The sequence below is a fragment of the Xenia sp. Carnegie-2017 genome, unplaced genomic scaffold (assembly GCF_021976095.1).
Source record: "Xenia sp. Carnegie-2017 unplaced genomic scaffold, XeniaSp_v1 HiC_scaffold_23, whole genome shotgun sequence".
Classification (NCBI taxonomy): domain Eukaryota; kingdom Metazoa; phylum Cnidaria; class Anthozoa; order Malacalcyonacea; family Xeniidae; genus Xenia; species Xenia sp. Carnegie-2017.
Window position 1 is genome coordinate 2,720,362 of NW_025813486.1, and position 72,089 is coordinate 2,792,450.

The 72,089-nt window shown below is 34.1% G+C and overlaps 3 protein-coding genes, 5 long non-coding RNA genes and 1 pseudogene across 10 annotated transcripts; 7 read left to right on the plus strand and 2 right to left on the minus strand.

Annotated features, from left to right (window-relative positions):
- Window positions 1–7,911: 7,911 nt before the first annotated feature.
- On the plus strand, window positions 7,912–14,345 carry LOC124449792. The gene is made up of 9 exons (XM_047000695.1): window positions 7,912–8,179; window positions 8,699–8,829; window positions 9,139–9,243; window positions 9,668–9,806; window positions 12,579–13,101; window positions 13,299–13,356; window positions 13,432–13,569; window positions 13,641–13,750; window positions 13,836–14,345. Exons 1-8 carry the CDS (start codon window positions 8,080–8,082, stop codon window positions 13,731–13,733), a joined length of 1,287 nt encoding a protein of 428 aa, XP_046856651.1. The 5' UTR covers window positions 7,912–8,079; the 3' UTR covers window positions 13,734–13,750; window positions 13,836–14,345.
- Window positions 14,346–15,708: 1,363 nt separating this feature from the next.
- On the plus strand, window positions 15,709–17,034 carry LOC124449797. Its single transcript, XR_006949604.1, has 2 exons — window positions 15,709–15,741; window positions 16,376–17,034. It is a non-coding gene; the product is annotated as an uncharacterized LOC124449797 (long non-coding RNA).
- LOC124449793 lies at window positions 15,930–16,921 on the minus strand. 2 transcript variants are annotated; one of them, XM_047000697.1, is made up of 4 exons: window positions 16,843–16,921; window positions 16,655–16,732; window positions 16,402–16,519; window positions 15,930–16,151 (listed from the first exon to the last, which is right to left on the minus strand). In XM_047000697.1, the coding sequence occupies exons 1-4, from the start codon at window positions 16,919–16,921 to the stop codon at window positions 15,968–15,970; spliced, it is 459 nt and encodes a 152-aa protein (XP_046856653.1). In that variant the 3' UTR covers window positions 15,930–15,967. The 2 variants fall into 2 exon arrangements, with proteins under 2 accessions (XP_046856653.1, XP_046856652.1); XM_047000696.1 differs by having other exon boundaries at window positions 16,402–16,522.
- Window positions 17,035–24,152: 7,118 nt separating the features above from the next.
- LOC124449796 lies at window positions 24,153–40,057 on the plus strand. Its single transcript, XR_006949603.1, has 3 exons — window positions 24,153–24,164; window positions 27,351–27,357; window positions 39,767–40,057. It is a non-coding gene; the product is annotated as an uncharacterized LOC124449796 (long non-coding RNA).
- On the plus strand, window positions 27,927–28,163 carry LOC124449799. Its single transcript, XR_006949605.1, has 2 exons — window positions 27,927–27,966; window positions 28,066–28,163. It is a non-coding gene; the product is annotated as an uncharacterized LOC124449799 (long non-coding RNA).
- Window positions 30,496–38,124, plus strand: LOC124449794. 2 transcript variants are annotated; one of them, XR_006949601.1, is made up of 5 exons: window positions 30,496–30,655; window positions 32,403–32,566; window positions 34,302–34,465; window positions 36,196–36,359; window positions 38,083–38,124. It is a non-coding gene; the product is annotated as an uncharacterized LOC124449794 (long non-coding RNA). The 2 variants fall into 2 exon arrangements; XR_006949600.1 differs by lacking the exon at window positions 38,083–38,124 and having other exon boundaries at window positions 36,196–37,901.
- Window positions 40,058–50,399: 10,342 nt separating the features above from the next.
- Window positions 50,400–52,070, minus strand: LOC124448032 (protein ADP-ribosylarginine hydrolase-like). The gene is made up of 3 exons (XM_046999044.1): window positions 51,409–52,070; window positions 50,582–50,792; window positions 50,400–50,517 (listed from the first exon to the last, which is right to left on the minus strand). The coding sequence occupies exons 1-3, from the start codon at window positions 51,932–51,934 to the stop codon at window positions 50,400–50,402; spliced, it is 855 nt and encodes a 284-aa protein (XP_046855000.1). The 5' UTR covers window positions 51,935–52,070.
- Window positions 52,071–53,122: 1,052 nt separating this feature from the next.
- Window positions 53,123–53,968, plus strand: LOC124449795. The gene is made up of 2 exons (XR_006949602.1): window positions 53,123–53,495; window positions 53,922–53,968. It is a non-coding gene; the product is annotated as an uncharacterized LOC124449795 (long non-coding RNA).
- A 13,682-nt stretch (window positions 53,969–67,650) lies between these two features.
- Window positions 67,651–72,089, plus strand: part of LOC124448034 — a 14,361-nt pseudogene continuing 9,922 nt past the window's right edge.

A 72,089-nucleotide genomic window follows, 5' to 3' on the forward strand; every position in this document is an offset into this window, starting at 1 on the left:
GGCTTGTTCTAAGTAATTAATTGAAGGATGAGTTGAAGATAACATCTAAGAAAGCAAAAGATTGAAAAAGCTTAAATTACTATAAAGGTTTGTCAAAATGAAAAGAAACGATAACAGGAAAATCCTTAGCGAATCTGTATACAAGCAATACTTCTCAATAGATACAGAACACTAGACATTAGTGACTGATAATTGAGACATGATCTGAAATCGTTGCTTTATTATGAAAGGTGAATACCTGTGGGGTGATTATGAGACATACTTCCACTTTCAACAGCAATTTTAATTAACATTTCAATTTGATCTTCACAAGGAAACATCAAAGCTTATACACCGTAGTTTTAAATGAATGCATAACATGGGCTTTTGAAACCCGGAAAAGACTCGTTTCTCTCAACTTAGTCAACTAATAAAACAAAGCCATTTCTTTGCTTATTGTCAATATTGTTTCAAACTATTTTGTTTAGACAGAGCGTTGGTAGACTGATTTGTTACCTGTAGTCCTTAATCTTTACCTGATTCCATGATCTTTCAATCCGATTAACAGTTTCTTACAAAAATTTAAAAGTTCCTTTTAATTTCTACCTAGGCAGCAATTTTAAAAAACACTTTATGTTCGACGAATTTTTGAGAGCAAACATGTTTCGAGAATTATCAGAATGCCAGGTTGTTTATTATTAATATACGATATCAGGTTGTTTAGCCGCCAATTAACGATACACAACAACTGACAATAAACGTTATTTCAAAACTACCTTACATGGTGATTAATTATTACACACACAACGCAAACTCACACAAATCATTAAACGCTTTAGCACTACATTGATGTTAAACTTATTTCAAATCTTTCAAAATAAAATCTTATTTCGTTTAAAGACCCACTTCCCGAACTTTCCAAATCTATGGTAGGTTTATCAATTTCTATGTGCGGGATGTAATTCCTGTTATATTGGTGAAACTTCTCACAATTATCTACCAGGATAAAGGAACATACTCACACAGACAAACCACTATCTACAAACATCTTCAAGCCTCTCCTTCATGTAAAACAAATTCTCACTCCTGTTTTAAAATCATCGATACACTGATCAATCCACTTTCTCACTACAAAATCAAAGAAGCTCTATACATTAATAAAACTAATCCTGATTTAAATATCCAAGTTCACTCACTACAATGGTATTTACTTTATAATAATATTTTTTGTTATTCTTAATACTTATTTTAGAACTTACGTTATAGTCATTAATACTTAATACTCATTGTATTAATTTACTCCATATCATATTATGTATCATATTACTTGATACTAATCATTCTGTAATCAGAAGATGGCATTCTGATAATGTCGAAACATGTTTGCTCTCAAAAATCGTCGTTTTCAAGTGCTTTTTAAAAAGTTCCTTCCTTAGATCATATATCATTCTAAACATGGATTTAAACTTGATTTGGACAATTTGATTGCCCATAAAAGAATTTGAGCAAACTTCACGAAATCACGCAGAGAGTAAATTACAAGAGAAAACATATATGTCGAAATAAAACTCACACTTTTTTCATCATTGGTTATGAAAAGAAAATGCGTACACGCGCGTAGCCTATCAAGCAAATAGGGCTAAATGAAGTTGGCAACAGCATAATTGAAACAAAAATGGAATATTTAATATCAATTACACCAAACTCGTTTAATATTTAAATGTTAATTCTTTGTTATATGACTAAGGCGTTTAACCATTTCTGCATTTCTTTTGAACGTTTTAGCCTGATTGCGCCTAAGCCTCAAATGATGTGCCTACAAGAATTGTACCAAAGAAGTAACGTCATTTAGATTTCTTTGCAAATTTTAAAGGTTTTTTCACTGAAACCATTTTCAGATCAGGTTTGAAAAACGTTTTCTGACGTCTTAAATGTCGTTCAGAGAACTTTTCACCACGCTCGCGGCGTTTAATGGAGGGGCGTGCTTAGCTCGGGGCGGTGCTTTGTTTAAACAAATACCGTAAACACGAATCGTGACAAAACTCCAAACGAGCATACGAGTACATACGAGTGACAACGACTGACATAATGAGTGACATACGACTATATACTGTCACAAAATGAGAAATAGCACAATTCTCTTCAAAATACATTGATATTTGGTTCTCACTACTTGGTTTGTCTGGACTCTGGGGCAACCATGCTGATAGATCAAATGCCAAAAAGTATTTTATTGCATATTCAATTGCTGTTTCAGTTAAACTTGGTGTCTGTTGTACGCGGTGTCTTGCGTTCTAGCTGCCATAAAGTGTAAACTCTGCAACATTGAGCAGTTATTCTGAGAACTATGAAGCATGTGTACAATCTTTGTAATCTTATATTAATATATTAATAAGTTAAAATCTTGGGAAAAATAACAATTAGATGTACTTGTTTTAGGAGGAAAAACTATAGTTTATCTAGGAAAACTAAAGTTTATCTGGGAAAACTATAGGTTTTACGTAGGAGTAAACTATAGTTTTATGAGAAACTGCAGCGTTTAGGAGACAACTACAGTTTATATAAGGAAAACTATTGTATGAAAAACTATAGTTTATCAAAAACTATATGCGTTTAGGAGTATGCTACTGTTTATATAAGGAACAACTATTGTACAAAAGAAAACTATAGTTAATTGGAAAACTTAGTAGCGTTTAGGAGACAACTACTGTTTATATAAGGAACAACTATTGTGTATTAGAAGAAACTAGAAGTTATTCGGAAACTATAGCGTTTAGTGAGACAACTACTGTTTATATAAGGAACAACTATTGTGTATAGAAGAAAACTATAGTTTATCTGGAAACTATAACGTTTAAGAGAGACAATTATAGTTTTATAACAACCATGGTGTTTAGAGAAAAACTATTGTTTATATGTGTATAGAGAAAGGATATAGTTCATCTGAAACAAACGGTGAAAAAACTTTAGTGTTTATATGAAAAACTATACTGTCGTGTTTAAATCTAAAACTCTAAGTTTCTTAAACAGTATTAACATAATGGAAACTACAGTACGAATGCTTTAAAATTTACAGTGGACATTTTGTGATTTGCAAGAAAGTTATAGTTATTGTGATAAAGCTTAATGTGTTTAGAAAAAGCGAGAGATTTTAACGATATTAATACAGTTTGTTTACAAAGATATCTTCGTGATGCCAAAAAGAGATTTTGTTCCGCTTCAAGATGATTTGATTGATTTCCATTAACAATGAATCGGTTGTATTCTGTACACAACTCGGTTGACCACTCCACCAGCAGCCACTGTCAATGGTACTTTCTTCAACGGTAACATTACGAATTTTGCTTTACACAACGCTGTAAGATTCTGCGACAGATCCACTGCTTTTTTTGTCAAAGACGTTTCATGTACCAGTTTTTCAAAAAGTTCAGAGACCAGTTCGTTTCCTTGCACACATTGTTTCATGAACAACGGTAACGTTTTCAAAACAGCGTACGTTTAGTAAACCTGACCTTAGAAACATACTGTGTTCCTTGGATCATATTCTTCAGAGTAGTATTGTTGTTCTCAAACAAAAATGTTGATACAGCCCATAGTGGTCCACACATCTCAGTACTCTTAGCCATGTGAGACAGTTGGTGAACATTAAATGTACAATGGGAAACACCATACAGCTGTTCCATCTTCACAATAAACAGATCAAGTGCAGCTTTAACTTTTGCCAAGTCATTTTGGAAATAGAAGTATCAAGCAGCTTAGGTGAAGACCCCACACGAACAGGAAAAATGGTTGAGGTACGGTGCTGAAAGAACTCCTAGTACATGTTTATAAGTGAGTAATACAAAAGAAACGTTTTGTATTCATTACCTTTCCAGTGTTCGCGTGTAGTTATAGATCTTGGAAGCTGTCGTGCTTCTTTTGGAATAACAACGATGTTCTTGATTAGACTGTCAAATTATTTGTTTGGAAGGCTGTCCAATGTACCATGGGCTTTCGGTTACTGCTGTCAAACCAAAGAGATAAGACGCCACCCGGTAGAGCACAAGTAAAAAGTCAGGAACAAAAACATTAACCATGTTAAAGTGACTAATCTTTGAATGCATACTTGGCCCTTCCACATCCATTATTGCAGTTTTTCCAAAGCTTCTAATGCCCACAATTCTTTACATGATGGTGCGTTGTTTTGAGCCTCGTCAAATGGATAAACACTCGCGTGCTCCTCTACCACGCACTACTTGTATTCCTAAACGCGAAACGTATCTATATATAATAGAATACAATGTATAGCATAATCCTGCTTGCAAGTTGTTTATTAAATTACGAAGTCACATGGCTTTAACTCTAGTTTTGAATCGACGACGACTGAAACGTCTGGAAATTTCACTTCATTTGAGCCTGTGCACATCGCACAATTTGATTCATTCTCGCAATGGCAAAACGAGTTGAAAAGGCAAGATTTGTCTGAAAGTTCTAAAGGAAACAAGCAATGTATCTGTATTTGGTAAATTTCATAGAATGAATGTTACTTAAATAATTTTTCTCGATAAATTTCTGTTGTCTCAAAACATAACATTTCTGGTCTGTACAAGAAAAGATTATGCGGGAAATGTCGTTAAGAGCAAACCTGCATTTTGGTAAGAATCAAATGTCGCAGTTTAAATCGCATATGATAAAAACAAAATACAGTATACCTGTATGGAGAGATTCAATGCACCTACAAACGCCATTAAACTGCTTCGTATTTTTCAGTTTCGGTCTTATGGGGCATCAGCAGAGCAAATAAGGCAAAACCCGTATACGATGGACAATGGAATAAGAATCCTAAGACAAATTGATACAGTCTTTTAGCATGGATTGAACTTATCAGAACCACGAAAGTAAATCTTTTTATTCATTTAATAAAGCAAGGAGTAACTTAAGTTTGGTAAAACAGCGCAACAAAAGTGAACCTGTATTAAACTTTCTGTAGACAAACTTTTTGTGTCTTAATTTCATCAAGTTAGCTAAAATATATAAATGTTAGAATGAACTTTACCTCAGGAAAAAGTAGTGGGGGAGGGGGAGGGAAGTGGTCAATCAAGCCTCTTGGCGCTGCTGGGCTTATTTGGTCTAACATATTGGTAAACTGCTCAAATATAATTGAAACTTGGTACATGCACATGATGTTGTTACCTTTAGCCAGCTTGTTCCTTTCCAAAAAAGGTTGCATCAGAAGATTTGTGTTTAATTTGCACTTTGAAAACCATAATGCTGGCATGACAATATGCTTTTTACGAAGATCTGTTGGCATTTCTAAAATGGTACACTGTATTGGCCATAGATCTTTATTAGATGACCCATAAAATAAGCAATAAAATTTTAAATAAAAATAGCAAATGCTCTATATAAGATAATAAAATAGTTTATTATACCTAGCACATTTTCAATAAAAAAGTTATTAGAAATTTCTCATCACAGACAATTTAAACATATCTGAAGGTAGCTAAGCAGATCAAGCACTTACTAATTAAATTTATTCATACACTATAAATGGTTTGTACATTTTACATAAATTGCAAATGTTCAAATCATTAGCTTCAAATATCACTACGTTATGAAGTTTGGATTATTCTTTTTACTTACACAATATGCATTATGTTAATCAAATGCAAAGCTTAGAGAACCATGCAATTAAACAAAGACAATTACCTACCAAAATACAGGAATACCAACATTCCACAGCAGAGAAATATCATTTGGTCCATAACCATGAACTTCCTTAAGTTTTTGTACACATGTCCATCCGTGCATCAGTTATAAAATCATTACTGATGCTTGGCAGGTTGGTTAAGTGACACCGGGCAGCAGTATTATCTTGCAGAATCAGTTCAAGTTCTGATTGTAACGACCAGTAAGAAAAATAAGATTTATTGTTCTTTGCACTTTTCACATCTCTTGGCACATAGCATGAGCACTTTTTATTCAATTCACACATGTCACTTGGGCCAAAGTAAAATGAGCACTCCTAACAAAAGTAATGGTGTACAAAACTTTGGTGATTGAATTTCTTGTAAAAGAGGTACTTTGTTTCAGGCACAACATTTGGTAAATGCAAGTTCATAATTTTCAGAAAGTTACTTAATGCTTCATCTGTCAGTTGGTGTTTCATGACAAATGACATCAAAAGAACAAAGGATTGTGGGTCAAAACTGCATCTTTGTATATAGGCTGGTTTCTGCCACTCACAAAACCATAATTTTGCTCTTCACCACACTTTGTACTACCAAGGGAATCATCCACGTCATCACTAAAATCATCTGCAAATTCAGTAGTTTCTTCAAAATGATCAGTAATTTCTTCCGAAACATCATCCGACATGTCAGTGTCAGAGGAATGCTCATTATTGAAAACATCAGCCAGGTAATTAGGTTCACAAGGGTCATCAAAACCATCCCACAATTCATTGTTAAGAAGTGATATTTTTAGGTGACGTAGTTTGCATGTAATGATCACACTATGAGAACGTGGGTTACAAAGGTCACATATCTATGTGAATAATGATTGGTTTGTCACTTGATACTGTTGCATGCTTTATATAATAGTTAGCGTCTTTACTGTTTAATTCCTATTCCTATACTTTTCTATTCTATTATGTTGCTGTTTGGATTGCACGTTTAATAAACTATATTACTGGATACTGTGTTTGTTTTATGACTGTACTTTCAATATTCATCACCAGATTCAGTGGTAGATTGCTCAGAGCCCCCTCTGTTTGATTGAATCAAATTGTCTGTAGATAATGTATTTTTAGTGTAAGGTTCTCTTTCTACTTCATTTTCATAAAACTGTTCACTTCTCCATAAGGTAGTTCTTGGAACTACAACTCTGTCATCCCACAAATATTCTTTATACTTTTTTCTTGGCATTTTTAGTCAATCAGCTACATATAAATAAACAGTGACAGAAGTAAGACTTGATGTCTGAGATTGTAAAAATTAAATGCAAAGAACTAGAAAATGGGCTAATCAGCAATTATATTATAAAGTCCGGCATGTCTTGATAAAGCAGAATGTTTCATATATAAACATTTTAAAAAAATGCAGTGTGTTCTTTTTCTACCTTGGTTTCCCAGTTTCTGATTTTTTAATGTCCTACTACAACATTTTCTGAACCTGACAAAAGTCGCATGTCCATGCTTTTAAAGTTAGTGACAAAAACTCGATCACATTCACATATTTGTTAGCTAATTATAAACAGCATAGTTGATATGTGGCTCAATATAACGGTATAATTGTATAACAGTACTTACAAGTTTAAACGCTTCGTTGCAACACAAAATAAACAACAATTGAACCCAATTTACGTATCTTTTTGAGATAAAGAGATTAGAGGAACGTATGTAGCCTGATGCAGCCCATCGAATGCAACGGTGTGTGTACAGTGTTGCTAGATGAAATTTTAAAATATTCATGCTCGCTTGCGTCAAAAGTTCACAAAAATGACAAAAAGTTCATATTACATCTAAGTTTTAAGATTGGAAGTTAACGGATTAATTCGGAAATTTTTGGAAAACTCTCGGAGGTATTCGGAAAACATCGGATTATCTTAAAATCGTCGTTGTTTTGAAAGAACTGTCGAGCTAGGAAGATTTTTTTTTCATTGAACTATGATTTATCTATACATTCTTTATGAAAATGATGAAAATACAAAAATACGTAATATTTAGACAAGTTCACAAAAAGTTCACAAAATTTTAATGTTCATGAAATGTTCATGAAGAGAGCAAAAAGTTCACAAATCTGTGAACTTAGTTCACGATCTGGCAACACATTGTGTGTAACTGTGTATACGAAATAGACCAGAGTTCAAAGTTCCAAACGAGTATCGCCAAATATAGTCGTATTCGTTTATCACGTGGTCGCTTTGTATTTATTGTTTAAAGGTGGTCATTTTTGAATGTCTCGTTTGTTGGATATAATTTAAGAGTTGACAAAGATTTTTCAGCGATAATATTCGAAAATATGGCGTTTGCATTGGTGAATTTTTACAACGAAATTACATGGGATATCATTCCATGTTCTAACATCATTTTTTAGGATGAAAATATGTTGAAAGACAAAGATGAACTTAAAGGATTCAAAACGTTACCATGTGGGAGATGGAAAAACAAAGGGAAACGGCAAGTCGAGGAAATTTCCTGCAGAGATAATAGAGGTTTCAGGTTAGTATTTTTAGTCTGTTGTAGAATTTTTTATAAAATTTCTAAAAGCTTGTATAATTCAGCTAAAAAGCTAATTGCTAGTGGATCGAGCTCTTTCTCTTTGTTATCATTTCTTTCATGAAACATCTTAGCTTTGCTATACATCTGTAAATTTCTGTGTGAAAATCTATTTGCTTATTTCTCTGTCTTGTTTGTAGAAATAGTCATAGTTGATATGAAGGTTGCTGTTATCAATTCAACTTAATGCTTTTTTAGGAGGGAAATACTTTCTGATAAAAAGCCTTTGCTCAAATGTTGTTCTTTCTTCTACATAGCAATAGTTCAGTTACAATACTGACAATAAGGATGTGTCTATTTCCCAGATTTTAACTTGTTTACTCTTAAATACATGTAGTAATACATTAAGCCAAACTTTGCATAAGGTTGTTTCCTTATAATTTCAGACATGCTACTGCTTCCAATTGAAAATTATTATTTTTAATAGTTGTTAAATAGTCATCCATTATTTTGTATAAACAGATAGTAAAGATTATTTACTCAAGACAATGAGAAAAGAAGAAACTTTCTCTATAAATACTGGCAAAGGGTGTCGCAAAAGAATTCACAAAGCAAAGTTTACAATTAAAAGTGTTAGTGAATCAGATGATGTGGTGAGTTTCCTGAAATATTACATTGACCACATTTTGTTTATATGGTGTTTACTGCATGTTTATCAATTATTGCTGCCGTCATCTATAGTTAGCACTCATGTCACTAATGTGATGATGCATTCATGGAAATTTGTTAAGTACTCCATATGGTATTCATGATTCAAATGTTATTAGCTACTAATTCTATGTTCGAAGGTCTGCATTGCTGAACAAGGCTATGAGCCTAAGAATTTAAATGAGAAGTAGTAGCTAATAACAAACTTTTCAAACAACATGTATAAAATTTTGTATTGTTGTTCTTGTTACCAGCAGGAGCACAGTATTCCTAAAAAGCTAAAGGCATCCAGGGCAAAGAAAACAGAGGCTTTCTGCTCAGCCAGTCTTGCTTCACTTATAAAAGAGCGATTAACCAAGGTATGTACTATACACAATGATAACACTAATTATTCTTATCTCTAAATTATGCAATTTTATTTTTAATGAGGAATGCTAGGGAATTAAAGTAATTTTTCAGAATATAATTTGGATGTTGTTTGGTTAAATGCTAAAAAAGTTAATACTGTATGATATGTTCCCATCAATCATAAATTGCTGTTAATTTGAAATTCATTTCTTGTTTCTAAGTGAAAAATCTTTTAAAAAGCAAACATTGTACAGTGTAAGGCTTGTATAGGGCAATCATTTAAAAGAATTTTCCATCAGCGGGGCTTATGAAATTGAAAAATTGATATTTATCGTTATAATATATTGTACTTGTTGTTAGTAAGGTACACCTTAATAGTTGGTACTAAAAGGAATATATTGTTAAATATTGCCTAAGTTCTTGTTGATTATATAGGAGAGTCAGTTAGATGAAGGTAGTGCACTTTGCAATGATAAATGCAAGTATAAAAAAGAAGCCTTGGAACTCAAAGAGAGGGTAAAAATGCTGGAAAATCAGATCAAAAGACTTAATGAGCAAATTGACAATGGCAATGGTAAGCTTGATGAAAATTTACTTCATTTGTATTTCAAATCAATGCTTTCTCTGCTTTTCACTTTTGTCTTCCAAAATGGAGAAATTTGTAAATTTCTTGTTCTATTCAGTATATTTTGGATTTGAAATTTAGTATTTGGGTGAAAAACAACAACTCAATATTACCTAGTGTCATCAACCTTTATAAGCTTATGATATACCGTTTTAAATTTATAGAATTAAGAACTGCATGTTTGTAAATGTAGATCGTACAGGTTGGTGTAGTCCTGAGAAGGACTGTTTTTGTTGTTGTTGACTGACGTTTCGACAACCTTAGCGGTAGTCATCTTCAGAGTCAAATGAGGAGTAAACGTTAGGTTAGCCGTATTTGTTATCTGGTTCTTACGTCATTGTATTGTGTGTACAGGAAATGTGTGCAGGAAATGTGAAATAGCGTGTCAAAGAGACTTGTCAGAAACAACCCAAGACGACATCAGAAGCAGGATAGCCTACATTTTACAATCGTCCTCTATACGCGACAACAACTCTAGAAAGAACGAACAACAAGCACTCAAACGACTAAAACACGACAACAACATCGTCATTTTACCAGCAGACAAAGGACGCGTGACTGTGGTCATGGACAGGAATGATTACTTCAACAAAATGGTCACCCTTGTTAACGACAGAGAAACGTACCAACAACTCAAACGAGACCCAACACCATCACTAGTACGCAAACTTAACAGCAAGATCTTCTCTGTGAGAAAATTTAACATTATATCTGAACGTATTTACTATCGACTTAGATGTTCAGTACCACACTCACCCAGACTATACGGACTACCAAAACTTCACAAACCACAAATACCCATGCGACCAATTGTATCATTCTGTGGTTCGCCTACTTACGAACTCTCAAAGTACTTGACTGACATACTGCAACCACTTACAAGCAAATCAAACACAAGCTGCAATCCACTGAAACTTTCATTAAAAAACTGAGCACTGTACAAATACCGGACAGTTATATACTAGTGTCTTTTGATGTGAAATCACTGTTCACCAGTATTCCACTTAATCTGGCACTTACTTGTACAAAAATCCTCATTACAAACACCACGGACGTACTGCCATTACCGACAGAAGACATTATGGAGCTATTGGAGCTCTGCCTCACCTCGACTTACATCCAGTATAAAGGTACACACTACAAACAATTACATGGAACAGCAATGGGCTCACCCGTTTCTGTTGTAGTTGCTGAAATTGTAATGCAATCTATAGAGGAACGGGCGCTCACGACTTACAAACATGCACTACCTTTTTGGTTTCGCTACGTAGATGACACAATCACAGCACTACATGCAGACTAGATTGATGACTTTCTCACACACATCAACAAACACAACAGCCACATACAATTTACCAAAGATGTCGAAGAAAACGGAACTCTTCCTTTTCTCGACTGTTTGGTAAAACATGACAATCAAAAACTACGAACAACAGTTTATCGCAAGCCAACACATACTGACCGACTACTAGACGAATCATCTTACAACCCTACATCACACAAAGCCACCACAATCAGAGCATTAACAAGACGTGCACAAATCATATGTGATTCACCGGACGCTCTACAAAACGAAAAAAACTATCTCAAACGTGTTTTTGACAAAAACAACTATAACTCTAACTTTATCAAACGCAGCATTTACAAACCCAACGAACCCAACGAAACGAACAATTCAGTGACATCAGCAACGATACCTTGCATCAAAGGTACGTCTGAGACTATCTCGCGTATCTTACGACCATACAACATACGTGTCGCACATAAACCAATCACAACGTTACGACAAGTACTAATGAACATAAAGGAGAAAGAACAACCCAACAAACGACAAGGTGCAGTTTACAAAATAACTGCTCCGACTGCCACGCCTCTTATATCGGGGAAACTGGCAGGAACTTAAACATAAGACTTACTGAACACAAACGAGCTACTAAGAAACAAGACAAAACCAATAACATTGCCGAACATCACCGAATCACAAAGCACAACATTGACTGGGACTCTGCAAAATGCATTACTTACAGTACTGACTATAGGCAACGGCTTACATTAGAAAGGTGGTATACCAACTTGGAACAAACCCCCTGAACAGATCACAGCAATTACCAGCACCTTACAAACGACTTATTCACAATACAAACAAACGATTAACTAAAAACATTACACTTCACACTAATTCACAAAGACATTACACATTTCCTGTACACACAATACGATGACCTAAGAACCAGATAACAAATACGGCTAACCTGACGTTTACTACTCATTTGACTCTGAAAATGACTACCGCTAAGGTTGTCGAAACGTCGTCAGTCAACAACAACAAAAACAGTCCTTCTCAGGACTATACCAATCTGGACGATCTACATTTACAAACATGTAACGATACTCCCGGAATTGTATCGTGGATTCATGTTTTATTGAATTCTGTATAAAATAATGTGTACTACTAGAACCTGTACAGGGAATTTGCTGAATTGTCTTTATGAAACCCTTAGTTAATGAACTACATTATAACATAGATTCATTGGAAAACTGTACTTCACAGAAAACTATAGTTTTGAAAACTGTAGTGTTTGGGAACAAAACTATCAATTGTAAAACTACAGTTCTCCCAAAACTTTCTATATCTGTTTATTCATACAACTATAGTTTTCGGAACTACAGTTTTTGTTCCAAAATACTGCAGTTTTCAAAACTATAGTTTATTTTTGTAAGGGTTGTACCAACTTTTTGCAAGTACCTTTAAAGCATATGTTGGCCATAGACAAAGAACTAATAATGTTGATAATGGTTGTGAAAATGGTGATGTTCCCGGCGATGGAGAAGATGTTGTAAATAATGATGTTGATGATGATGGTAATTCTGGGAATGTATTTTGTGGACGAGACGGAACAGTTAATGAAGGTGACGGACACCTTGTAACAGAAAACGCCGTGCCTAAGAAAGTTGATAAAGAACACAGGAAGGGAAGAAGTAACAACAAAAGAAAAAGAAAAGAGGCAAAGTCCAGTGACAGAAAAAGTGTGTCTTGTGCAAAGAAAAGAGCTAGTCATTTGACATCCTATGACAAATGTAAAGCCTTCCTTTGTCAAGAACCATCTTCCAAAGATAATGGAATGGTGGATTGGGTGTTGTGTGATGTTTGTCAACAATGGTACCATTGGGATTGCGTTGGCATTACGACGAAGCCGAAAGGAAAATTTGATTGCGGATGCAATGTATCTTACTTTACTCATGGGTAAATTATGCATCCACTTTTTCTAAATTACGAACTGTTAGTCTGTTCATTTTTGCGCATCACCGATTTATTTGCATACGTATTCATAATAGTTATTAATACTTCCTCGTGCTCTTAAATGTTTTATTTCTAAAATGCGAGTTTCTTGAACACACACAAATAAATATATTTCATTTCTTTTAATTTTACTTTGACAGATCTGCGAAAACATTTGACATAAATACAAAGGGAAATTGCTCATTCAGAGGATTAAAGGTTCTGCTAGAATTTAAATTATTTAATATCAGTTGCAGATAAACATACCTATAATATTTTAACATTGAATTTTAGACACATTTAACAAAAATCGTCAACGGTACCATACTCAGTAAACGCCACAGGTTATTTAAGCAAATGATCCGTGGGCAAAATCAAGCTCAGACTGAACTCACCGATCTCTACATGACGTGTCCTTTAACTCGAACTCAAGTATAAAAACATATTCTCTGTTAGAAATAGAGCCCCACCAGTGTCTTAACTCGTCATTTTTGTATATATAGGCAAAAGATCTGTTGAATGTAGTCAAAGAAATAGTCACAGATATTTTTCGATCCTTTGATGAAACAAATTCAATGAACATCAACTACATGTAGAACGTTTATTCCCTGAGGTTTGTTGTTCATCTAACGCCTAATTCCAAGACGTTTTTTTTTTGTGAAAGCTATGTGACAGTGAAACTATGATATTTCTTATAGGCCTGCATATATTGTATACGAAAAACTGAGCGTTGTCTCCGAAATAACGCTGAAAAAATTTATAATTGTCGAGTGGAGTTCAAGACGGTGCAGACTCTGAAAGTGACTAACCTTGTTGTCTACCGAAGCACCTGAAAGCTGTAGTGGATCTTGTAAAAATTTGAGGTGACTTGACAATGTATCATACTGATTTACTCTTATCATTCAATTTTGTCTAAACATACTATTGACGATTAACTAGCGCTGTTTTTAGTTTAGGTTAATGAGATTTTCTTTTTAGCTAAGTTCTACTACTTTATCAAAAATAATGAATTCTTGTACAGGAAACAATTATACTTCAATTTTGTCTACATTTAAAATAAAAGATGACTTTAATTACAACTACAAGACGTAGAAAAGAAATATGTCAAACAGAGTCAAGTTAACGATTAATTGAACTGGTGACTAAGTTGGGCCAATTTATAGATATATTTCATATCAAAGTTAGTTATAAATCAAAATAGTTACCTCCATGCAACGCTATAAACTACATTAGCTATTTAGCTAACATAACTGTTGTTACATATGTGTTTTGATGGACAAAAGTATTTATTCAAAAACCTCAACTTTTCAACAATTTTATTATCCAGCGTACGTACGTAATGATTTTCCATGTATATAAAACATCAATTTTCATCATATACTACATTGTATAACTACCAAAAAGTTACATATGACTGTTCAAAAAGTATTTGTTTAACAAAAAGCCTATTTAAACACCTTTATTATCCAGCGTACGTACGTTGGATGGCTATTACCCATGTATATAAAACATCAATTTTCATCATATACTACATTGTATAACTACCAAAAAGTTACATATGACTGTTCAAAAAGTATTTGTTTAACAAAAAGCCTATTTAAACACCTTTATTATCCAGCGCACGTACGTTGGGTGGCTATAACCCATGTATATAAAACATCAATTTTCATCATATACTACATTGTATAACTACCAAAAAGTTACATATGACTGTTCAAAAAGTATTTATTCAACAAAAAGCTTATTTAAACACCTTTATTATCCAGCGTACGTACGTTAGGTGGCTATTAGCCATCAATATTTGACTGATAAAAAAGTTTTCATACCACACACCAAAATTTCTTTACCACTATTAGCAATGTGCCCTCCCGTTTATCACCATAGAAGAGAGGTGACTCCTGCACTTGGGAACAGGATGTACGGTTACACATTATTGAAATTGTATTGTAGTCTCACCATGCTGTGTACCCAATCATCGAGAAGGAATAAGAAACCCTTTTTTTATCATGTATATTATGCCGCGTACGTACGTTGGCGATTATACATTTTTTATAATATTTTCTTTTTCTATAAAGCAAAATCTATGGATATTGTACATAAACGTACACTCTTTAGTTTAAAAACAGTACACAGAGACTTTGTCGTGGTGACAAACTTAAAGATGGATTTCAAAATAGCAAATACCATGGTGAATGGTGATAATACCAATGTAATAGTTCTTAAAATAACTGTTTTAATCCAGAACACTAACCTAACCAACGCTAACCCTGCTTTAGTTTCTTTTCTAACCAATCATCGCTAACAAAGTTTTCACAAATTGATTCATAGCCTGTTATTCATCGCTTATTTTCATAACGCGCCGTCATCACGTTATCTTTCAAAAGTCAGTAATCTTGCCGTGCTGCTGAAAGTAGTGACTCCACGTATTTTCCATTTCTGACTTCAACAGGATTTGCTCTTCCTTCGATCAGTCAAGCAAATGGCATAAATCTATAGCCTTCCGTTTAACAGTAAATGGAACTGAACAATCTTCATCAGTAGGTGCAGCTAGATATTCACACCAAAAATCATTCAGGATCTTTGACAGCATCAAATGTTAATGCGGTATGTGAATGATTAGAATGTGATTCAGCCTCGTTATAAGCTGCGATATCTTTATTGACATCCTTTGTTACTCGAGTAATTTGCTTCGAAAGTCTGGATGCCAACGCTTGACCATCTGAAAAACAGAACAAACATACAGAAGCATTACATAGAAGGCAACATGTAAAGTAATTTACAAACATTGCAAGTTGTATGGAACATTTATGAGATACGTATAGTTACCACATTATTTAGACTTAAGATTTAGGAGAAACCATCTTTCAGCAACATTTTTCCTCATTCGAGACAAAACACGTTTTTCTTTCCTAGACGCAACCTCGCGTTTTGCATTTTCGTACTCTGAGTCTGTATTTTGCCAGCTTGCAGAAATTGAGTTTTCCCTTTCCATGATCTTCAACTGCTCGTCAATTCTAAACAGTAAATACCAAATCATTACAAATATAAGGCACAGTCTGACAAGCACCTGCCAGTTGCATATACATCTCTACTTGTACGTACGTATAAAAACAAGAAATAATTTGTTATTCGATATTCCAACTTATTATTCACAATGTTGCGACGTACATTAATAGCTTCAAAATTTTCCCACTTTACTTTTCTAAATTCACACTGTTTAAGACTTTAATATCTCTAGAAAAAAGTTGAACTTTTCGAACATACTTTTTCATCTGATTAAATCGAAGAGTCAGTTCACTTGGATCAGTGCAACCATTCCATCGATGGTAAAGATCAGCGTACAAGACCAGGTATATAACGTACTTGCATTTCCAATCTTCTTCTTCTGTAAGTTGTTGAAGATTTACGTATATTTGTTAAAAAAGTTTTCTGTGGGTAAAACATTTCCACATAATGAGCAATAATTATGTGTCAAATCTGTTCCTTAGCTACAAGCCATTATTTCTCATTTACTAACCAGTCTCAATTTCACGACCAAAAAAAGTCGATTCGTCCTTCATCCACTCATGAATATCATCTATTGAAATCCTGTGAGCTTTAGATAATGAAAAAAAGAAAATCTACTGCTTTCATGTGAGTCGTAAATAGTTTATATCCAAAATCGGAGTCAAATATAATCAAAAGGAAATACAAACATATACTCACACGGAAAGCACCTGCATAACTTTTCAAAATCTAATTTTGCAGTTTCTTTCACGTCAACAGCTCGCTTCATCCTTGCCATCAGCAAATTGCCTCAAAAAACAAAATTTAATTCATACCTGCTATTACATAATATGATGACATGTTAGCTATGTATATGTTCAAACAAAGAAAGAAAAACTAGCTATACCTAAATTAATCTTCGTTTCTTTCCATAATGTAAAAGAGCATAACTGAGTACATCAACTCTGTGACTTGGACGCATTTCTTTAGTCATTCTGCTAAATTTGCGAATGTAAGCCAATCTCTCAACATCTCACCGTCAGTTAGGCCAAATCCTTCTTTACGACGGGACTAAATTTAACCTTTACAAGAAAGATTTAGTAAACAATTATTGAATTTTCATCATTTATCATCTACAATACCATTAGTTATGATAGCATAAAACCCAGGTATCAACATCTGTTTATACGTATGAAAAATAAAAATAACAACTAACTTGGCATCGTCCAACATGCCCATAGCAGTGAAAAATTGGAATTGAAAATTGTCAACAATCGAATAGTCCAAATTCTTTTTGTAAAAAACAAAATAAAGAAAAACATGTGAAAGACTACATTTTCAAAGAAAAAAAGTGTTGAGGGAAAGTTATTGACAAAGGAAACAGGTAACAAAGCAACTATTGTCAATTGAATATTACCTGTAAGTGTTTCACTAACATGCATGCAACATCATACAATATGTTTATTTTGAGTGAAGGATTATCAGCATTATCTTTCTCTAATTTTTGGAGAACATAAACTGCATAGCTCAATCTATAAAATATGTAGGATATTTTTTTAAATAATGCAACCACATGTATGCAAAAAGCTTCAGCACTTGCACAAAGCATTGAAAGTAGCAAACCAACTGAAAAAAATAAATTTATACCATCAAATGCATGCATCCTAACCACCTCTTTCAAACCAAGAACATTTAGGTAAAAATAGACAAAAATGTTTGTAACAGACCTATCTCCATGTTTCAAATTTAAGAATTTTTTAGGAAATTCATGTCAACAGCCTCGTCCAAAGATTGCTGTTTCATCAAGAGCTTTGTAGTGACTCATTGATCAAACAGCATTTCCAGCAAGAAAACCATGACATTCTTATAAATATCAATATGTAACAAACAAAAAAGTATACAAGAGTTTTATTTCCTAAAGCCCATGGCAAAAATGTATTGAAAATAAAAACTATGTGGTAGAAAATGAAAAAAAATCAAATATTCAATAAAATGATGAAGGATAAAATCATGCAATGTATTTGAGTTCAATGATGCAGTCAAAAAGGTGTTTGAGATAGCATTGCTAATGTTCTTTTTCCTAATTTTTCTTGTTAAACAAGTAATATGAATATACTCACTTTGGTACAAGCAGGACAGATATTTCCTTCATCAAGCTCAGGCATAACACAGCTCAACATGTTTAGTTTATGTCTGTAAATTCTGAAAAAAGCAATGACACAAAGAAAGCAGTATGCACTCTTAAACAAATGACATAAACAAAATACAGTGCAATATAATAATACTTGAGGAAAAATCCTTTCCCATCATAAACTTTAGCATTTTGATTTTCTCCAATTAAATACTTCTCTTAAGATGAGATTCTTAGGCTATAAAACTTTCTACTAGACTACTGCAACTCTTAGACTACTGCAACTTTCCCAGCAATTCATACCTAGTACAGCAGTGTAATAAATCAGTGAACTACATGCAGTTACCTATATTCTTCAAAAGCATCTATAATGACAGGATACCTTTTTGGTGTTGCATAAGAAGGGAATATGTTCTTGTTCCAATACCATGATATTTCAATGTCGATCAGAACATTAAAGCGAAGGCTTCAGTCATACGGCTTGCAAAAAGTGGACCAAGCTGTCTCAGAAGACACCGTTCGGCAAATCATTAAGAACGAAATTAAGGGACCATCATCGACTCTTGGTTACAGGGGTATGTGGAATAAGTTAAGAACAAGTTACAATATAACAGTTCCTCGAGACACAGTTATGAGAATCCTAAAAGACGTCGACCCAGAAGCATCGGCACTCCGTAAAGCTAGAAAGTTGCTTCCGCGAACTTACGTATCTGATGGACCAAATGCAACCTGGCATGTAGATGGATACGATAATCTGAAGCCCTACGGTTTACCAATTCACGGTTGTGTTGACGGGTTTTCTTGACGAATAATATGCCTAAAAGTTTGCAAAAGCAATAACAGTCCAGTTATCCCAGCTAATTTTTTTACGGTCAGTGGAGGAATTTAAGTTTTGCTCCATCCAATGAACTCCATACAATGAACTCCATAACAACTGGAAGGCTGACTTGGACGCCATCTTTGAAGCCTGCATGGGCGCCGCCATTGAAGGTACGAAGGCGAAATACATCACTTCGAAATTGCCGGATTTTTTGCAAAAAACAGTGGTCTTTAAGCCAGCTTAATGTCTAAAAACCTTAAACAGTGTTTGGACTTTAATATAAAACAAGTTTGGACGACATTTGTACATGTTTAAGCTTCTTTTTAGAAGGATGAAAAGCGAACTTTGTTTTGACACGTGAAAACATGTCTTATAACTTGAATACAAAACTGACACCCCTCGTTTTTTTTCATGAAAAGGATGTAAAACACACTTGTCTATCCTTAAAATATAGTTTGAATCTTTGAAAATGAAGCTGTCAGGGCAAAAAACGCTGTTTTTCGGTAATTTTCGTGTTTCCGAGCAAAATTAGCTCGCCCCAGTCCTTTTTGAAAGTTCAGAGCATAAACAAAAAGAAAAACACTTTGCAAAATATTTCAAAAAGTTAGCAAAAAAATATTTTGAGTTTAAAAAAAACTGTTATGCCATATTATTGTGTTATCATTAATTGCACCATTAAAGAGTCAAAAGGGTCAATACTCACTTAAAAAAAAAGACAAAAACACAATTGACACTCTATATTCATAACTTTTGAAACACTTAAGTAAAAATTGTACGGTAATACAAGTAAGAAAACGATTATTAGTCTAATATTATAGAATCATATATTTTCACAAATATGACCAAACATTTTAAATACACATCCTAAAATTTAATATATTACATATACATTTATCATCATCTGTATTACAAGAAAAAACTAATTTTACAATCAATATGATATACTATAAAATTTTGATACATGATATAGCTTTGCTTGCTTTATAATCATTTTAAAACCCTGTTTCAAGCCACTGAGGATGAGGGTTGCTTCTTGGCATTTATTTAGAGCAGGCTATATTAGCAATACTTCTCATAGTGTACACTTGGCTATTTATTTATAAGCATGAACTTGCTGATAAAATGCTCAATACACAAATATGAACGCATGTCAAATCTTCCACCAGTTCTTAAGAAGTGGGAGGAAGTAAATGACAAGATCCAACAATCACCCACAATTCAAAATTTCAAATCATCACTTTCACACATTGCAAAAAGAGCATGTGAAATTCTTAAAAGCAAGTCTAACTCTAAAAGCAATAAAATTGTTATGAACCATCTTATATTAAGTGGATTGTGTGTATTTTGCACAGCATTCAAAGATACAGACTACCTGTTATCAGTTTTATCTTAAATTTTTGGTCTTTCGGCGACAAATGAGAAATTCATATTTCGAAGCAAGTTCTCCCTTTTATGTTTTATATAATACAGCGTTACGTATACAAAACATGTCTTGGAACGTCCACAATGCATCTTAACACATTAATAACCAAATTTTGCTAACGGTTTTGAAAAAAATAAAGCATTTAGGCTAGCATTATATTTCCAAGTTAGCAGTTTTTGCAAAACAATCCGTCACGCAAATAAAACAGTCCACGCGAGATGCACGCGAAGCGGCAAATCAGCTTCTATGTGGCTTCAAAAAAGTCTAGGTTTGTTTACTCAAGAAAACTAACGCAACATCAACATATCCAAGATCGCAAACTTTTCCGTCTCACTTCCAAACATGACAACAACATCCCAATCGACCCTGATAAAGTGGTGTTCAACTTCTCAAACCGCCTCATTACTGACAGAGAGAAAGAAATCCTTTCAAAAGGCTTAAACTTTTCCATCCCACCTAAAAAGTTAAACATTTGCACCTTCTTAACACCCTTTGAAAAACTCTACAACCGTCTCAAACGAGAACCTGTTAATGAATCATTAGGATTTTTTCCAGACTCGATCAAATGCAAATTAAAAGACATTGCTCACTCAGGTTTCCGAAGTTACAGCCCACCACCTTTTCTATATTCACAAGAAGACTTGAACATTTTAAATAATTTAAAAAACGACAGAACTATCCTCATCACTAAACCTGACAAAGGAAATGGCATCGTTATACTTAACAAAGACGACTACACAAAGAAAATGGACACACTCTTATCTGACACTACAAAGTTTCAAGCTCTTAATGGAGATCCAGTCAAAGTCACTTTAAAACGAGAAAATCAAGTGAAATCTTTATTAAAAAAGTTGAAAGATGCCAAATCTATCGGCCAAGAAACGTACAAAGAACTTTACCCTACTGGTTCACGAATAGGTATATTATATGGCCTTCCTAAAATACATAAATGTAACATCCCTCTCAGACCCATTCTTTCCTCCATTAATCACTATTCGTATAATCTAGCAAAGTTTTTCATCCCACTCCTAAAACCCTTCATTATAAGCAACCTCATCATCAAAGACTCTTTCTCGTTTGTTGAAGAAATCCTAAACTGCGATATCAACTCCAGTAATGTTGTCCTTGCTAGTTTTGATGTCGTATCCCTATTTACTAACATACCTGTTGACGAAACCATCCACATAATATCCAAAAGCATTTTTAACAACCACCAGTACTTCAACGGACTCACTGCAACAGAATTTGAAAAACTACTCTCTCTAGCTGTTAAGAACTGTCACTTTATCTTTAACGGGAAAATGTATCAGCAAATTGATGGTGTGGCTATGGGCAGTCCATTGGGCCCTCTCTTTGCTGATATATTCATGTCCTTTCACGAAAAATCCTGGCTTAATAATTGTCCCTCTTCATTCAAACCACTACTTTACCGACGCTACGTTGACGACTGTTTTTTACTCTTTCATTCCCCCGATCACGTCCCTCTCTTTCTTGACTACCTGAACCGACAACATCCTAACATCACATTCACATCTGAAGTCGAACAAAACAGAAAGCTCTCATTTCTTGACATTGATATCTCTCGTACTAATGGAAAATTCACCACTTCCGTCTACCGCAAACCTACTTTCACTGGCCTCTTCACCAACTTCCACAGCTTCATCCCACTTACTTACAAACTTTCATTAGTCTCCTGCTTACTTCACCGCATCTTCAATCTTTGCTCTACTTACGAAAATTTTCATACACAACTCGAATTTACCAGAAAGTCACTCACCAAAAATGGTTTTCCTTCACGTATAATTGACCAAATCATACGTCGCTTCCTTAACAACACCTTTGCCCCTACACCACCTGTCTTGACTGCTCACAAAATGCCCATCTATTTCTGTCTTCCTTTCACCGGCATACACTCCCTTCAAATTCGCACACAAATCAATAACCTTTGTGCTGCAGCCTTCCCACATATATCCATTAAATTTGTTTTCCGCCCTTCTCAACGTATCTCTTCTTTCTTCCCCTTTAAGGACAAAATTCCCAAACCTCTGAGATCTGGTGTAGTCTATTTATTCAAGTGTCGAAGCTGCAACGCTTCGTATGTGGGTCAAACCATACGTCATCTACACACCAGATTTTCGAGCACTTGGAATATCCCCTTACAGGCAACCAAGTTTCCCACCCAGCATCATCAAGCATTCTTGCTCACATTAACGAAACTGGACACACCCCCAACTTAGACGACTTTAAAATAATTTCCTCTTCCAACGATACTTATGAACTCTCCATCCATGAAAGCCTTCTAATCAATAAACACAAGCCTTCACTTAATGTGCAAGGAAACTCCATTCCACTTAACCTCTTTTAATTTCTCTTCATTTCACTTCCAAACTTCCTTATCATGTATCCATTCGACACCGCTTCCTTTAGTAGTAATTTAACACCTTTTTGTAAATATAATATCTTGTCTTAACGTCCTATTTATTATTTTGTCTGAAGATGTCTTGAGTAAAGACGAAACGTCACAATAAATTTAAATTTTACAATTTGTTTTTTTTTTTTGGTCTATTTCTATGGCTCTAATCAGAACTTTATGTTGGGCATTAATTTTTATCACACGTATTCGATTTCCGCTCGGCAAGTCTCTCGCTACTGTTTATAATGAGTTAGCCTTCCAGTTGTTGTAGAGTTCACTGGCTCCATCCTAGTACAGACCATTGAGTTCTATAATAACTGGAGCGGCTATCTCAAGCGCGGCCTTAGATATCGGATGTTGTAAAAAAAATGGCGGATTTCGTCCGTTGCCGCTGAGATTTACCGAAATTGACCGCTTTTCCGAAAATTTCACAATTTCCCACTCCCTCCTGAGAAAAGAATGAGGAAAATGTATGTGTGTATTTGGGATTCGGCAAGCAATTTTTTGATGAAAATCAAGGTAAAAACCTTAAATTCATAACAGCGAGTCAACTGTGGTTGTCAGTTATCTGCTCCTACGAGGATGCATTTATAACTATCGACGAAAGACCTATATGTCGGCTACACATGTATGAATGCAGATGTGCGTCGTTTTCTTACCAGCGTCAAACTTGTTTGATCGATTAAACTCTTTAGTCTATACAAAAAAGTTTATCATTGTTCATCTCCACGGTTCACGAGAGAGAAGTTAGCTTATTTTTTATCATTGTTATTTTGCTTCTTTTCATGCAATGGGCAATGGCTTTTTTCGCCATAATTGTAGGATTTTTACTTGTTTCTTTAAAAAAGTACATATTAAATCTCTGGATATTTACGGATTTTCTGTAATTGAGTTTCATATGAAATTTCAAAAAGACTCAAGTCTGCATAGGTTTGGTAAATGAAAACAAACAATATTGTATTGAAATTACTTTAAGTAACCTTTTTGTGATGTTCTGAAGTGCAACTGCATCAAATACTTGTGAAGTTGTAGCACATTTTGATTTTGTTGTATTGATATATGAATTGGGCAAAATGCAAATAATCATCAAAACACTTATGCATCCAATGGTGTTTATAATACATTTGTAGTTTTAATACTTCTACCTTCCTTTTTCACTCTGTTTTGTTTTTCCTATATTTGCAATAAAGTGCACTATAATTTGAATGATTAACACAGTTTTCACCTCAATAATAAATTTCATAAGCAGTTGGTAGTGCATTTTATTCTCTGAGTATCCACATCTGGTGTTTTGTTCATACAAGAATGATGAAGTGCAAGTAGATATGTCCTAGCAAGGCAATAAAACCAAATGAATTACATACCTATAGTGTACTTTTATGCTAGAAGCTTAAAAGCTTTTTAGAAATTAGAAAGTTATTGGATTATATTACCTCTATATCATCAATCTCATGATAAGAAATAAGAAGCAAAAAAATTTGTAGAAAAGCTTTGAAAAGTGAAAAACTTTTCTTTAAAAAAAGCAGCAATAATGCATATAATAAATATCCATTCTGTACTCTAATAGGTAAATAAGCTCAAATTTTTCTTAAAGAAATATAAGAAATATATAAGAAATCTACAGTACAGTAACATTAAAGGTTTCATCACTGAATCTTTAATGCTTCAGTATAGTGCATTAGATATTAGTAACATTCAAACAACACTCAACTAAAATATTTTGATAAAGATATGACATGATTTAAACATTAAGTTACATAAAACCCAATGGCTTATACAGTTTGAAGTTTCACATTTGCATCGAGTCATCATCAATCTCAGTACAAATGTTTACATAGACACAAACTTTATGGCCTTCCATTTTACATGTTTGTGAATTGACATTTCATTAAGCATCAAAACACACACAACCTTCTTGCCATCTTTCTTTGGATCATGAACTTTAACTTCAAAGCATTCAAGGCATCCTTAGTGAATCCAGTGTCTCCATCCATAGAATTTGACCACAATCAAATTAAATAACTCTAGATAGGGCAGACAATAAATCAATTATCTTTACAGCATTATCATTTTTTAAGACTCTGCCTGGTCAATAACATCTTCCAGTCATCTTTACTCCTTGATCTTCCCTGCATGTTGTCAGCAAATAGAACATAACAAGCTCTGCTCCAAATCATGGGTACCGTTGGGGCTGATCATTTCTTTTTGATACCAGATCACATTTTTGATACAGAACAAAATGTGTGCAGTGTCTTTTTTTCTTTAGGGAAACTATTTTGCAAATAGATGGGAGAATTTACGATTTCATGCATTAACAAATGACAGAAAAGTATACAGAATTTTATAAGAATTTTACAAGTATACAGAGTTTTATAAACAGGAAAACATCAATATATTTGGCGTTCAAGTCAGTCTTAAAAAATACGATCTTTAATATGTATTTTATGGCTTTTCAAGTGCATGTATAATTGCTTTTCAATCGTTGACGGACTAAGAAAACAAACAACTACCTCACCTGTGAGAAGCGATATGTTCCTTTTTGTGGAAACTACGGCATCCAACAATTGAACGATTGAAGTGTTGGCATTATAAAAGAAATGCCAAAAAAGAATCGTCACAGATTATGGAACTAACGATATCCATATTCTGTGATATCGTGTTTGTTTTTGAAAAATTCTTTATAATTTACTATAGACACCAGGGGCAGGTCGAGAATATTATTTTTCTGCAAAGCGATCATTTCAGCGAAAATACGTCCATTGGCCGCCATTACTGGGGCGAATAATATGGCTAAAAGTTTGCAAAAGCAATAACAGTCCAGTTATTCCAGCTAATTTTTTTACGGTCAGTGGAGGAATTTAAGTTTCGCTCCATCCTAGTACAGACAGATTGTGGAACAGAGAATACTATTTTGGCAGCGATGTAATGTAGCCTTGTTGGTGGTGAGCAAGGGCATCGTTATTCATCATCTCATGCTAATCAATGGATTGAGAACTGGTGGTCTTACTATAGAAGAGGATTTTCTTGATGGGTTATCAATCATTTTAAACATCTTGTTCATGAAGGAAAGCTTGCATTGGGAAATCACTTGCAGATGAAATGTATTTGGTTTGTTTATTCAGAGTTTTTACAGTCAAAACTTAACAAGGTAAAGCAAGATTGGAACATACATTGCATACGGCATTTCAGAGACAACTCGATTTTGGGTGTACCTGATAAACTTTTTTTTCTTCCTGAAAGCACTGGACATAGCAATTGCACAATCACTTTTTCTGATAACAATGTTTGTGGTATATTGAAGCAGAGAGATGTATACACAGAATCAGAATTGGCAATGGATGAAAATGATATAGAATTGATGGATTACTTCAGGTATGTTGTCGGAGAAGAAAATTTAGAACATCCGCCCTGTGATTAAAATCATGACAAAAATATGTATTTAAGGATAATACAGGTAGCAAATGCCTGATTTGACATTGTGTGAAATCCAGTAATCTTTGCTTTGCTTTAATAAAACTTTATATGTAAATGTAGTCATCTCATCTTAACACAACTTCTCATTAGAAGTGGCTTTCTGGTGTTTTTTCCAAGAGGTTCTTTTGTATAAACTTAAAAATCAAATTTTATGTAATAAACTCTGCAAAACGAATTTATCTATTGTTGAGCTGCAATTTAATTTTATGAAAAACTTCTCAAAGCACACTTCAAGCACAACTTAACAAACATTGTTGGTTCTTCCAAATCAGTCAAATAACCAGACATTCTGTAATAAAGATATGTAAACATAGTAGTAGAAAAAACACCCAGTTAGCTACAATAAGTAACATAAAAAAACTATGATTAACTTATCTGTCTTGTTTCATTACAAAGTAGGATGTCTTTTTGTTTGACATAATGTCTGTTAACATCTAACAAATTCTATTGACGAGGGATAGTACAAGGACCAACAGAGAATGTGGTGGATTCTCCATGAGATTGTAGAAGGATTAGTTCACGTTAATTCACAGGTAGGGAAAAAATGTTAACAATTTTCGTTTAGCTCAATAGATATGTATAAAGACTTATTATTTGCTATTTTTATCAAATTTTACCAGTAGGGTATTATGATTGTTGTATAATTTAGGATATTTCATTTATATTTTTATTGCATGCCAGATTTTATAAGTTCCCATGCGGAGTTTTATGTGTGCCAAAATTATAATTAAATTAGGGTGTATATACTTAACACTTCCTAAGTATTTTCTCTCTTAATTAATTCATGTTTTAGTAGTGCACGTAAGTCACGAAATGTAAACATATAAATAGACTAAAATTTGTAATAGTCGGGGAGATTTTGTAGATTGTTCATTGCTAATAAACTCCATAAAACAAACCGAATCAGAGTGCAGATCAATTTTCTGGACGAACTCAGTGAATTCTGCGGCAATGATGCGTTTAGTAGTAAACGCGTTTGGACATTTTTGGGGGTTTTTTTTACATTTTTTAGGTGTTTTATTTAAAAAGTCAACTAATGTCGAGGAAAAGAGTTTGGTCTTTGGATACATTGAAAAGCTCGTTTTGGACATGCAAGTTCCTTTTCATTGAATAGCAGTGTCAAAAAGAAAGTTTTACCCTTCTCGAAATATGTATTTGTTAATATAATGATAGGCATGCTTGAAAACTGCCACTCAAGGCTTCCGCTTGAAATTATGAAGATCATTAAGAAAAACAAGCAGTAAAGTGACGAAGAATTTATAACTACTGTTTTTTAATGTCATATACTTTGTATAGATGTCTATATCCGGAGAGCCTTAACCAATGCTTAGCACAGCAGCTTCTTGGACATCGTTTTATCTCTCCAAATCCCATGTCATACTGTTTAGCAAATAACATCACTTCAGATAAGCTTGACGCTGAAAAAGATCAAGGGAGAAATCAAAATAGCTGTTATGATGGAGATGAGTATCCTTATTTGATGCCTATTCCTTTCGGCTACGCTTCGAGAAATTCAACAGTTCGAAATGAATTTGAGGTGTTGCAAATGCTTAAAAAAAGGAGGGTTTGCTTCAGCTGTCAAGGTAAATTTTTATTACATACAACATCGTTTAAATAGACGGTAATTTGGTCATGTGAAGGAAATTTTATACGTGATTTAGAAATGCTTTATATACGCTTAGGTATGTAATGAATTGGACGGCTGTCTCTATGAGATCAAAAGAATTCCTTTGAATCCGAAAAGTGTGCTGTTTAATCGCAAAATTACTCGAGGAGAGAAGTTATTTTCTAGATTGAATCATGAAAATATTGTAAGTTAAAAAAAAATTTACTATCCAAAAATGATTCGAAATTTTATATCATAATGGTTCAAAGCGAGGCTCAATTTAGACGATACAAATTGCTTGGCTTATTAAATGTTATCTTTGTAGAAACTATTATAACAAAGTAGATAATCCCCTTTTTCCATGAAGCCCATGGATGCTTTCGTTCATAATGAGAGAGTCATATTGTATAAGGAGCCTCTAGTTCATCACGAGAGAGTTATGAGAAAGTTACGTTGCAAAAGGTAATGAGTAAAAAACGTATAAACATGCTTAGAGTTGGCTTAAATTATAAGTGAAAAAGGCAGAAGTTGTTTGAACATTAGCAGTATCCTTGGATGTTCTAGTTGTTAACGAGTGATAACTTTCCCGCGTAAAGTTTACTAACAGGTCGTTGATTGGGTGATGATGTAATTTATTTATGTTAATTATTTTAGAGGTAATATAAGCACATTGGCATTGTTGATTTATAGATGTAGAAGCACATATATTTTACTTTTGTATTTTGCTCATTAAACGTTTCAACATATATCGCTTTCGTTTGCTCGTTGGGTGAATGTTAATACTAGTTTCGTTTATGAGAAGAGTTCTTGTAAAGAAAAAATGAAAAATTTTGGAAACAAAAAATCCCGTTTTCGGTCCATGTCTCCTGAGACCCCGAGATAGTTTAGCACTAGAACGTCTCATTTTAATTAAGGGAACCAGATAATTCTGTCTGCTACAAAGTCAATGGATTGTTTGCTTGTGATACTTAAGAAACAGTAAATGAGAGAGTTAAATCAGAAAAATATAAACCAATAAAAATTGTATGACACATGTTAAAGGTTGTCTTAAATCATAAGTGTCAGAAAAAGGCACAGTGTCAGAAGAAGCTAATTGAAACTTTGCTTGGTTTATTTTGTGAGAAGAACTCTTGTTAAAAGAAAAAAGCGATAAAATTCGAAAGCAAAAAAACCCGTTTTCGGTCCATGCTTCCCGATACCTTCTTAAGCGTATGCTACCATAACGCCGCATGTTAACGTTTCGGTAGGAGGTTTCGACGCCTCCACGCTATCCTACTTGGGAGATGCCAATAGCAACCTTCAGCCCATCAGACCCCGAGATTGTCTGCGAGATTGTCTAGGCTTTGCTCGGGGTACGCAAGGAGAGTGCGGTGGCGACCGAAGTCTGGGTCCCTAAGCCACTGCATACCTAATCGCACCCAGCTTCCACTGCTAGTTGACATCTACTAGTTGAAGTTTTAGCTTTATATATATATACAAAAATTCAAAGGCTTGCAAAAGTTGTGGTATCATTAACGTCATTACTGCGCAAGCCCAGATTATTTCTTTCATAATTTGCGACTAAGTTATCTAATTGCCGCAAATGTAGTGCAAGAACATATAGTTAGTCATTGCCATGGCTATGAACAATTAGTTGAATGAACTACGTATGCTGAAGCGCATGCCCAGATGATTTCCATATTAAATTGTTACTAAGCAGATGTTCAATTCAGAAATAAAAGATGTTTATTGTGGAAATATTAAAACTGAGGAGACCTTTGGGAGTACTCGAAAGCAGATCTGTATATTTCTTTTATAAAATAACAATAATGTAATAAAGATAAATTCAAAGCAAAGGTTTTAATATTTCTTCTAACATGTATTCATGATTGATTAGCTAATACTCTTTGATTGATTTAATTGATGAGGCTCAGCTATCAACCAATCAACGCAGGCGTTTTATTGCTTTTATTTTATATAATGGAAATTTGTCAGTTGTCATTCGGGGAAGAAAAGAATACGAACTTGATTTCTTTCACTATTATATTAAAGTGAAATGAATAAGATGTGTTTCGAGGAGAACACACTGAAAACTAAGATGGAAAACATTTTAACGTAATTTATTATAATAGAATATAAGATTGCTAGTTGAATTTTCAGGCTTGCATTAGCTAGTTCTTGTGGGAAAGACCGCATTTAGTGCTCCTATCGTTACGAATAATTTATGTGTGTAAAAGTTTTATCGTGACTTGGCATTCTTCACTTGCAGACTATTTAAGTTTTATAAGATATACTAATTCCATATGTCAAAGAAATGCTAAATACAAATGAGAGGACACAATTTCGGAGAGTTTAGATCAAATGGGTGAACTACAAATGTAAAAACAGCTGCCCATTTACTGAAATCCACTGTTTTTAATTAATTATTTTTCTTGCTTGGTAGCAACAAATGTTAGTACCATAACTAATTATTTGCCAACCAATAAGATTCGTTCAATTTCATCAACATTCCTTGTATCTTAGCAACCTGCATTGTTTGACTGCGACTCTACGCCTGCTATGATAACGAGCTTCACAAATTCTAAAAGCAATGGCATTGAAACAGATAGCATCATTTTTCTCCAGATTTTTTATGGTATTTTGACAAATTTCTGATTTAAACAAGCTCTTCACTCCTCTCGACACAGGTACGTCTGATTTACACAAATTTTGCCATATATAAGTAGAGACGTTTGTTCAAAGAACAATTTTTTTTAATTGTTTGGTTTCTGATGTCTGATAAATGACTAACAAAGCGTTCAAAAATATACTGGCGATATTGCCAAAGTGATTCTTGTTGCTCTTATAATAACTACTAAGTTCGTCTATTCTCACAGGATAAGATTCGTACCGTTATAAATGTCACTATTTTCAGACATGGGATTTCTAGAGAAAAACTGCTGTTATGTGAGTCATAACAGGTCCCTGTTAGTGTTATATATTTTCTATTAACCGAAACTTGTACTTAACGCTCTAAGTGCCATATGTTGTGAAATGCATCATAATATAACTACTCCATGCGTTCTGCGTTAAAGAAATCAAGATTGACAAACTTTTAGGCGGATACACATAATGTGTGTAGCATCGTGTTGTGACTCTCTTTGGGCCAGATGTTTTTGTCAATTAAGTTTCGTTTCGTGATTATTGCTCGCTCAAGCAAAGGCCGCTAAAGGCTTGAATTGTTCGACACGGCGGTTGCTACATGAAAAATGCAGACACACGAACTGATAGAGAAAAGGGAAGCTGTAAAGCAATACATTTGTTTTGATGTAAAGGAAGTTTCTTGTTTGGTTCATTTTTAACCTTTTACTTTGTTACCCATTCGCTGATAAATGTGCTTTAATTCCCCTAGTTATTACTGTATTTTAAGTCTACAATATTTAATCAATCTTAGCACAAATTTTCCAATGAAACACTTAAAGTTATTGTAACAAAAAACAATAAAAATGGCAGGCAGAGGTTTTAACTAAGTAGATGACCAATTAAATTAAGCAATTTTAGCCCGGGCTAAGTTTCAGCCAGTTCCAATTATAGTATCCTATCAAAAATAGCGTACGCGATTACATGAGAACAATTCTATGTAATGTGCCAGATGCATCGCTAGATCCGTTACTTGTATCCATCACGTTGTAGTTAGGAGGGATTATAGCAAGTTCTTCTTTTACGTCGATGACCCTTTTTTCTCTAGGTTTTTTCTGTGTCAATTTCTCGCAAAATTGACTGCACAACATGTTTAGGAACTTATATGGGTACACTTGTGTTTAACTGAAGTTTATGCCAAACGGAACAATATCCTTTTAATGAAACATGTGCGTCAACGAATTCTCTAATTAATCTCTCAAGGTCATCATAGTTGTAGTCAATATTTCGCGTTTTTTGCTTAAAACTGGCCATTACCCTTTTAATTATAGCAATGTTAAATGCTTAACATACTGTATGTGACGATGTTTTTTTGAAAACACACGAATTTCATCATACATTAATACTTTAGAGAAATTAAAGAAGATAAGTGTTTCAATGTAAAACTCTTCTCTTGCATTAGCTAGTTCTTGTGGGAACGACCGCATGTAGTGCTCCTGTCATTACGAATAATTTATGTGTGTAAAAGTTTTATCGTGACTTGGCATTCTTCACTTGCACACTATTTAAATTTTATAAGATATGCTATAATTCTATATGTCAAAGAAATGCTAAATACAAATGAGAGGACATAATTTCGGAGAGTTTAGATCAAATGGGTGAACTACAAATATAAAACAGCTGTCCATTTACTGAAATCCACTGTTTTTAATTAAATATTTTTCTTGCATGGTAGCAACAGTTGTTAGTAGCATAACTAATTATTTGCCAACCAATAAGATTCGTTCAATTTCATCAACATTCCTTGTATCTTAGCAACCTGCAGTGTTTGACTGCGACTCTACGTCTGCTATGATAACGAGCTTCACAAATTCTAAAAGGAATCACATTGAAACAGAAAGCATCATTTTCCTCAAGACGTTTTACGGTATATTGACAAATTTCTGATTTGAACAAGCTCTTCACTCCTCTCGACACAGGTACGTCTGATTTACACGAATTTTGCCATATATAAGTAGAGACGTTTGTTCAAAGAACAATTTTTTTTAATTGTTTGGTTTCTGATGTCTGATAAATGACTAACAAAGCGTTCAAAAATATACTGGCGATATTGCCAAAGTGATTCTTGTTGCTCTTATAATAACTACTAAGTTCGTCTATTCTCACAGGATAAGATTCGTACCGTTATAAATGTCACTATTTTCAGACATGGGATTTCTAAAGAAAAACTGTTGTGATGTGAGTCATAACAGATCCCTGTTAGTGTTAAATATTTTTTATTAACTGAAACTTATACTTAACGCTCTAAGCCATATGTAGTGAAATGCATCATAATATAACTACTCCATGCGGTCTGGGTTAAAGAACTCAAGATTGACAAACTTTTAGGCGGAGACACATAAGGAGTGTAGCATCGTGTTGTGACTCTCTTGGGGCCAGATGTTTTTGTCAATTAAGTTTCGTTTCGTGATTATTGCTCGCGCAAGGCCGCTAAAGGTTGAATTGTTCGACACGGCGGTTGCTAAATGAAAAATGCAGACACACGAACTGATAGAGAAAAGGAAGCTGTAAAGCAATACATTTGTTTTGATGTAAAGGAAGTTTCTTGTTTGGTTCATTTTAACCTTTTACTTTGTTACCCATTCGCTGATAAATGTGCTTTAATTCCCTAGTTATTACTGTATTTTAAGTCTACATTATTTAATCAATCTTAGCACAAATTTTCCAATAAACACTTCAAGTTATTGTAACAAAAAACAATAAAAATGGCCGGCAGAGGTTTTAGCTAAGTAGATGACCAATTACATTAAGCAATTTTAGCCCGGGCTAAGTTTCAGCCAGTTCCCGTTATAGTATCCTATCAAAATACTGTACGCGATTACATGAGAACAATTCTATGTAATGTGCCAGATGCATCGCTAGATCCGTTACTTGTATCCATCACGTTGTAGTTAGGAGGGATTATAGCAAGTTCTTCTTTTACGTCGATGACCCTTTTTTCTCTAGGTTTTTTCTGTGTCAATTTCTCGCAAAATTGACTGCACAACATGTTTAGGAACTTATATGGGTACACTTGTGTTTAACTGAAGTTTATGCCAAACGGAACAATATCCTTTTAATGAAACATGTGTGTCAAAGAATTCTCTAATTAATCTCTCAAGGTCATCATAGTTGTAGTCAATATTTCGCGTTTTTTGCTTAAAACTGGCCATTACCCTTTTAATTATAGCAATGTTAAATGCTTAACATACTGTAAGTCACGATGTTTTTTTGAAAACACACGAATTTCATCATACATTAATACTTTAGAGAAATTAAAGAAGATAAGTGTTTCAATGTAAAACTCTTCTCTTGCATTAGCTAGTTCTTGTGGGAACGACCGCATGTAGTGCTCCTGTCATTACGAATAATTTATGTGTGTAAAAGTTTTATCGTGACTTGGCATTCTTCACTTGCACACTATTTAAATTTTATAAGATATGCTATAATTCTATATGTCAAAGAAATGCTAAATACAAATGAGAGGACATAATTTCGGAGAGTTTAGATCAAATGGGTGAACTACAAATATAAAAACAGCTGTCCATTTACTGAAATCCACTGTTTTTAATTAAATATTTTTCTTGCATGGTAGCAACAGTTGTTAGTAGCATAACTAATTATTTGCCAACCAATAAGATTCGTTCAATTTCATCAACATTCCTTGTATCTTAGCAACCTGCAGTGTTTGACTGCCACTCTACGTCTGCTATGATAACGAGCTTCACAAATTCTAAAAGGAATCACATTGAAACAGAAAGCATCATTTTCCTCAAGACGTTTTACGGTATATTGACAAATTTCTGATTTGAACAAGCTCTTCACTCCTCTCGACACAGGTACGTCTGATTTACACGAATTTTGCCATATATAAGTAGAGACGTTTGTTCAAAGAACAATTTTTTTTAATTGTTTGGTTTCTGATGTCTGATAAATGACTAACAAAGCGTTCAAAAATACACTGGCGATATTGCCAAAGTGATTCTTGTTGCTCTTATAATAGCTACTAAGTTCGTCTATTCTCACAGGATAAGATTCGTACCGTTATAAATGTCACTATTTTCAGACATGGGATTTCTAAAGAAAAACTGTTGTGATGCGAGTCATAACAGATCCCTGTTAGTGTTAAATATTTTCTATTAACCGAAACTTGTACTTAACGCTCTAAGTGCCATATGTTGTGAAATGCATCATAATATAACTACTCCATGCGTTCTGCGTTAAAGAACTCAAGATTGACAAACTTTTAGGCGGATACACATAATGTGTGTATCGTGTTGTGACTCTCTTTGTGTTTTGTCAATTAAGTTTCGTTTCGTGATTATTGCTCGCTCAAGCAAAGGCCGCTAAAGGCTTGAATTGTTCGACACGGCGGTTGCTACATGAAAAATGCAGACACACGAACTGATAGAGAAAAGGGAAGCTGTAAAGCAATACATTTGTTTTGATGTAAAGGAAGTTTCTTGTTTGGTTCATTTTTAACCTTTTACTTTGTTACCCATTCGCTGATAAATGTGCTTTAATTCCCCTAGTTATTACTGTATTTTAAGTCTACAATATTTAATCAATCTTAGCACAAATTTTCCAATAAAACACTTCAAGTTATTGTAACAAAAAACAATAAAAATGGCCGGCAGAGGTTTTAGCTAAGTAGATGACCAATTACATTAAGCAATTTTAGCCCGGGCTAAGTTTCAGCCAGTTCCCGTTATAGTATCCTATCAAAATACTGTACGCGATTACATGAGAACAATTCTATGTAATGTGCCAGATGCATCGCTAGATCCGTTACTTGTATCCATCACGTTGTAGTTAGGAGGGATTATAGCAAGTTCTTCTTTTACGTCGATGACCCTTTTTTCTCTAGGTTTTTTCTGTGTCAATTTCTCGCAAAATTGACTGCACAACATGTTTAGGAACTTATATGGGTACACTTGTGTTTAACTGAAGTGCCAAACGGAACAATATCCTTTTAATGAAACATGTGCGTCAACGAATTCTCTAATTAATCTCTCAAGGTCATCATAGTTGTAGTCAATATTTCGCGTTTTTTGCTTAAAACTGGCCATTACCCTTTTAATTATAGCAATGTTAAATGCTTAACATACTGTAAGTCACGATGTTTTTTTGAAAACACACGAATTTCATCATACATTAATACTTTAGAGAAATTAAAGAAGATAAGTGTTTCAATGTAAAACTCTTCTCTTGCATTAGCTAGTTCTTGTGGGAACGACCGCATGTAGTGCTCCTGTCATTACGAATAATTTATGTGTGTAAAAGTTTTATCGTGACTTGGCATTCTTCACTTGCACACTATTTAAATTTTATAAGATATGCTATAATTCAATATGTCAAAGAAATGCTAAATACAAATGAGAGGACATAATTTCGGAAAGTTTAGATCAAATGGGTGAACTACAAATGAAAAAACAGCTGTCCATTAATGAAATCCACTGTTTTTAATTAAATATTTTTCTTGCATGGTAGCAACAGTTGTTAGTAGCATAACTAATTATTTGCCAACCAATAAGATTCGTTCAATTTCATGAACATTCCTTTATCTTAGCAACCTGCAGTCTTTGACTGCGACTCTACGTCTGCTATGATAAAGAGCTTCACAAATTCTAAAAGGAATCACATTGAAACAGAAAGCATCATTTTCCTCAAGACGTTTTACGGTATATTGACAAATTTCTGATTTGAACAAGCTCTTCACTCCTCTCGACACAGGTACGTCTGATTTACACGAATTTTGCCATATATAAGTAGAGACGTTTGTTCAAAGAACAATTTTTTTTAATTGTTTGGTTTCTGATGTCTGATAAATGACTAACAAAGCGTTCAAAAATACACTGGCGATATTGCCAAAGTGATTCTTGTTGCTCTTATAATAGCTACTAAGTTCGTCTATTCTCACAGGATAAGATTCGTACCGTTATAATGTCACTATTTTCAGACATGGTATTTCTAGAGAAAAACTGTTGTGATGCGAGTCATAACAGATCCCTGTTAGTGTTAAATATTTTCTATTAACCGAAACTTGTACTTAACAATCTAAGGGCCTTATGTAGGGAATTGCATCATAATATAACTACTCCGTGCGGTCTGCTTTAAAGAACTCGAGATTGACAAACTATTAGGCAGACACACATAATGTGCGTAGTAATCGTGTTGTGCTGTGACTTTTTTGGGGACAGATGTTTTTTCAATTAAGTTTCGTTTCGTGTTTATTGCTCGCGCAAGCAATGGCCACTAACAGGTTGAATAGTTCGCCATGGCGGTTACTAAATGAAAAATGCAGACATGCAAACAAATAGAGAAAAGTGAAGCTGTAAAGCAGCACATTTGTTTTGATGTAAAGAAAGTTTCTTGTTTGGTTCATTTTTAACCCTTTACTTTGTTCCCCATTTGCTGATATATGTGCATTAGTTCCCCTAGTTATTACTGTATTGTAAGTCTACATTATTTAGTCAATCTTAGCACAAATCGTCGAATAGAGCACTTCAAGTTATTGTAACAAAAAACAATAAAAATGGCTAGCAAAAGTTTTAGCTAAGTAAAGAACCGATTACATGAAGCACTTTCAGCCCAGGCCCATTATTGTATCCTATCAAAATAGCGTACGCGATTACATGAGAACAATTCTATGTATTGTGCCAGATGCATCGCTAGATCCGTTACTTGTATCCATCACGTTGTAGTTAGGAGGGATTATAGCAAGTTCTTCTTTTACGTCGATGACCCTTTTTTCTCTAGGTTTTTTCTGTGTCAATTTCTCGCAAAATTGACTGCACAGCATGTTTAGGAACTTATGTGGGTTTACTTGTGTTTAACTGACGTGTAAGCTAAACAGAACAATATCTTTTAATCAAACATGTGCGTCAACGAACTCCTTAATTTATTTCTCAAGGTCATCATAGTTGTAGTCAATATTTCGCGTTTTTAGCTTAAAACTGGCCATTAACCTTTTAATTATAGCAATGTTAAATGTTTAACATACTGTATGTCACGATGTTTTTTTGAAAACACACGAATTTCTTCATACATTAATACTTTAGAGAAATTAAAGAAGATAAGTGTAAAACTCTTCTCTTGCATTAGCTAGTTCTTGTGGAACGACCGCATGTAGTGCTCCTGTCATTACGAATAATTTATGTGTGTAAAAGTTTTATCGTGACTTGGCATTCTTCACTTGCACACTATTTAAATTTTATAAGATATGCTATAATTCTATATGTCAAAGAAATGCTAAATACAAATGAGAGGACATAATTTCGGAGAGTTTAGATCAAATGGGTGAACTACAAATGTAAAAACAGCTGTCCATTTACTGAAATCCACTGTTTTTAGTTAATTACTTTTCTTGCTTGGTAGCAAAAAATGTTAGTAGCATAACTAATTATTTGCCAACCAATAAGATTCGTTCAATTTCATCAAAATTCCTTTATCTTAGCAACCTGCAGTGTTTGACTGCGACTCTACGTCTGCTATGATAAAGAGCTTCTAAATTCTAAAAGCAATCGCATTGAAACAGAAAGCATCATTTTTCTCCAGACTTTTACGGTATTTTGACAAATTTCTGATTTAAACAAGCTCTTCACTCCTCTCGACACAGGTACGTCTGATTTAAACGAATTTTGCCATATATAAGTAGAGACATATCTTCAAAGAAAAAGTTTTTTAATTGTTTGGTTTCTGATGTTTGATAAAACAACTAACAAAGCGTTCAAATATACACTGGCGATATTGCCAAAGTGATTCTTGTTGCTCTTATAATAGCTACTAAGTTCGTCTATTCTCACAGGATAAGATTCATACCGTTATAAATGTCATTATTTTCAGACATGGGATTTCTAGAGAAAAACTGCTGTGATATGAGTCATAACAGGTCCCTGTTAGTGTTAAATATTTTCTATTAACCGAAACTTATACTTAACCTTCTAAGGGCCATATGTAGTGAAATGCATCTTAGTAAACTACTCCATGCGGTCTGCGTCAAAGAACTCAAGATTGACAAACTTTTAGGCGGACAAACATAATGTGTGTAGCATCGTGTTGTGACTTTCTTGGGGCCAGATATTTTTTTCAATTAAGTTTCGTTTCGTGATTATTGCTCGCGCAAACAATGGCCACCAACAGGATGAGTTGTTCGCTATGTCGGTTACTAAATGAAAAATACAGACATGCCACTGTAATATTTGAGGGGTAAAAATTACCCTTAACGTTAGGGGTGAAATGAGTGCCACAGAATGCCCCGGTTTTGAAGGGTAATATTTTATGGGGGTAATATTTATTTAGGGGTAAAATTTACGGTGGTAATATTTAGTTAGGGGTAACTTCTATTAAGGGGTGAAATTTATCAAGGGGTAAAATTTATGGGGGGAAATTTTAAAGGGGTGATTTTGATGGACATGCAATTCCCCCATAATTTGGGGGTAAAAATAAATTACACAGAATGCTGCATTTTTTAGGACACATGAGCAAATACAGGAGGTAATGCTTCAATGGGGTTAAAACGAACTCTGAATCTATAGTAAGAATAAATGAAAATAGATCAAAAAAAAACAATCTCTTTATTTCAACAGAAAAGGAATGAGCGTAGCTATCTCGAGAATGGAGTGAAGGGAGGCAAATATTAAAAATGCGCGTTATTATCAATAAAAAAGATTAGATTCAAGGAAAAGTAACGAGGTTCAACATGCAAACATAATTACTCAACCATTGACAGAGTATTGGCAAACATAAATACTCTACCATTGGCAGAACATTGATATTTGGGGGGGGATTCATATATTCAAATGCTATAATTCCTAAAACTAATCAATTTCAATGTAAAGTAGAACGGGCACAAATTAATAATAGCGCCCCCCAATTTTCAATACTCCGCCGCCCTTGAGTACTCCCCTCAATAATTGAGCTAGCTACGCCAACATAAAACATGCGTACACCGTAACAGAAAAAATTGTCTAAATGTCCAGTGTAATGGTTTAAATGTCCACTTAATGCTTACTTTAAACTGGCAAGAGCTTTAATAAATTTTTGCAAGCTAATTCTATTGATAGCAGTGTGCTGCAACCCAACAAAAACGGAATGAATAAAAAGAAATACATCCTTATGATCTTGTGGATAAGCTATAGAAAATACATAGTATGTTGCATAGAGCGTAAAAAGGACTGTGTCTAAAGAAAATGAAGTTACGTCAACGAGTTGTCGTCCTTCGACGCACAATAGTAGCCTGTCATTCTTCAGTATGTTTTCACCAATAACCTTAAATATTGTGATAATAGATTTACCACGCGGAAAGCATATAGGGATGACAGTGTCATCGCTACACCTTGTAATTTATAACACTCTGTAACTAAAAGCGAGAGACTTGCGAGGTGGGAAACGGATACGTATTAAAGAAACAATTGCCCAACATAAAATTCGAAAAAAAAATAAAAAAAATGGCTTTATTACTAGGCTATTTTTACCTACCGGAGGAGTCCTCTATTCCTTCCGATACTGCTTTTTCTAGGCACCTTAAAGTATTCTTGATGAATGGACTTTTTCGATATAATTCTTTACAGTACTTTAAGATTGCTTTTCGATAAGTAGAGAATGAAGACTTCATGTCTTTAACGGCACAATCATCTCTCATCACTCTGCAGTATTCATGGCGAATCTAAAATTGCAAAATAATATTTGTGAAATATCTGATTTATTGTAAAATATGGTGAAAGCAAGACTTTGTCACGATGTAACGTATTCAACCCCTAACCCCTTTAAGTGTGGATAAAGGAGGATATTGTTGTACGATATCTTCAACAGGAACAACTGTAGTCAATATGTTTCTTCGTCTGACATCGTAAGTTGAATTCATTAATTCTTTAATGAATTCAACTTACAATATCAGACGAAGCAATGCAATCCAGATGAGCGAAAACTCCTTTCACTTCCTATACGATTTGGTGGTCTAAATATTATCAACCCAGTTAAAAGTGCAAATGAAGAATATCTTGCTTCCAAAAAGATCAGTCAATGCCTGAAAGACATGATTGTTCAACAGAAAGAGATACTTCATAAACCTCAGTTACAGTCAATCAAAATGACTTTACGAGAGCAAAAGAAGAAGAAGTTGATGATATGATCCAGGAAATAAGAGATAGTTCTACGCCAACAATGCAAAGGAAGCTAGATATACTGAGCGAAAAAGGATCGTCATCATGGTTAAGTGTACTTCCATTACAAGATCAAGGCTTTAATTTGAACAAAGGGGAATTTCGAGATGCATTAAGTTCACGTTATGGATGGCAATTGAAAAATACCCCTCTGCACTGCATTTGTGGAAGGGCTTTTGCAGCCGATCACGCGATGATATGTCCTCATGGTGGTTTACCAATAGTGAGACATAATGAAGTTCGAGATATAACAGCACAGTGGATGGCAGAAGTTTGCTCGACAGTTGTGAAAGAGCCACAACTACAACCTCTTTCTGGGGAAGTGATATTACCTCGTACAGCCAATAGACAAGAAGAAGCGAGACTAGATATTCGTGCTAAAGGTTTTTGGTCTAGACAGCAAGATGCATTTTTTGATGTAAGGGTATTTCACTCAAACGCGTCGAGCTACCAAAACACCAATCTACCTGCACTCTATCTTCAGCATGAGATGGCTAAGAAAAGGGAATATGGTGATCGAGTAAGAGAGATTGAATATGCTGCTTTTACACCACTGGTCTTTTCAACATCAGGTGGTATGGCGAAAGAGACTGCAATTGCTTATAAACGGCTAGCTGATCTGCTGGCACAAAAGAAAGCTGCAATATGGCATCACGCTAGCGTGGATGTGTTGTAAACTGTCTTTCGCACTGATTAGGTCAGCAATTACTGCGATACGAGGAAGTCGATCTGCCTCAACTCGCGAACATACTTTAAATATTGACCTAGGTTATTGGGAAAGTTGTCTTTACATTTGACTGTCCCTTTATCATGGATATTATTAAACACTGATTTTAGTCATATTTGATAAATTCAGTTTTTTTAACTTTTATATTTGTAATAAAAAATATAAATGATCATAATAAAATACGTTTGTTCTCCTCATTAATTCTTTAATAATTCCATAATCCTGAATGGATGATGATTTGCGGCATTCACTTTGCAAGTGCAAAATATGCTCCTTGTGAATGGTCTCCGTTGTGTTGTTACATGATGGTACTTCGCTCCAGATATTTGTTTGTCTTGGCCTTTCTTTACGAGGAGGAGTCACGCTGCCCTGGACATCAAAGTCAACAGTCGATGACTTTCGTTTCTTTTTGTTCTCGTATTTTCGAACATGTTTAAATCGATTTTGATTGATTCAGACCAAGACCCTAAAATTTTCAAATCACCACTTATTGTATATATTTATGACTTTTGAAGAAAAGCGCACACTTGTTCATTTTCCTTAAATAGAAGAATGTTGACTTACGCTTAGACATTCTTTGACTTTGATCATTATGATAAATGTGAGGGAACATGCAGTGATCTAACTAGATTAAAAGTTTTAGTTATGCTTTGTAGCTATAAACAGAACATCATTTAATTCTTTCATGAAACACAATAATAGGAACAAGTTCAAATTCAGGCAGAAATGCTTGCCTGTCGTCGTTTATGGTAAAAGAAGTTTGTGCTAACTATACTGTCACGCAAGATCATTTCGCAAAATTTAAATATACCTGTACGTTTAATTACTCTGAGTTATGACATACCAATCCACTTCCTATAGCATCCTTGAGATGAGGGTATTTAGTGACAATTGCAAAAGAAACTTTATTTCTTTCCTCCTTGTTTATGTAAGCGATGCCATGAGATGATATGTCTGTACATATATCCCTTATAAATTCGCTCCTTAGTGTCCCAGTCAAGCAATTATTCGCCAAAGCAGATGTTACAGCAGGTGAAAACTGGTAAAGTAAACAGGTCCATATGAACATATGTGTAAAATAAAAAAGAACTTGCTCTTAAATAAGAACATTTCAACGATAGTTTTCCGTGGTTACTAAATTTATCAAAATAAGAGTAAAGAGAGAAATTAGACTGTACCGTTTCGAGCAGTTTATAGTCTTTGAAATACAGCCGGTTTCGTTTTTCTTGATATGCAGAGGGTAATGGCAGTGTGCTATTTTTTGTATTTTCGTTTTCCATCGGGGCATCATCCACATCAGTCCGAACTTCCAACTGAAGACTGGAACTAGCGCACTTATATAAAACATCCTAAGTTTAGTTTTTAACCTAACAAACATACCAGTTTGATTCAAGACTGTCTGTGATAAGGAGTTATGACTGATTATAAACTTCCTATGACCAGCAATATGACCAGTCAAGGTCAATCAATAATAGTCACTGTGGGTGACACGGTTATAAATATTAGGAATATTATTTTATACACAACACACAAGCATGAACACTTACCATAGATGCAGTCGTGTCTTTGTTCTGAACCACCATTTCTGCGCAAATTTTTTTTAATTCGCATTGCATCACCTGCCTTTACTCCACACAAAACCAAAACACTGATATCCGCTTCATTTAATATAAAACAGTCATTCAACTAGATAGAGAAAGTTTGGAAATCAATGCGATATTTAACATTATGATTTATATGTTTGTAAACGATACTCCCCGGTATTTATATGTTTGTAACGATACTCCCGGGTTCAAACCATTTACTTTATTATGATTTATGCAAGATGCACTTCACTTACTTTTTGATTTTCCAATATAGAAACTGTTGCTTCTTCTACGCCGGAATTAACGAGTTTCTCCCTCAAATTTTTGTCCATAGCAAAACAGTTTCATTTACAGAATACAATGCTATAAATGTCTTTACAAGCGGAAATGACAGTTATGACAAATTATTTTTTATGAGGCGCCGTTCGTTGCAAAAATCAAAAAATGTTATTCTCATGTATTGAATTGCTCTCATCATACATTGAATTCGTTATCCACATGATTCATGATTCATTCCATATTAAAAAGCCATAGACTTTTGATTTTGCTAAATTTTCACTTTGTTTTTATAAAAATCTCACTTTGTTTTGTATAAATTTCACTTTGTTTTTGTAAAAATCTCACTTTGTTTTTGTATAAATCTCACTTTGATTTTGTAAAATCTCACTTTGTTTTTGTATAAATTTCACTTTGTTTTTGTAAAAATCTCACTTTATTTTTGTATAAATTTCACTTTGTTTTTGTAAAAATCTCACTTTGTTTTTGTATAAATCTCACTTTGATTTTGTTTAATCTCACTTTGATTTGTGAAAATCTCACTTTGTATTTGTAAAATTTTACGTCAATTACATCGAGATTTTCACAAAAACAAAGTGAGATTTTCACATTTCAAAGTGAGATTAAACAAAATCAAAGTGAGATTTATAAAAACAAAGTGAATTTTACAAAACAAAGTGAAATTTATACAAAAACAAAGTTTTAAAAACAAAATTTAGCAAAATCAAAAGTCTATGGCTTTTTAATATGGAATGAAAGGATTTCAGTCTATGAATCATGTGGATAACGAATTCAATGTGTGGTGAGAGCAATTAAATACATGAGAATAACATTTTTGATTTTTGCAACGAACGGCGCCTCATAATTTTTAGCTATGATTTTTATTTGTAGATGCACTTCACTTACTTTTTGATTTTCCAATATAGAAACTGTTGCTTCTTCTACGCCGGAATTAACGAGTTTCTCCCTCAAATTTTTGTCCATAGCAAAACAGTTTCATTTACAGAATACAATGCTATAAATGTCTTTACAAGCGGAAATGACAGTTATGACAAATTATTTTTAGCTATGATTTTTATTTGTTTTATTTTGTATTACTTGAAATTGTTTGCTTGTCCTGGTTATTGGGATAAACACTGTTCCGGTACTTTGGAAAGAAGTCACAAGAAGCTTTGTAAAATAACGGCTCTTAAAAATGGACTGAAAAACCTCAAGCTTTTATAATAAACAAGACAATAAAAGGAAAATTTGCCATATCTACATATACATCGATGTTTACATGCCCTGGCAGTGCAATATATGTGGAGATTTTTCTGCTGAACATCGCAGTCAATTGATAAACCACATTGGAAGGTGTCACAGGAATGATCCAAATTTCCATTGTTTGTGTGGCATAAGTGGTTGTACAAGAACATTTAAAAGTTATTATACTTGGAGAAAGCATGTAAAAAAAGAGCATTCATCACAGCCAAATAATGTTAAGGAGCATACAAACGTAAGAAATAATAATGAAAATGATGAAAATGGAGGCGTAGTATTGGAAGAAAATATCGATACCATAGAAAACACCAGATTGGCTGCATTATACTTGCTTCAGTACATCATCCTTTATATTGACTATTCTTTCCGTCATATTTATCTTTATAACTGTAGAATTGTTGTCTATTCTTTAGGTTGCAAACCTCTGATTCCATTGTACTAAATTTGCACTTTCTTTGCAGCATACATCTTCTCTTTTTAAATGACTTTGACTTTATATAGTGTTCTACACACCTCACCAACTAGCAACATTTTAGAATTCTTGGAGATATTGTCAGTATTCACTTTTTTTAAACACAACAGTTGTTCCTAATTTACTCGTAGCTTGAACAGACAGCAAATTTCGCTTCAGTTTGGGAAGATAGAGCACATTTTCCATTCCTTTACGTTGATGTAACTTATTTAACCCAGTGTTCAAAGGATATGTTTCTTTCCCATAAGACAATATGACACGTTCATCCTCATGATTTACTTCGTTGTCTTTCTAAACTCTTCATAGTCCGATAAATTGTTACGTTCACACTTCATATATTAAATTGCACCAGAATCAATTATGCAATAAAATCTATTCTGTTTACATTTGTGATAAACGCCACGTAATTATTTTTTGGCACAATGTGCTGACTTTTTTCCTTCATAGTGAAAATAACAGATTAAATTGTTATTTCTTTGTAGAACATATCGTGTAAAGTGTCTTCATGAGTGACATATTCATTTATAAGAATGCTGGTTTTCATTTTTGTTTTTGCTGTAGTCCTTTTTTACCGTTCACCTTAAATGATCAGTGAGCAACGTGAGTCTTTTCATATTTTTTGGTGTTTAGTATTAGTTCTGCATCATTCAATAACATTCCTTTAATGTTTTGCATCTTTGCATGTTTTGCTGTCAAAGTTACGTCGAATTCTCCGAAGGAAAAAAGCTTTTGTGTTTCGTAAGTTACCTGCCTCCCCGGTATGAATCTGCGAAAAGTCTCACGAAATTTATAACGCAAAGTGTCGTAAGTTTAAAGAATATAATGTATCACAATTCGCTACGACAGTCAACTAGATTACCCTTGAAAAAAATGAAACTTTTCGTAACAAGTTCTGCCCAATTTTTCATTGGTTAACAGTAATCAATTTTACTTCACGTCACGCGACCAGAATTATTATGATGGTTTATTTTCCAACATGTGCCAGTAACAAGGATATGTAAAATAAACTCGTAGCATTAGTCAATTCAAGACAAGGTTATTTTAATATTGTAAATTATTTCTAGAAACAAGTCTTTCCACTTTTTGCCGAAGGAATTATTTCCCTTCTCACTTATTACACCATACCGCTTTTTTCTTTACTAAGTCCATTTTGATCAACATTCACCTGACATATTAGGCATATTGGTGTTTTTTTAGATAGGCGCTTTTTCTTTGCTGTTTTATTTCCTACAAAACGAGTTAAATTAGATATTCTAATTTTGAATGCCACACATGTCAGTTAAGGTATGTAAGTTAAAGTGTGAATTAACGTGTCACGTAACAATCAACTGATGTATAGAAATACCGTCAAGCACAGAGGTATCTCCAGCATTTCTAACTACGACTTTCGCCATTACAAACGATACTTGACATTGAAGATCCAAGGACATAAAGATCTAGCACTAGCAATGTCTATCTTGTAACAAGTCACATCTTTTTTTTAATGTTTTGTTGAAAAGCTGCTGTAATTGGCAAAAGCTGTAGCATTATCGCTGTCATTTAGTAGTTGTCTATGTCTCAATTTGTATGAATAGCATGTTTTTGATGAAGTTGAATTTATAAACGAATAAATAAGTTTGATTTCATCGTGTAAATCCTCGACTTTAAAGAAGAGTGATATATGTTGTAGGTCGAACATTTGAAATTGATTGATTTTAACTGTCTTCTTGACACATCATATTCTTTTTTAGATGGAATCAAGACAAAGCAGAAATCTATTTTACATCAGAATGGTAATTAATGTGGTACAAAAGGAGCTTGCTCAATTTTTCATCAAACAATGGAACTCTCGTTACAAATCAACACATGGAGAATGGGATGATACCAAAATAGCGGTAAAAATTTTACACTTTAGAATCAGGTAGGAAGTTGGATAAAAAACTACAGTTAAAATATCAGGATGGAGACACCAGTAAATGGGACTGCACAACATTATTCGATGCTATACTTTTTTCAAAATCGATTGGCAAACATCTTGGTAAAAACACAAAGGATGCTGTTCATGCACTTCGTGGTGAGAGAAACAAAGACGCACATTGGTATGAAAGCGAATACTCAGATGATGATTTTGATAAAATAGTCAATATCATTGAAAAATCATTTCAAGATTTGAAATTTTCTTTTGATAAAATCAATGAAATAAAAATCATCGTAATAGTTTTAATTCGTTCCAAGTGCTTCCTTCAAAACCCAATCATTTTTTCGTTGAACGCACTGAATTACAAGATAAAATCATAAACGATCTTGAAAAATTAAGGAATGATAACAATAACGAACTGACATATTTCTACATCACTGGTAATCCTGGCAGTGGTAAATCACAACTTGCAAGACAGGTTTGTGAAAAAATATCGTGTGATTGGAAAAACAAAACTTCGTTTGTAATGACTCTCGATGGGAAGAATGTGGAATCTCTTTTAAAAACTTACTGTGACCTTGGATACCGCTTAAACTGTGACAAGTTTTTGGTTGAAAAATTTAAAGATGAAAATTTTCCGCCAAAGAAAGTCAAGAACCTTCGATCGTTAGTATCTGCTCGATTGAAATTCTGGCAAAATTGGTTCATTATTGTCGACAACGTTGTGCAACTGAGCGAAATTTCTTCGTTACTACCACAAGTAGGTGATCACATGTGGAAAAATGGACAACTAATAATAACTGTTCAGAATACAGATGCTGTACCTCACGATGAATTGTCCAGCAAACATATTTCTATCAGTAGTGGAATGAATGACAGAGAATGTTGTCAATTGTTAAATTCTTACACTAAAGATGAAAATGCTGATGATCAATTGTTGAATGAAGTATCCCACGCATTAGATCGTCAACCGCTGGCTTTGGCTGCTACTGGTTATTATGTCAGTCGTGTAAACAAAACAAACTGCTCATTTACTTGGAAACAATATTTAAAGACAATGTCTTTAGAAGAAGAAAAAAACATTGACCCCAATTTTGTTAAATTTAACTCGGTATATCCTAGAAGTATGTTACAAGCTTCACTTTTAGCTGTCAAACAAAGTGCAGAAGAATCCACAATATTGGCACTGGTTATTAGCTTTTTTTCTATGATATCATTTGATCCTTTACCACGAGAAATTATGGTTTATTATGTTCAAAAAAATGATCCCAAACTAGCTGAGGAAGATATATGCCTTTGTTTAGACGAATGCTCATTGTTCTTGCATTCAGAAAATAATGACATTAGTCTACATCGCGTTGTTCACAAAGCAATTATTGTTTATCAATCTGAACACTCAAATGAAGAACATGAAATGGAAACTAACGTTGATCAAATAGCTCAAGCACTTTATATGTTTAAAGAGAGAGACGACGAAATCAAATTAATGCCGCATCTTGAAAAAATTATTCAATTACTAAAGGCCAACAAGACAAAACTCAACATAAACACTTTACAAGTCTTCCGTTATTTTGTTGAGAGATTAAGACATTTTGGAAAATACGATCTTGCTCTTGAACTATTGGATAAATTTAAATCAGATAAATTTAGTTATGACAAAGCTTGGTATTTTAGTATTCTTGGTCTTTTAAACCATAACACCGGAAAGTATAGCAAAGCTAAAAATCATCATGAAAAGGCTCTGGAAATTCGAAAACAATCGTTAGGTCCAAATCATGTTGATGTCGCTACGTCTTTAAACAATCTTGGTACGGTGTTTCAAAAATCTGGAAACTACGACAAAGCTCTAGAGCTTCACGAAAATGAAAATTCGAAAACAATCGTTAGGTCCAAATCATGTTGATGTCGCTGCGTCTTTAAACAATCTTGGTATGGTGTATGATGAAACTGGAAACTACGACAAAGCTAGAGTTTTACGAAAAGCTCTGGAAATTCAAAACAATCGTTAGGTCCAAATCATGTTGATGTCGCTGCGTCTTTAAACAATGTTGGTATTGTGTATTATAAAACTGGAAACTACGACAAAGCTATAGAGTTTCACGAAAAAGCTCTGGAAATTAAAAAACAATCGTTAGGTCCAAATCATGTTGATGTTGCTGGGTCCTTAAACAATCTTGGTATGGTGTATGATGAAACTGGAAATTACGACAAAGCTATAGAGTTTCACGAAAAAGCTCTGGAAATTAAAGAACAATCGTTAGGTCCAAATCATGTTGTTGTCGCTAGGTCTTTAAACAATCTTGGTACGGTGTTTTGTAAAACTGGAAACTACGACAAAGCTATAAAGGTTTACGAAAAAGCTCTGGAAATTCGAAAACAATCGTTAGGTCCAAATCATGTTGATGTCGCTGCGTCTTTAAACAATGTTGGTATTGTGTATTATAAAACTGGAAACTACGACAAAGCTATAGAGTTTCACGAAAAAGCTCTGGAAATTCAAAAACAATCGTTAGGTCCAAATCATGTTGATGTTGCTGGGTCCTTAAACAATCTTGGTATGGTGTATGATGAAACTGGAAATTACGACAAAGCTATAGAGTTTTACGAAAAAGCTCTGGAAATTAAAAACAATCGTTAGGTCCAAATCATGTTGTTGTCGCTAGGTCTTTAAACAATCTTGGTACGGTGTTTTGTAAAACTGGAAACTACGACAAAGCTATAAAGGTTTACGAAAAAGCTCTGGAAATTCGAAAACAATCGTTAGGTCCAAATCATGTTGATGTCGCTACGTCTTTAAACAATCTCAGTTTGGTGTATTCCCAAACTGGAAATAACGACAAAGCTATAGAGTTTCAGGAAAAAGCTATGAAAATTCAAAAACAATCGTTAGGTCCAAATCATGTTGATGTCGCTCAATCTTTGAACAAAACGTTTGCAGTTTGCATTTTGTGAGGTAAAATGAACCTAAAGATGTAATGATCCTTGTCTATATATAGTTTCACTGATATCTAGTCAATAAACTTACTCTACAGCCCAGGAATCATCGTAAGTTGAACTTAGAACTGCATATGCCCTGAATCTGACATTTTCCTTCAGACTTTGTTTCTAAAGTAAATTGTTTCTATGTTATTACCTAGTAGTAATTTTTATTGTGTGATTCACAAACGTACTAAAGTGTATTGGGATGACAGAATTTTATGACATAAATTTTGTTAAATAAATACTGTCCTGTTAGTTTTTCATATTCTTTGATGCATTTAGTAATTTTTTGCCAAGCTCTATAAGCCTAAGACGATATTCCAGGTTCGTATAATATCCAAAGGGTACCCCTTTCATACGACATATATACCGCCTCACCATGCTGCAGCCAATATTCCTGTACTGTCACTATCTCAACCATGAAACATAGAATAAGAACACAATTGAAACCAGGAATCTTTTACAATCATCAAAGCATCGTAAGCAATCATTGGTGCATCATGACCACTGGACCCACCCCAACCTGCATAACTGACAGATTTATAAAAAGCATCACGTTCAGGTATGTTATATGTCACTGGAAACTTTGGTTCACTGGTTCCATTTGTTAATCCCGTAGTTCAAGATATGACTCCCAACTGTTTTAAAGTAGCCCCAAGCTTTGTTGTCTTCTACATCACGACCAACCTTTTCAATGTATTCCCAAACTTTGGGTAAAACATCTAAAAGTCCTGCTCCCCATTTTTTGGGTATCTTCTGTATAGCATAGGCTGTAAATAAAGCTGCAGTAACAGCCCCAAGATAACCTATAATTAAAATCATTATCTTTAAAGATTGCTAATTTCAGGTCACTTACATTATGATGACCCTATTTACATAATAGCAGCATTTTGATATGAATCATGGATTCAATGGCTGTAGTAGTGGCGATATTAAAGCAAAACAGCAATGGCCATTCATACAGTTTTTAGAACACAGAAATTTGGAAATGTGGAAAAGCGATAAAAAGGATGGATGAAAGATATGGTCATTAAAAGTGAGCAATGTTAGAAGGATGGAGGCATTTGAGATGTGGTTCTAGAAAATGATGGATTGCATAGACTTATGCAAACCTAAGGTCAACCTTCTTTTATTTCATTTATAAATTGATATTAGATAAAAGGATATGAAACATTCATGGTAATGGCTTGATCAAGTAAGTAATCGAAGGAAGAGTTGAAGGTAAAACATCTAGGAAAAGCAAAAGGATTAAAAAGAAAAATTACTATAAGGTTTTTCAAAATGAAAAGAAATGCAGATAACAGGAAAACCTAGCAAACTTTATACAAAGCGACACTTGTCAATAGAAAGAACACTAGACATTAGTGACTTGATAATTGATACATGATCTGAAATCGTTGCTTTATTATGAAAGGTGAATATCTGTGGGGTGATTATGAGTCATCCTTCCACTTTCAACAGCAATTTCAATTAACATTTCAATTTGATCTTCACAAGGAAACATCAAACCTATACACATGGATCTCATAGCTGCACCACATCCTCCACCTCGTTCATTAAATGGTATAATGTAACCTTTTTCCTCAAGAGGTCGTAACATAAAACATGCTTTTGTTGTGGTCTGACCAGGAGCTCTTTCCCACATATCCTCAGCACATGTCTTCTTGTACTTTGTAGCCATAATGCTCAATAACTCTTCCGTTGTTGCCCATACAGAAACCAACGCTTCTGCTGTAGCAATGTGTAGTACAGTGTCGTCACTAACCCTCCATCTTTTAATGTCAATTTTATCAAGTCCTCCGAGTTTTTTTAGTTCTTCATGAATTTGAGTACCACTGTAACAGAATTCCCACAAACCATTCTTATAACCTAGAGCATCCCCCACTCCACTGAGAACCATAACTTCTTCGTATTTCTCGGATAATTGATAATTCGACCAGATTTTCATAAGCCATTTTTAATGTTTACCTCAGGGTATTTTCATGAACGCTTAACATGGGTTTTTGAAACGCGGAAAACACCAGGCTTACCTCAACTTATAAAAACTTTCCTTTGCTTTGTTGCAATATTGTTTCAAACTATTCTGTTTAGATTTAGACGAGAGCGTTGGGAGACTGGGACTGTTATTTTGTAATCCTTAATCTTTACCCGATTCCATGATCTTCAATCTGATTAACATGTTGCTTGTTGCAAAGATACGTTAAGAGTTGAAAAAACTTTTTCAGCGATAATATTCGAAAATATGGCGTTTGCATTGGTGAATTTTTACAACGAAAATACATGGGATATCATTCCATATTCTAACATCATTTTTGAGGATGAAAATATGTCGAAAGACAAAGATGAACTTAAAGGATTCAAAACGTAAGTCATGTGGGGATATGGAAAAACAAAGGGAAACGGCAAGTCGAGGAAATTTCCTGCAGAGATAATAGAGGTTTCAGGTTAGTATTTTTAGTCTGTTGTAGAATTTTTTGTAAAATTTCTAAAAGCTTGTATAATTCAGCCAAAAAACTAATTGCTAGTGAATCAAGCTCTTTCTCTTTGTTATCATTTCTTTCATGAAACAACTTAGCTTTGTTATATATCTGTAAATTTCTGTGTGAAAATCTATTTGTTTATTTCTCTGTCTTGTTTGTAGAAATAGTCATAGTTGATATGAAGGTTGCTGTTATCAATTCAACTTACTGCTTTTTTAGGAGGGAAATACTTTCTGATAAAAAGCCTTTGCTCAAATGTTGTTCTTTCTTCTACATAGCAATAGTTGAGTTACAATACTGACAATAAGGATGTGTCTATTTCCCTGATTTTAACTTGCTTGCTCTTAAATACATGTAGTAATACATTAGGCCAAACTTTGCATAAGGTTGTTTCCTTATAATTTCAGGCATGCTACTGCTTCCAATTGAAAATTATTATTTTTTAATAGTTGTTAAATAGTCATCCATTATTTTGTATAAACAGATAGTAAAGATTATTTACTCAAGACAATGAGAAAAGAAGAAACTTTCTCTATAAATACTGGCAAAGGGTGTCGCAAAAGAATTCACAAAGCAAAGTTTACAATTAAAAATGATAGTGAATCAGATGATGTGGTGAGTTGCCCGAAATATTACATTGACCACATTTTGTTTATATGGTGTTTACTGCATGTTTCTCAATTATTGCCGCCATCATCTATAGTTAGCACTCATGTCACTAATGTGATGATGCATTCATGGAAATTTGTTAAGTACTCCATATGGTATTCATGATTCAAATGTTATTAGCTACTAATTCTATGTTCGAAGGTCTGCATTGCTGAACAAGGCTATGAGCCTAAGAATTTAAATGAGAAGTAGTAGCTAATAACAAACTTTTCAAACAACATGTATAAAATTTTGTATTGTTGTTCTTGTTACCAGCAGGAGCACAGTATTCCTAAAAAGCTAAAGGCATCCGGGGAAAAGAAAACACAGGCTTGCTGCTCAGCCAGTCTTGCTTCACTTATAAAAGAGTGATTAACCAAGGTATGTACTATACACAATGATAACACTAATTATTCTTATCTCTAAATTATGCAATTTTATTATTAATGGGAAATGCTAGGGAATTAAGGTCATTTTTCAGAATAAAATTTGGATGTTGTTTGGTTAAATGCTAAAAAAGTTATTATTACTTTATGATATGTTCCCATTAGTCATAAAATGCTGTTAATTTGAAATTCATTTCTTGTTTGTAAGGGAAAAATCTTTTAAAATACAAACATTGTACAGTGTAAGGCTTGTATAGGGCAATCATACAAAAGAATTTTCAATCAGTGTGGCTTATGAAATTAAAAAATTGAGATTTACATTATAATATATTGTACTTGTTGTTAGTAAAATACACTTTAATAGTTTGTACTAAAAGGAAAATATTGTTAAATATTGCCTAAGTTCTTGTTGATTATTTAGGAGAGTCAGTCAGATGAAGGTAGTGCACTTTGCAATGATAAATGCAAGTATAAAAAAGAAGCCTTGGAACTCAAAGAGAGGGTAAAAATGCTGAAAAATCAGATGAAAAGACTTAATGAGCAAATTGACAATGGCAATGGTAAGCTTGAGGAAAATTTACTTCATTTGTATTTTCAAATCAATGCTTTCTCTGCTTTTCAGTTTTGTCTTCCAAAATGGAGAAATTTGTAAATTGCTTGTTTTATTCAGTATATTTTGGATTTGAAATTTAGTATTGGGTGAAAAGCAACAACTCAATATTACGTAGTGTCATCAACCTTTAGAAGGTTATGATATATCGTTTTAAATTTATAGATTTAGAACTTAATGTTTGTAAATGTAAATCGTCCAGGTTGGTATAGTCCTGAGAAGGACTGTTTTTGTTGTTGTTTTGACTGACGACGTTTCGACAACCTTAGCGGTAGTCATCTTCAGAGTCAAATGAGGAGTAAACGTCAGGTTAGCCGTATTTGTTATCTGGTCTTACGTCATTGTATTGTGTGTACAGGAAATGTGAAATAGCGTATCAAAGAGACTTGTCAGAGACAACCAAAGACGAGATCAGAAGCAGGATAGCCTCCACTTTAAAATCGTCCTCTATACGTCACAACAACTTGACAAAGGAAGAACAACAAGCACTCAAACGACTAAAACACGACAACAACATCGTCATTTTACCAGCAGACAAAGGACGCGTGACTGTGGTCATGAACAGGAATGATTACTTCAACAAAACGAGGCCCAACACCATCACTAGTACGCAAACTAAACAGCAAGATCTTCTCGATGAGAAAATCTAACATTATATCTGAACGTATTTACTATCGACTTAGATGTTCAGTACCACGACCACCCAGACTATACGGACTACCAAAACTTCACAAACCACAAATACCCATGCGACCAATTGTATCATTCTGTGGTTCGCCCACTTACGAACTCTCAAAGTACTTGACTGACATACTGCAACCACTTACAAACAAATCCAAACACAAGCTGCAATCCACTGAAACTTTCATTAAAAAACTGAGCACTGTACAAATACCGGACAACTATATACTAGTGTCTTTTGATGTGAAATCACTGTTCACCAGTATTCCACTTAATCTGGCACTTACTTGTACAAAATTCCTCATTACAAACACCACGGACGTACTGCCATTACCGACAGAAGACATTATGGAGCTACTGGAGCTCTGCCTCACCTCCACTTACTTCCAGTACAAAGGTACACACTACAAACAATTACATGGAACAGCAATGGGCTCACCCGTTTCTGTTGTAGTTGCTGAAATTGTAATGCAATCTATAGAGGAACGGGCGCTCACGACTTACAAACATGCACTACCTTTTTGGTTTCGCTACGTAGATGACACAATCACAGCACTGCATGCAGACGAGATTGATGACTTTCTCACTCACATCAACAAACACAACAGCCAAATACAATTTACCAAAGATGTTGAAGAAAACGGAACTCTTCCTTTTCTCGACTGTTTGGTAAAACATGACAATCAAAACTACGAACAACAGTTTATCGCAAGCCAACACATGCTGACAAGGATTATGTGCTTTGTTATAATAGTTTCTTTGTAGAAACTATTATAACAAAGCACATAATCCCTTTGAAGCCCATGGATGCTTTCGTTCATGATGAAAGAGTCATATTGTATAAGGAGGCTCGCGTTCATCACGAGAGCTATGAGAAAGTTACATTGTAAAGGTAAAAGTAAAACGTATAAACATGCTTAGAGTTTGTTTAAATTATAATTCAAAAGGCAGAAATTGTTTGAACCTTTAAAGTATCTTTGGACGTTCTAGTTTCTTTAATGAGAAGAATTCTTGTAAAGAAAAGAGACAAATTTTAAAAACAAAAAATCCCGTTTTCGGTCCGTGCCTCCCGATACCCGTGATAGTTGAGCACTAGAGCGTCGCATGTTAACTAAGAGAACCACATAATCCTTGTTTGTTTGCCATGAAGCATATGGATGGTTTGCTCGTGATACATGAGAAACAGTAAATGGGAGAGTTAAATCAGAAAGATATAAAGCGATAAAATGGTATAAAACATTTTAAGGTTGTCTTTAATTATAATTGTCACATAAAGACAGGGTCATAAGAAGTTAATTGAAACATTGCTTGGTTTTTTTATGAGAGGAAAACAAAAAGACAAAATTCGAAAGCAAAAAAACCCCGTTTTCGGTCCATGCTTCCCGATACCTTCTTAAGCTCAAGGCACTAGAACGCCGCATGTTAACGTTTCGGTAGGAGATTTCGGCCCCTCCACGCTATCCTACTTGGGAGATGCCAATAGCAAGCTTCCGCCCATCAGCGATTTTCGTTAAAACTTGTGGCTGAGCGAGCTGATTACTCCAAAATCGGTACTAGTACATCCAGTTGGTCGTTACCATGAGCTTGGAGAGTTTGTGGTGTTGACAACACATGCTCAGATTCTCAATTAATTTGTGACAGAGCGAGCTCTGAAATTGGTGCTTGTAAATGCGCTGAGCAAGTTTTCAAAAGTTCCTAAAACCTTGATCTACCCAAGAAAGATCTCAGGTGGTAACATGTTAGCTATGGCTAGTAGTTGATCATCGTCATTTGAGCCTTGTGACACCAGTTCAGTTGACGTTAATTGTCCTGAAGACGTTGAGGAGGTTGCTAGTAAAGCGTCGCCCAAACCAGAAGTTAGTTTTCATGGTATGCTAACGGTTTACGCGAACGTTGTTAGCAGGAAGTTCACATCAAATATTTATGGTCTCGTTCCATCGTCTTCTGAGAAGGTTTCATGTTCATCCTGTATCTTTCTCCAATGTTACAAATGCTTAGTTTTTTATGTTTTTTGAAATTGTCGTTTTAATGACTATTATTTTAGAGCATATACATTGAAGAATCCAGTGGTAGTACAGGTGGGTCATTCCATGTGAAATCAACAAATAGAAATTCAAAATGTCACCCACCCATCCCAGATTTTAACCAAAATTGCACCAATTGGAAGTATAAGTGAGATATGAAAGCACACCAAATTTGAGCTCAATATCTTTATTTGTTCCTGAGATATCGGTTTTTCAATTTTCCACCATTATCGGTGTCGGTTATAGCATTCTTTATGAATGGTACACAAAAATGTATGGTATTTCAACTGTCGTTTTCTATCCTTTAACTCTATATACAGGAAAACTGGTGATATACCATTTTAAGACATGCTGAATCAGAATATGAGGTCAAAAATATCATTACTTGAAAAGAAATGCATATTTTCTATGTTAAACAATGGTATATATATATATATCCCGAAACCATAAAAAGGATCAAATTACAAACCGAAAATTACCCATGTTGGCAATGTAGGACCAAACCCATTTTTGGTGTGGTATATGAATATATAATGAGGATTAATTTCACCAAGTTTTGGCTTGGTGTCTCTTCTTGCTGAAAAATATGCCAACAAATATATGGTTGAACTCCTATGTAATTTCTTAATTTTATGGAACTGTCATATCCAGCATTTGCAATCATCACCTTTAGAAATTGTTATTTGATGTTCAATAATGTTAATATAGTGTTCAGTACTGTACTGTACTTTTCAAGTTATGTTACATGCTATCTGAGTTATTCAGCAAGTGCTTGCTCAATTGTGGATATGTCTTTGTCACTCAGCTTGTATTGTCTTCCCGTTACTGTTACTGGTGCCTCATAATTGGTACAAAACATACATCATCTTTCCTTGGCCAGAAGAAGGATCTTGCTGGGTAGCTTGGATGCATAAACTTGACTTGAACATCATCATGTTCCTTATCTACTACATCAACAAGTCCAACCCAAATTTTCTCATCATATAAGCAAACAATAAAGTCAGACATGTTTGGATCTGCCAGCTTCACTAAGTTTGTCTTTCCCAACACTAGATTAAACTCTAAGGCATACAATTCATCTTCCGAAACACGTTTAGCAGCCATAACACTTTCAGAGAGGGGGGTAAAGTGATGAAAGCCTCTTGTGCCAGGAAGAGTAGTTGCAGTGCTATACCTTGTAGATATGCGTGAGTTCTTTGTAGACTAGCTCTTGCTGTCAATCGTTTCAACGTACCTCCAAGGCCATCGCACGGAGATTTGCCATGGCTTGTAGCAAAGAATGACCATTCACATTTCACATTCAAGTCCTTTTCGTGAAGGCACAAGTTGATAAAGTTCTTATAGTTCTTATATTGTCCTGCACAGCCATCGCTGAAATAATGCACCATACTCAATGTTGTGAAAATCTCATCCTTAATATAATGAACAGTTTGTTTCATGACTTCATAAACAAAGCATGTATCATGATTCAAGTCATCTGAGATGAAACAAAGAGATTTCTCCATAAGTTTATTGTCTTTCATGTAATACAACACAATTGGATGGAGGGTGCACGACTGCTTGTTCCAATGAAATCCTTGGATTTCATCTTGAATTACGAATTGGTAATTCTCAGCAAAATCTCCCAAAACAATTACCTCGTTTTTTTAGTTCTTCCTTACATTTTTTAAGATATTTTGCCTGTGCTTTAGCAATGTAGGAATGGGCTGTGAGGGTGTTAAGTTTCTCAACAAGGAGGGAGATAAAATCCTGACCTGGCATGATCTGCTGGACCAGCTCCGAGCGATCGACATTTGTCCACTGTTGAAACTGTATGGTGCATGGGTCATTCTCATCATCAATTTCAGGTTGAAGCTGCTCTAAAAGGTAGTTCTCCAAATCTTGAGTGTCAGGCGGGAAGTTGGGACAACGGTGAATCATACATTGCTTAGAATCTATGCAGCATACTATCATGTTCATGAGCTCATGGTGATCCTTGTCAAAATTCACAGCGCTCAGCATCAGAACAACATTTTGGTGAATTGTGCACACACAAACAGAATGAGTTCCTGAACAACCAACCAAAACACACCACTTTGGCCTCAAACTACTAAACTTTGAAAATCCTACTTTTATATCTGGATACTTCTCTTTGAATGCAGCATATAATTCTTTCAAGTCACAAAGGAGAAGGCGTTTCTGCTTGTGGACATTCCTTGCAATACTGACACAATCCTTTTTACCCGGCATAAGTCTACTGTATTCATCATCACAGTAGAAATCAGCAACACATCTTTTTGTTTCTTCTGATAAACCTTTTCCTTTCTTTGGCCCTGGTAACTCCAGAATGCCCTTTTCTTTTACCAATTTCCTTGCTTGCCTGACCATATAAGCAGAAACATTAAATTCATTTTTCGTTTTTTCAATCGACCACGAAGGTGGTGCAATGGTGAGTATTTGGATTTTCTGTTGTCGGTTACAAGACTGCATTTTGCTTTTCATTAGATCGACAAGACAATCTAAGTTGTCTGCTTTTTCTTCAGTTGATCGTAATTGTCAGGTTGGCTGCTTTCTGATGGGTCTAGATTTTCTGAACTAACACCAATTACTTTTGCAACTAGTTTTTGAGCAGTAGATTCTTGTTCTTTAAGTTTATCTCGAAACTGTTGGAGTTTTCGTTTACCCAAAGTAACTTTGGAATGAGAAGGAACGCCATGTAACTTTATTGGGCTCAAATCCACCTCTTTAAAACTTGTGTCAAGCTCATGTCTGCTTACAGTCATTTCTTCTCTGTATATACAGGACATGGTTTCTTTATCACTTTCGCTATCTGTCTGTGAATCTGGTTCAACTGGACAGAGCTCATCCATCTTATTTGTTGCAGCCTCCAATTTTCTAGTAAGTTCCTTTCGACAAGTTCGGCAGATCTTCTTCCCAGGAATGACAGATATGTTAATGCTATTAAAATCCTCAGCAATGTTCAGAGACACCTCCCGCAGTGAACCTTTGACTGGTTTTTGGTGCTTATTAAATGGGTTGCAGCAGCTTCTTTGATGGTATGAATATTTTCTAAGAATTAACTGCTCATGATGGAGACAAATTTCATCATCATTTCAAGCTTCTTTGATGGTATGAATATTTTCTAAGAATTAACTGCTCATGATGGAGACAAATTTCATTACCTGCTCTGCTGTTAGATCACTGAACGATCTTAGGTCAGTTGACCGGGTATGAACAGCTAAGTGACACTCTTTTTCAAGGTGATTTCCGATAGAACACTTCTTCAAGTTTTCTGTTGAAGACATTTTTTTTTGTAAGAGAAAATAGAGATTTGAGAGTAAACTAAATAGTGATTGTAGAGCAGCAAACGAGTAAAACACGTGTAATGAAGTTTTGGATTGTGAAACTTCGAACACTTGTGTCAGTGATTTGTATTTAAATGAAAGTTATTGTGTACCAGCATACAGAAATTAAAAAAAAACCCATTGAAATATTACAAAAAACCAGATTTTTTGACATATTCCAGCAGAATTTTCAGGAAATTTCAACACTATCTTTTTGGCGAATTTTTCAGCAAGTAGAAGAGACACCAACCCAAAACTTGGTGAAATTAATCCTCATTATAAATTCATAAACCACACCAAAAATGGGTTTGGTCCTACATTGCCAACATTGGTAATTTTTGGTTTGTAATTTGATCCTTTTTATGGTTTCGGGATATATATATACCATTGTTTAAAATAGAAAATATGCATTTCTTTTCAAGTAATGATATTTTTGACCTCATATTCTGATTCAGCATGTCTTAAAATGGTATATCACCAGTTTTCTTGTCTATAGAGTTAAAGAATAGAAAACGACAGTTGAAATACCATACATTTTTGTTGACCAATTATAAAGAATGCTATAACCGACACCAATATTGGTGGAAAATTGAAAAACCGATATCTCAGGAACAAATAAAGTTATTGAGCTCAAATTTGGTGTGCTTCATATCTCACTTATACCTCCCATTGGTACAATTTTGGTTAAAATCTGGGATGGGTGGGTGACATACATTTGTTGATTTCATATGGAATGACTCAGGTATTTTTAACATTTTTTTGTAGAAAAACTCTCCAGTTTCAATTCTTCAAAATTTCTCATCTTAATTTTCATCTTTAGTTTAGAATCCTTTCGATACGAGGAATGCTCGGGATTTGTGGTACTTTATACGATATATTGAATTTAAGTTTTATAGCTTTAATAACTCTTATCTGTCCATCGTAACTTTGCTATAATTCTATGGATAAATTATGTTTTTATACTTAATAGATTATTGGTGATCATACTTCACCTGAAGATGTTCAGCAAGAACGACGTATGAAGATACTGTCGTTAATTAACAATATAGCCCGGGAAAAAGGGTTAAATGGCCAAAATTATAAATTTAATGGTTGTTCCAGACCAATTGGAATGGGCATGATCAATCAATTCTCGACTTGTTATTTCCATAATAACTCAAATGTATTTATTTTCAAATATCTTAGCTTATTAAATCTTATCTTTGTAGAAACTATTATAACAAAGCACATAATCCCTTTTTTCCATGAAGCCCATGGATGCTTTCGTTCATGATGAAAGAGTCATATTGTATAATGAGGCTCGCGTTCATCACGAGAGCTATGAGAAAGTTACATTGTAAAAGTAAAAGTAAAACGTATAAACATGCTTAGAGTTTGTTTAAATTATAATTCAAAAAGGCAGAAATTGTTTGAACATTTAAAGTATCTTTGGACGTTCTACTTTCTTTAATGAGAAGAATTCTTGTAAAGAAAAAGACAAATTTTGAAAACAAAAAAATCCCGTTTTCGGTCCGTGCCTCCCGATACCCGTGATAGTTGAGCACTAGAGCGTCGCATGTTAACTAAGAGAACCACATAATCCTTGTTTGTTTGCCATGAAGCATATGGATGGTTTGTTCGTGATACATGAGAAACAGTAAATGGGAGAATTAAATCAGAAAGATATAAAGCGATAAAAAGGGTATAAAACATTTTTAAGGTTGTCTTTAATTATAATTGTCACATAAAGACGGGGTCATAAGAAGTTAATTGAAACATTGCTTGGTTTTTTTATAAGAGGAAAACAAAAAGACAAAATTCGAAAGCAAAAAAAACCCGTTTTCGGTCCATGCTTCCCGATACCTCCTTAAGCTCAAGTCACTAGAACGCCGCATGTTAACGTTTCGGTAGGAGATTTCGGCCCCTCCACGCTATCCTACTTGGGAGATGCCAATAGCAAGCTTCCGCCCATCAGACCCTGAGATCACCTGCGATAGGCTTTGCTCAGTATACGCAGGGCACAGAGGCTGTCGTTGCTCACAGGCAACAATCACCAAACGAGATGTGTATGAACTTTTGAAAAGGCCCGGCTCCCAGAGGGTTAAACATTCATGTGGAACAAATACATATAATGACATGCTCAACACTATTTATAAAGATACTATTCACTTCAAGCCACATATAAACCACTAGGCGTCATGGAAAGTAGATGTTGTTCATATGAGATGGAACAAGACTTTAAACATTGACGACAAGTATAAAGATTTGTGATTGTGCCATGCAAAATAAAGTTGTTGCCTTTAACTCTCCTCAATGACAAGTTACCGAAACACGTCTCATTTGATTGCAAATTTATCTAAACGTGTTGATAAAAAATCAAAACCGCCAACATCTGAATGCTACTAAACAAGGACATACCGCACATATTTAAACATTTGAAAGCCACGATGTACAGATATATACTATCAGTATTACGTCTTAAATGTTGATATCAGCAGCAAAAAGAAATTTAAAAGAGGAAAACCCTTATGAAATGTGTTACACACGTAGCTACTTGTTTCGATATCATGTATGAAAATAGATCCTACGGCTGGAAACTACAAATGTAAGTGACTAAACTGACGATAAATGATATTTTGTTTTTGGATTTATCTCTATGGTTCTTGTGAAAATCTCAATGGTTTTTATTAATGCTACTGAGTTTTGGTTTATTTCTTCAATGTCACATTAGTCATAATTGAATATATGTAATGAATATAAATACATTAAATTTGCCATCTGTCTCCAATGCACTATGTGGTTGAGTGCATAGAAGTGCAGTTTTCAAAGATTAAGGTGTAGACTTGCAACGAACGAGAGCCGTAATTGTTTTTTGCTAGTTTTTCTACGACTCTCTACTATATTTTTAGTAGTAGAACCTCGGGAAAACAGAACGCCCTTAAATTCTCTCTTAACCTTAACTTAGCAACATATGACTGCAAGATTCAATGAATATTTGGACAAAATTAAAGTCTAGTTTATAAATTCATTATCGTCTTATGAATCTTAACCTAAAACATCACGCATCTTTGCTTTGCATAGGTTATCGCATAATTTTGATTATAATTATCCGACAGCTGATAAATTTTAATATAAAGCCGTCAATGTATCCGTGAAATGCAAAGCCATACGGCTTCAGTTTATCTTACCCGTCGGCTTCAGTTTATTTTACCAGGTATATTTAGGGCGTGGATTCAAATACTTTCTTCTTATTAGTCTGTTTCCTCGTCGAGGTCTCGTTGCTTCAAGGTCGATTACTTTGAGCATAGTTTGAATAGCCAAATAACGTACTAGCACGTTATACTTAGATTGCAAAAGCCTCCAAATAGTTCTACATCCAGGCATAATACCGCATTCATTGAGTTCTCGTAAAATATATTGTCTGATACGATCTTCATTGACAACATTCCTGCGTCAACGCAACACGTACAGTTTCAACTTATTTAAAAGAGCACTACTTGAATTAGAAATGCTAAGGAATTTATCGAGTAAACTCAAAATAGTTTACTTCTGGTTGCGTTCGTGTATTTCTGTTTGTGTTGTGATTCTGCGCATGCATAAAATAACCTTTTATAAAGTTAAGTAAGAAAAGCTGTTGTTTTTTATGCAGTAAAGGACCGTAGCATGTTGAAATTTAGCAAATATGGAAGGACGTTTGAAAACGTGAGACTCTATCGTTAGAGATTAGACTTTAAATTTGTATTGGTGAAACATAGTGTGTCTTTGTCGTAGACTCGTAGAGCAACACTTTGTTTGTAACCAATGCTAACTCAGGGTTACGCATTAGCAACAATGAGATGGATGTTAGTAACGTTAGTAACGTCAAGTTTTGAAAAAGTAACAAATGTTTAATTTATGCACGCCGCATGACCAATTACAAACGTGTAATGAATGAGTTAGTGGTCAAGAATACTTGTATAAGAGTTTGTATGCACGTCGTTTTCCAGAAGTAATCTCAACTTAAAGGAGTAAAATGACCACGACAAACAACATGGTAAATGTGCCGATACTTTAAGCCGTGAAGAACCTTTAAATCGACACCTCACTAAAATTGCAATGTCAACATAGTTCTAACTTTCAAAATCAAAAAGAAATAACTTTTCTGAAGTTCTTGACATGTTTAGAAGGTTAATTTTAGGGGTGGTCATGGTAGGAAAAACTTGCATAACATCAATATTTACAGAGAGAATTACTATGTACCATCACTGGTCAAATGTAAAGTTTGCATAAATTAACCAATATTGTTGGCAGAGATTGAATTTTCATATTTTCAAAAAAAAAATCACATGAGATAAAAAGGAACATTTAACCACAGTATAAAGAACATACAGTATAGCCAACTCCATTGAATTTTTCGCGCCACGCATATCTTATTACGCATGTGATTACCATATTGGCTGCCAGTAAATTGCATTGTGTGACCAATAGGATTGACGATATGGCAAACGGCAGCCAGTCGACTAAGAGCTTGTTCACATGAACCCGGTAACATGGATTCAGCGAGGCATAGAATGATTTTAATCATTGAAAAGAGTTGAAGCTTTAAGCGCAAAATTTACAACCTTTCCTTAAGCGTCATAAGTCATTTTAGTCGTAATTTTCAAATCAAGCTAAATTAGTTGTCTTCATTTTAAAGGTTTTGTGAATTTTCAAAGTCATAGTACAGAGAAATTAAATTTTTGTTGTGAAGTAATTAATCTTTTCCATTTGCCAAAATGTTTTAACGCTTCCCTGAATCCCGGCTGCCGGGCTCGTGTGAACCAGCCCCTAATTAAATATACAGCAGCCAGTTGCACAGCAAAGTGGCCCTACTGTATATTCCTATATTGTGATTTAACTCACTCTAAGCATTTATTTTTTTGAAATCGTAAATGCGCTCTGGGGGTGTTTTTTCCCTTACTGGTACCACTAATCTTTTAAATTTGCCTACTGAGACTCAACTACAATGTGTTTCTCATCGTTACTACACATCTGAGACAAGCATTATCTTATTTTCATTACATTCTTTACTCTTGTGTCTGCAGTGTTTTTTTTATCATAAGTTACTATTATTCCGTGTAGTTGGAGTTTGAAAATTATTCATAATTTACCATGGCTTATTAAATAACAAAGGATTTTTATAATATGAAATGACTTATGCAATAATTTATTTGTATGGATCTTTGATTATTGAAATGAAAAAAACATTTGCATTTTCGAAAATCGTATCTTAAGCATTAACCTTCAAATCCTGTCTTAGATAATAAATCCTCAACTCCTGAGTTAAAACTTTTGAAACTCTATTACATTTAGCAGTAGTCCTTTGGAATTTGACTAATCTTAATGTTATTATGTACTCTGCATGAGGTTCTTATTAATGTATTTTTATTTCTATAACAATTGTTTTTAGTCAATGATCTATATTTAGTTATATAACTGAGATGTTCAACATAGACACACTATAGAAGAACATACAGTAGAGACAATTTAATGAAATTTTTCGTGCCACACATATCATATTACGCATGTGATTACCATAGTGGCAGCCAGTCAATTGCTTTTTTTTACCAATAGGAATGATGAAATGCCTAACGACAACCAGTAATGTAATTAAATATACAGCAGCCAGTTGCACACGAAGTGGACCTACTGTATATTCCCCATACTGTGACATAGATGTCATTATTGTTTCATAATACTGTTTGTTGAAGTAGATCCTGAATTATTTTACTTTAATTGCATCCTTTACTGTTATATATAAAGTGTTTTTTATTGATCATAAGTATTTACAATTGCGTGCAGTTGATAATTAAAATGTATTGATAATTTACAATGGGTTATTCAATAACAAAGGTCTTTTTATAATATAAACTGATTTCTGAAATAATATACATGTATGGAATTTTTGATTAATGAAGGGAAAAAATCCATTCACAGTTAAGAAAATCGTGCATTAATCATTGGCATTCAAATCCTGTCTTAGATAGATGATTCTCCATTCCTGAGTTAAAAATTATGAAACTTTATAAGACTTAGCAGTAGTCCTTTGGAATTTGAATAATGTCAATGTCATTATGTACTCTGCATGAGATTCTTATTTATGTATTTTTATTTCTATAACAATTGTTTTAAGTCAGTGATGTATACTTAGTTATACAACTAGAATGTTCTACATAGATGTCATTAATGTTTTATAATACTGATTGTTGAAAGGGATCCTGACTAACTCTTCATCTTCGTTCACTATTTAAATGTGTTTATATAACAAAACTTACATGGATAAAATATTGATTTAACAAAAAGGTATGAAATATGATCATCATTTTTAAACTGATATGTATGTGGTTGCGTTCTTTATATTAATCACTCACATTTGTAAAGTATGTGACATGTAAAGAACTAAAGCAAACATAATTATGTCTACACGGTCGTCATGTATGAAGTCTTATTTCTAAAACGTGGTAATTTGTCAAAAGTAAATCGAGATTATGAAACTATATTACTAACTTTACATAACAAATTAGCTAAAGCAACATCTCGATAAAGTATGACTAAATATGCATGAGAAATCATATCTAAATTCATATACCAACTTTCTAATTATTCACAATAAGCTGCATGGTAAAGGAAAGCAAAACCTTTTCAAAGGTATGGGAGAGTTAAATAGCATATTTGTCTATGGAAAAATAGAATATGTTAAAATTTATGTAGGGAGGATGGCATGTCCAATCATGCATCACCTCCATTTTTGCCGACGCCACTTTTGACTAATCGCTGTGTGTCTAACAAAATGTTGTTAATTGTAATAAGAAAACCATTCATTTTAAAAGTAAGAACATTTGTAAAATAAGCAAATGTTGAACACAGGAAGAATGTATTTACACAGAAAAAGACGCAACCAAATCTATTTTTGGAAATGTTGATTTATGCAACACAGTGAGCTTTTAAATTTATACTTTGATCATGTTTGATTAATTTTAAGGTTTATTTTCATTGCAACCTTTATTGTTGTATCCACAGTGTCTTTATTGATCATAAGTAATTATAATTGCGTGCAATTGATGTTTTCCATGTTTCATAATTTTGGTTTATTTAATAACAAAGGTCTTTAAAAATAAGAACTGACTTACGCAAGAATATACATGTATGGAATTTTTGATTAATGAAGGAAAAAAATCCATTCACACTTGCGAAAATCGTGCATTAATCATTGGCATTCAAATCCTGTCTTAGATAGATGATTCTCTATTCCTGAAGTAAAAATTATGAAACTTTATAAAACTTAGCAGTAGTCCTTTGGAATTTGACTAATGTCAATGTCATTATGTACTCTGCATGAGGTTCTTATTTATGTATTTTTATTTCTATAACAATTGTTTTTAGTCAGTGATGTATACTTAGTTATAGAACTAGAATGTTCCACATAGACGTCATTAACGTTTTATAACACTGTTTGTTGAAGGAGATCCTGACTCACTCTTCATCTTCGTTCACTATTTAAATGTGTTTATGTAACAAAACTTACATGGATAAAAGATTGATTTAACAAAAAGGTATGAAATATGATCATCATTTTTAAACTGATATGTATGTGGTTGCGTTATTTATATTAAATCTCTATTTGTGAGATATGTGACATGTAAAAACTAAAGCAAACATAATTATGTCTACACGGTCGTCATGTATGAAGTCTTATTTCTAAAACGTGGGTAATTTGTCGAAAGTAAAGCGAGATTATGAAACTATATTACTAACTTTACATAACAACTTAGCTAAAGCAGCATCTCGATAAGTATGACTAAACATGCATGAGAAATCATATCTAAATTGATATACCAACTTTCTAACTATTGACAATAAGCTGCATGGTAAAGGAAAGCAAAACCTTTTCAAAGGTATGAGAGTGAAATAGCATACTTGTTTGTGGAAAAATGGGAATATGTTAAAATTTATGTAGGGAGGATAGCATGTCCAATCATGCATCACCTCCATTTTTGCCGACGCCACTTTTGACTAATCTCTGTGTGTCTAGCAAAATGTTGATAGTTGTATACAACAAACCATTTCTTTTAGAAATAAGAAAATTTGAAAAATAAGCAAAAGTTAAACACAGGAAGAATGTATTTACACACAGAGGAAGAACTCGACCGAATCTATTTTTAAAATGTTGATTTATGCAACACAGAGCTTTCAAAACTATACTTTAGATCATATGTTAGTTTAACAGTGTTAAAGTTTACTTTCATTGCATTCTTTACTGGATAATTTACAATGGGTTATTCCATTGCATCCTTTACTGATAATTTACAATGGGTTATTCCATAACAAAGGTCTTTATATTATATGAACTGACTTTTGCAATAATATACATGTATGGAATGTATGATTAGCTAAGTGAAAAATCGATTTAAAGTTTTAAAAAATTGTGTCTTAATCATGCATTGACATTCAAATCCTATTTTAGAAAGGTGATCCTTTATTCCTGAATTTAAACTTGTTAAACTTTATATTATTTAAAGTAGTCCTTTGGAATTTGACTCATTTCAATGTTATTATGTACTCTGTATGATTCTTATTTATGTATTTTTATTTCAATAACAATTGTTTTAGTAGTGATGTACACGTAGATATAGAATTTGAATGTTCTACAGAGATGTCATTAACGTTTTATAAAATTTAAGGAGATCCTGTCTTACTCTTCATCTTCGTTCTTTATATTAAATCTCTCATCTTTTGTTAGGTATGTGACATATAAAGAAGTAAAGCAAGCTTAATTTGGACGACGAGATCGACAGATATGAAGTCTTACTTCTAAAACAAAGGTAATTTTACAAAAATAAAGCGAGATTTATATCTACATTAGCCGACCTAAAAATTAGCTAAAGAATAATCTAGATAAAGTATGAATAAACATGCATGAGAAATCATATCAAAGTTGATATACAAACTTTTAACTATTGACCATAAGCTGCATGATAGGTAACTGTGAAACCTGTTCAAAAGTATGGGGAAGAATAGCATGATTGTATTTTCTACATGTAGGACGCTGAATTTTCTTTACGTACCTTTGCATCCATCTTTAGTGGATACAGTTTCTGAAGAGGCCTGCTTATGTGCAGTGGCTTTCCCTTGCTAACAACTTTAACTTCCGCTCCTCTAACTATATTATCTTTTCCCTTGATCAAACTCTCGATTCTTGCTATTTTCCAAAATCCTCCTTTCAAAATTTTCTCAAACACAAGAACCACATCACCTACTTTCGGACACAAACTACCTTAACTTTTCCATTCTTATGACACTACCTCCAACTTGTTAAGCATTCCTTCCTTCACCTGGACCAAAAATGCTTTCTCAATTTCGCTAAATACGTCGTTAATAGTATGCTGAGTTCTTTCGTCTGGAATAGATATTTATCCTCTTCCAAACATAAGATGCGCAGGAGTCAGTACATCTACATTCACTTCATCTTCATATACATAGTCAATAGTCAAGAGTTTAACGTACCTTGTACCTCAACTAATATTGTTAACAATTCTTCCTTGTTCAATTTAGCGTTACCCAACACCTTCCTCAGACAGCCTTTCACCAATGCTGCCATTCTTTCAAAAAATCCACCCCACCAGATTGTCCTCGCCAAATTAAAGTTCCATATTAACTGATTGTCTTCCAATCATAATTTTACCTCCTTACTTCGATAATTTCCCTTCAATGCTTTCTCAGTTGCTTTAAATATTTTGGCTTTGTCCGAAACAATTAGCGAGGCTGCTTCCAATTTAGCAGTAAATCTTCGCATGCTATTCAAAAAACAACGTGCACTTAAACTATCAACTAAATCAAGACAAATTGTTCTTGTAACACAGCAGGAAAATAATGCGATGCGTACTTTAATTTGACTAAATTTGGCAAATTTCATCACACAATCTTTATCAACCACTTGTGTGTTAGCCAATACTGTCTTCCGGCTTCCCCAAGACTTTCTTCTGAAGTTTTAACCTCTTTTGGCATTGGCCAATCACACTGGGGACCTGACAACTACTTCGGTTCCTTCCACCAAAGTTTACTTTCCTTGAATTGTAATGCCATAAACCCCCATGAACCTAAGTCCGCAGGGTTGTCTACACCAGGACAGTGTTTCCAATTATCCTTCCTGCTCAATCTTAAAATCTCCTTAACTCTATGGCGCACAAACTTTTTCCATTCTCCCCTATTACCCATCCAGCTCAATGCAGTCATACTGTCCAACCAACAGTATGTACCATTAAATTGAACGTAACCTTCTATGGCCAACTTCACTGTGTCCACCAACTGTGCTAATATTCTAGCTGACATCACTAATAGTGTGGGAATTGTCTGCAACTTTATTGGCACTATCCTTGTTTTCGACGTAAGCAACTCTACGTGGTAGGCACCATTTATCTCTGTCACAAAATATACGATCGCACAGCATGCCTTTTGGCTGGCATCTGCGTACCCATGCAAGTAACACTTTACCTTACCAAGTAAATTACCATTCACACATCTCGCCACAACTAAATCCCTGACTCTCTCTAAATCTACTATCCATCTCTCCCAACGTTTTTCTTGTCACCTTCCAGCTCATTATCTCATTCAGCTTTCTCAATACACAGCTCCTGAAACAATAACTTAGCACAAACTACAACTGGACTTATAATAACTAAGGGATCGAATAATCCTGCAAGTATACTTAGTATATTTTGTTTACTTGGGATGATTGCCTTTGCTCTTTCAGCCAATTTCCAGAGGCTAATTACAAAGTGATTGGACTTGTACACTCCCATCCCAATCTTAGTACTTTCTCAAAACTTCCACTGATACTATTTTCTCCAACTGATGCTTTGGCATAAGTTTGCTAATTAACCACTTCGAATTACTAAATTCTGCCCTTCTTTCCTCTAAAATTCTTCTTTCTCTTGTTTCTATTTCTTTCAAAACATTCTCATCGCCATTTCATAAGCCTTAATCCTCCCGCAGCCAATCGCTCACTTACTGACTCATACAACCTTATTACTTTTTTCTTGGATTTTTCTTCAGACACAGGATAATCGACATAAAAGCTATCTCTGAATTTTTTAACACATTCCTTGTCTATCTCTATGAATAAGTCTAAATGATACTGCAGAGTTACATTCAACAAAAATGGAGAGCAGTTAACCCCAAACACTACTCTACAAAATCGGTATTCTACAGGTTTCACTCTCTCGATGTTTATGTCATCAATCCATAAAAATCTTAGGCAGTCCCTGTCCAAAGTATCAAATTCTATATTCAAAAATGCGTTTTCAATATCTGCCACTAAAGCGACTCTCTTCTCTCTAAACTTTATCAAAACATGAAAGAGCAATGGTGCTGATTTGGGTCCCACATGCAAGAAGTCATTGAGCGAGGAAGCCTTGGGTGACTCTTTACACGATGCATCATAAACAACTCTTATCTGAGTTGTTTTGCTTCCCTGCGAATAACTGCATGATGCGATAAATAATGTATTTTATTAGCTTGCTCCAGTTCTATCACTGGTTCTATAATACCCTTCCTCAATTGATCTATGATTGTCTTATCATACTCTTCTGGTTACCTTCTGGTTACCATTTCTGGTTACCTTTTCAGCTGTACTAACTGACCTTTAATCTTCTTAAGCTTATGCTGTAATTTGTGTAATCTAAACTATGTCCTTCTTTCCAAGGCAATATGGCACTGTATTAGTTACCATTAAACATAATAGAATCCCTTAAAGATTTATGAACTTCATATTCATCTGCTATTCCTAAAGTTTCAAAATCCCACAAACGGTTGAAGTTCTTATCTAAACTTAAACTTCCTGAACTTTCATGCGCAATGAAGTTTACTTGAGTGTGCATGTTATCCAAATCAATTCTCGCTTTCATGAGGCCGGACAACACCCAACCTAACTTAGCAAACACAGAAACTGGCTCATC

Excerpts from the sequence above, each read along its gene's own strand:
- LOC124449792 (XM_047000695.1), top strand. The coding sequence starts at position 8,080 with ATGAACTTAAAGGATTCAAAACGTTACCATGTGGGAGATGGAAAAACA. Across the intron at positions 8,180-8,698 it reads AGAGATAATAGAGGTTTCAG|ATAGTAAAGATTATTTACTC; the intron begins GTTAGTATTTTT and ends TTGTATAAACAG. Across the intron at positions 8,830-9,138 it reads TTAGTGAATCAGATGATGTG|CAGGAGCACAGTATTCCTAA; the intron begins GTGAGTTTCCTG and ends TCTTGTTACCAG.
- LOC124449793 (XM_047000696.1), bottom strand. The coding sequence starts at position 16,921 with ATGGCAAGGATGAAGCGAGCTGTTGACGTGAAAGAAACTGCAAAATTA. Across the intron at positions 16,733-16,842 it reads GTTATGCAGGTGCTTTCCGT|CTCACAGGATTTCAATAGAT; the intron begins GTGAGTATATGT and ends CATTATCTAAAG. Across the intron at positions 16,152-16,401 it reads CGATTTAATCAGATGAAAAA|AATTGACGAGCAGTTGAAGA; the intron begins GTATGTTCGAAA and ends TTTACTGTTTAG.
- LOC124448032 (XM_046999044.1), bottom strand. The coding sequence starts at position 51,934 with ATGAAAATCTGGTCGAATTATCAATTATCCGAGAAATACGAAGAAGTT. Across the intron at positions 50,793-51,408 it reads GACTCATAATCACCCCACAG|GTTATCTTGGGGCTGTTACT; the intron begins ATATTCACCTTT and ends TTTTAATTATAG. Across the intron at positions 50,518-50,581 it reads GGGATTAACAAATGGAACCA|TTATGCAGGTTGGGGTGGGT; the intron begins GTGAACCAAAGT and ends TAAATCTGTCAG.